The following is a 72,089-nucleotide window of genomic DNA, read 5'->3' as shown; positions in this document are numbered from 1 at the left end:
ATGACAGTTATTTTAAATTCTTTGTCAGGCAGCTCATAGATCTCTATTTCTTTAGGGTCAGTTTCTAGAGTTTTACCTTTGGACTTTTGATTGAGCCATTTTCTTTTTTATTTGTAAGCTTTGTAATTTTTTTCTGGGAATTTGGTATTTGAAAAAAAACACCACCTATCTCAGTATTTGTCTACTGGCTTCATGCAAAAGGAAGGCCTTTATTAATCTGGCTGGCTGGAAGTTTCAGGACCTCTTGAACCTTTTCCATCTCTTGTTTTCCCCTGTCAACTGCCTGAAGAACCACAGCTCTGTACCCTGCTCACCTCTGTTTCCTGTGGCCTCCAAACTCTGGTGTCAGTCCCATTAGTGCTTCAAGTCAGGTGAGACAGAAACCAGTCCCTTGAGCAACCCCCAGACAAGCCAGAACATTGGACAACATGATCCACTTTTTTTTGTTTCTCTCCTGAGGGAGGAGGCCGAGTATGGATTTTTTCTCTTGGTTGCTCTGTGCTATACTGTGTAAGTGAAGGGACATAAGCAGGTGCACCAAATGCTTTGAATTTTCTTACCCCTCTCACTCGAATCACTTCTTAGTTTTACATTGGCTTTGGTGCTATAGTTTCTCAACCATTTTCTAGAGTTCTCACAGAGGTATTCTGTTCTATATATTGTTGCTCACTTGATATTTTTGTGGGGGTAAGAGAACCTAGAGCTTCCTCATCTTCCATCTAGCTCAGTGGTTCTCAACCTTCCTAATGCTGTGACCCTTTAATACAGTTCCTCATGTTGTGGTGACCCCCAATTTCATTGTTACAAATTGAACATAATTAAAACATAGTGATTAATCACAAAAACAATATGCAATTATATATGTGTTTTCTGATGGTCTTAGGTGACCCCTGTGAAAGGGTCGTTCGACCCCCAAAGGGGTCGCGACCCACACATTGAGAACCGCTGATCTAGCTCTACTTAGCAGGGTTTTAAACTTTGTTTCCTTTGACACCAGATTCCACATTTATATATACAATTCCATTTTGTCTCCTAGGTAAGGTCTCCTTATGCTCATCTCCATTTCAGGTTTAAATTCATATTCCTGCTCTCTCACTATAATTACTCAAAAGTGAACAGGTTTTAGATATTTAAATGACTACACTGTTACAAAATGTACCACAGGTGAGTTTCATTTATAAGTAAGAGTTCTATTTAAAACACTTTCTAGCCCTGACCGGTTTGGCTCAGTGGATAGAGCATTGGCTTGCAGACTCAAGGGTCCCGGGTTCGATTCTGGTCAAGGGCATGTACCTCGGTTGTGGGCTCATTCCCAGTGGGGGATGTGCGGGAGGCAGCTGATTGATGTTTCTCTCTCATCAATGTTTCTAACTCTCTATCCCTCTCCCTTCCTCTCTGTAAAAAATCAATAAAATATATTTAAAAAAAAACACTTTCTAAGTGCTTACGTGTTATAAACTTTATTCAACAAATATATTTGACACTATGGTATAGATGTTGATTTAAGAAGAGGATAAATGGATGGTGACCTGGAATGGCTTACAGATTTGTGAACTATGCTGCACTGCCTGCAAGGTGCTATAACAGAGGTCTGGACAACTTGCTAGGGATCTTCAAAAGAGAAAATGATTGAATCTGCATTGGAAATTAAGTTCTTCACTCATATACGTCATTTGAGCTGGTTTTTGAAGGATAATGGGACTTGAGTAAGTGGTTGATATGTTATGGATATTTCTTGCAGAGAGCAGAGTGGTTAAATTTGGAGAGGGTAGAAAACAAAAGGTGAGACATTTCATTTATTGTAGTAAGAGTAGAAGAAGGGGAAGGGCAAAGGGTGAATTTATTAGAGGGTGAATTTTAAAGTGTTAAGATAACCTGGCCCTCTCCCCTGGACTTGGAGGTGATCTTCCAATGAGATACAAGGCTGTATGTTGCTAATTTGGGCATCTGAGCCCCTGGAATCCACATGAGGCATTAGATAAATTTCACACAGCTGTCTACAGGGATTGGTTTGATTCCCCAGAATCTTATCCAGAAGGATCCCAGATTTACTACACATATCTACGTGCTCTACAAAATTCATGCTAACATAAACAATGAAGGTCCTTTAAACCCAGAGATTTGATCTGAAGAATAGGGTCAAGCAAAACAATCTTACACAGAGAATGTCATGAAGGTGGATCCAAAATCATTTTTTTAAATCACAACCTGCTTTGAATATAGACTTTGGTCATATAGACTCAAAGTCACAAATTACATGTGACCTTAATCAAGTAAGTTATTTAAGCTCTCTGAGCCTCAGGCTCTTCATCTCTGAATTACAGGTAATAACAGTGTTATGAGGATGAAATAATGCATTAATGGGATTTGCATGTATCTTGTGGTACACAAAATAAAGTTTTTACTGTCTCTAACCCACCCCAGCCTAAACTGAGTTATTATGAACATTTGAATATGCTTACCAATATTTTCTTAACCCCGAGTCATGTCTTTCTCTTCATTATTTCTATAATGAACCCTGAAAATACCTCCAATAATGAAAATCTGGCTTTGATGGTCCTTGGTACTTCCTAGCATGCATCTGTAAAAAACTACTCACCCAAACTTTATGTAGTTGCCCAGACCACACTGACCCTACTGCTTGCTTTCCTCCATATTACTGGCCATATATGGGCATTTTTGTTACCTTGAAATCCAAATCTCAACCAATGAATTCCTGCTTTACTGGGCCTTACCTGAATGAGCAGAACAGGGAACATACTTGGAAAATACTCACTTTGAATTTTGGTCCTCAAATAAATCTTTCATTTGTGTAATAGTGGATTTCTTTATTTAGAAAAAGTCATTTGCTATGTGTCCCAAAGGATGTTTCAATACCTCATTCATTGTCTTTTCTAGCTTCTTTCATTTTCACAATGAACAAGCCTTCATTGAACTATCTTTAAAATTCTACTTTTCAGAAAAACAGCCAAAATATTAAAACAGATGTCAAAATTTATTTTCTTAGCTTGGAATTATTAAATGGATGCCTATTCATAGATAATATTAAATATAATTACATGCTATAACTAAAATTTAAATTAACGTTTTCCTTCCAAAACATTTTAAACAATGCTTTAATATAAGGGTTTCATTGCTCCAGTCTATCTCTTACCCATGAGTGATTTCTCTTTTGTCTTCATTTTTAAATTTTAAAGAAGTCTTTAATAACTTAATCTCTCTGAACACATTAAAATTGTAGTCATTCACTGACTTCTCAACCCCTTCAAGCTGAAGTTAGTACTATTACTTTTAATTTCAAGATCAGGAGCACCTCCCTACCCAGCCTGCCTAATCCTGAGTTAGTTAATCCTGGTCAGGGCTGGAATTAGATCTGTGAGCACATTTGTAATGTTATCTAAGGCATAGCATGTGTCTGTAAGCCCTGTAGCTAGACCTGTGTGGTCTTGCAGCCACAAGCTTTACCTAGTATTCCCTCTAGTGTTCTACTCACCCATCCATATGACTGGCTTTCACTGCCATTTTTTTAACTCTCTCTCTTACAGGTTATTTAATTTCTCCTGTGATAAAACCCCATCACCTTGACTGAAAACCTAGGATCCTGCTTAGGTCTTGTAAGATGCCTATCTCAAGGAACTGGATAAACTTTGGGTAAATTTTTATTACAAATGTAGAATATCAAATTGAGGCTAAGGGCTTGAGCTGATGCATTGACCTTTGTATGAATCTCAACTGCATAATTTGACCTAAGTAACCTTCTTGGAGCCCTGATTCCTGTGTCATGAGTTTTTCACATCCTTCAGATGATATGTTACCTACTTACAGAAAATTTACATGAGCTCTATTTGACTTTTTGACACAGGAGTCCAACTGAAACAGTCTTTGTGTCTCTCAGCACCTGCTCAACACACATTATTCTTCCTTTCCCCAGCATGAAAGCCAATGTTTCTCACCAAAGTGTACCTAAGTGATTACAGCTGTGGAACTGGTAATCATGGTACTCAACCTGACAAAACACTGAATCACAGGACCCCTTTCATAGAGTATGTCCCTCAATTATGGCTAGGTGAGAAATTAGCATACTTGCTTATGGAAACAGGATCTTTTGTGCTTTCTCAGCTGAATAAATCATGTAGCTGGTTCAATTTGCTAAATATAACCATTACAATTTATCAGTGAGCAAAGCAAAAAACAAAGTATACCTGCTGAGCCTTCTTTCAACATCCTATTGAAATATAAGGAAAGATGCATAGAAACAGCAGATAAACTGCAAAGAAGAGCAGTCCATATGTTGAAAGTTCTATCTTGGTGGAAAATCTACTAAATGTATCTTTTGTGGGGGGAAATTAAAGAATGTTTGGAAGAAGGGAGGAAGAGATTTTCCCTCACATTGGACACTACAGATGAGCAACTAATTGCTACAGGATAATTATACAGAGTGATCATATCTCTTACTTTTCTCACAGCAGTCCCAGTTTATACCTGCTTTTCTGGTATAAGTATTAATAATGCCACTTCCACTCTGAAGACTCCCAATTTGGATGATATGCAGTCTAACTAGGGCTGCAGAGTGCCCCAATAAAACACAAAAGATTTATTAATGGCTTCAATATATATTTATACATATTTTAACAACTTTACCTTAAAGTCACACAATCTCCCCCTCTAGTATCATTAAATTGTCTTGGCTCACCTGGAAAGTATATACACTTGGGGAACACTCTGTCATTTCTGTTCCCATTCCTACCAGCACTTTTTCAGATATTAAAACACCTCTAAAATAATATTGCAGGAAAAATGAGGCAGAGGATGCATCACCACAGGAGAGAATTTTAATGCCTAGAAATTATTTTATTTCTCAGAATGGCGAAAAACTTAGACTTTATGCTAGCTTGCAGAAGCAAAAGAAAACATCTGTAAAAAAAAAATAGGAACAAACAAGAAAGCACAAACTGAGATAAAGGAAAATATACAAATGGATGACTAAAACAAGCAAACAATGACACATGAAACTAATCCAATACAGCAAAATAAAGTTTCATTTTGGAGGCAATGTGAAGGAAAACTCAAGTGGTAAAGTAGAAGAAAATGTAAGAAATGATAATCACACAAAAATATTATGTGATTTCGAAAATCAAAGAATTGTAGGTGTTCAGAGAAGAAACTCGGATAATAGAAACCTAAACAGTAAAGAAAAATAAAATGTTCCCTTTCTGATAACAGATGTGCATATATAGATTAAAAGTATTCATTAATATTCAGGTAAAAATAATGAAAATTACCTTGGCATATGTTTGCAAAAACTTTAAGTATTAATATTAATTTTGCAAATTTCCTAATCATCAAGGGAAGAAAAAAATTTAGTGGCAAATGCAGCAAAATCAACCTAAATGCAGTTTTCTACTCAGGAAATAATAAATACATGAAGAAAATGAATAAATGCCTATCGTGTTTTGGGGGATAATAAATTGTGACCCAAGATTTCTACCCAACTGACTTCTGATATGTGTGGGAAGAAAACAATGATCTCCTAAAGCAGTGATGCCACCTCCCTTTCTCTTTTTCACTTCCTGGCCCACACAAGAAAGGATGTTTTTATAGCATAACTAATGGCCCGGTTCAAAAAATTCTTGCATGGGGGGGGGTCCCTTAGCCCAGCCTGCACCCTTTCCAATCTGTGACCTTTCGGGGAATGTCTGACAGTCGGTTTAGGGCCGATCCCACAGTCGGACATCCCTCTCACAATCCAGGACCACTGGCTCCTAACCACTCACCTGCCTGCCTGCCTGATTGCCCCTAACCACTTCTACCTTCCAGCCTAATCACCCCCTAACTGCTCCCCTGCCAGCCCAATTGTCCCCAACTGACCTCCCCTGCCACAACCCGCCTCCTTCGCTGGGACCCACCTCCTCCGTGCAGCATGGAGCCACAGGACCCCTAGGCCTCACCGCATGGTGCAGCCACAGGGCCCCACCTCTGCTGTGCACATGGCCATCTTGTGGTGGCCATCTGTGGTGGCATCTTGTGGCAGTCATCTTGTGGTGGCCATCTTGTGATGATGTCATGCGGGAGGGTCACCTAGGCTTTTATTAGTATAGATAAGGTAAGTACATGTGGCTGCTCACAACAAGAAACTGTTGGCCAGAAGTCTCTAAATGACTCAAGCTATGACTTACCACCCCACATTTGAAGGGGGTCAATTCCTAAGCACATGTCCCCCACTTTAGGTACAACTTCATGCTATGGCACATGAGTTGGGAAGCTCTCTTCTCAGATGTACAAGGATTCACATACACACACACACACACACCAAAAAATATATATATATTCTTGCTCTCTCCTCAGTAGAAATTGCCTTAATAGTACCTCAACTGAAAGAAAAACAAATCTAGAATCAAAGAATGATATTTTGAAGAAAATAACTAAAGGGACATTAAAACCAACTAAATATATAGGATGGTAAGCATGAACAACTGCTAAAAATAAAAGTACTACATTGATTTCAAAATCCTAAAGCTGTTCTTAGAAAATATTTTAATGATTAAAAATTACACTTTTATTTTGAGTTTTTAAGTATATATCAGCTGTATTTCAGGCCAAAATTTAAGTGTCATTCTTGATTTTTCTCTTTTCTTCATGGATGACATTCAATCTGTCACTAATGATGCCAAATCTACCTCCCAAATACTTCCCTCTTTCCTCTGTCTTGGCCCTCTCCGATCCATTCTCCACACACCAGTCAAAATGCTCTTTTGGAAACACTTTTCGTATTATATCACTGTCCTTTAACCTTCTGCAGTAGCCCCATGCCTAATTACCCTTTGGTTACAATTCAACTTACAAGGCCCATCATGATGTGGCTTCTAATTACATCTACAGGTATATCCCTTACCTTTGTCTCCTTTTACATCTTTATGCCATGCCTCTCCTCACATGGGCTTTATACATATACAACTTTTATATATTCCTGAAGCATTTCCCTCTCCTACTCCTTTTTTTGTTTTGTTTTGTTTTTTGTTTGTTTGTTTGTTTGTTTTGTTTTGTTTTTTGTTATGGCTCACTCCTAATTTTCCTTCAGGTGTCAGTCTTTCCCCCTTATGTCAAGAAATCATTCCTGATCATTAACCTCCCACAATATGCTATGATCATCACACCAGAAAGAGGGTCAAACAGTTTGTTTACACATGTAAATCCTCTTGCTATTTGACTGTGAGCTCCATGAGGGCTGCAATTCTATCCATCTTATTTACTTCTGTCTAGCACAGAGACATCTTAATATTTATTGAGGCAAATAATGAACTGGATAAGTGATTTTTCAAAAGAGATTTTTCAAAGTTTTAAAAGCTTCATTCAGTTCATTTGAAGGCTGTAGTAGAGTAGGAGGAGGTATAAAAGATGAGAGGAGATAACAGAAGGAATGGTTCTGGCACCCCAACCTCACTTCAATTATAAAAGCTGCACTTTTTATCAATACTGTGTATGAAACTTTTGTTTCTGATTTTGTTTGAGAAAATACTTTGCTTAGAGAAAAGTTTAAGAAACATCTGAACTCCATGATACTGAAGGTCCCCAAAAGCTCTCCATTCTGAAATTTTGTGAAATTGCAATAAATTAAATGGCTTCAATAATCTATACTAATAAAAGGATAATATGCTAATTAGGGCGGATATCTTCCTGACATCCTTCAAGACAAAGCTTCAGTGGCTTCGAGTTCTGGGGCTCAGGCAGCCGGGGGAAGCCTGGCACACCCTTGGCCCTTCTCCAGGAAGCTCTGGGCACCCCGGGGTGGGTGGGCATTCTGCTCTGCCGGAGGTCCCCTAAGGCCCTGGGGACCCTCCGCCACCTCCCATCTCCACCCTGATTCCTGGAGCTCTGGGGCCCACAGGAAGGAAGTGCACGCCTGTGGCCACTGTAGAGGGGCAGCTGGCAGCAGATTTGGGGGACTCTGAGGAAGCCTCCTAGCTGCGGATGCCCGAGTCTGTTTTGGACCTGAGGGCGAGCAACTCAGAAGCCGTCAGTGTCTAACTGCCAGTCTCTGTGAGGTGGGAGTGTGTCCACTCTCCACCAAAACGTATGACCATCAAACTGTTCACAGTCTCAGTGCAAGCGTGGGTCCATGGCTGAGGGATTGAAGGCCAGACCAAAACAAAACAGCAGAAACACCCTGCCCACCTTGGTGGGTGCAGCTGCAGTCCTCGTGCCCTGGGCAGTGTAGAAAGTGCTACCTTCTCCCGGGTCCTGTGCTGGCACCACCGCCTCGCTCACCCTCAAGCCCCCCTGAGTCCTGGCAGAGAAGTGTGTAAGGCAGTGGTCGGCAAACTGCGGTTTGCGAGCCACATGTGGCTCTTTGGCCCCCTGAGTGTGGCAACGAAGTTTCAATCGTACTGTACGTGTGCGCCCGCATGTGGTATTTTGTGGAAGAGCCACACTCAAGGGGCCACAGTTTGCCGACCACTGGTGTAGGGCATCCTGCAGGAGCTATGCTCTTCTGGGTGCTTTTGCCCAAAGACACCCTTTGGGATGAATCCAGAACCACATTTCACTTCCCAAGAGACTGGAAGAACCATGTAAAAGGAATTCAACAATTCCTTTCCACATCTCTGTTTATTCTTTTGAATCCATGAAACGATCTTTAAAAAAAGCATTCGGGCTACCTAAGAGAGAATGCACTTTCTGGCCAGACCATGCAGGATTCTTTTGCCCAAAAGGTTAAAGGAAGCAGAGAGCTGGCACAGTGGAATTGTCCCTGGTGCCCTATGAGGAGACCACAGGAATGGGGTTGCAAAAATTCCACAAGCCTCTCGCCACCTTCTTGTTCGCAAACCACACCACCCCAATCCACCAGGACTGGAGGCAACTGGGAGTCACAGCCGTGGTTTTGGATGCAGTAAGCAAATCCCTGGGGCCTCTGAAAACATCTGCAATTGATTATAAGACTGGTCTTTATTTAAAAAGATATAAAAGAACAGCTTTGTTGAGATATAATTCATATACTGTACATGTCACCTAAAGTGTACAATGAACTGGTTTTTTAAATAAATTCAGAGTGGTACAACCATCACCATGCTCAATTTTTAAATATTTTCATGACCCACCCCATTCAAAAAAAATTGTATCCACTAGAATCACTTTCCTGTTCATTTTCCCCAAAATAGATTGCATTTTAAGGGTGAGTAAAGGAAAGTTGAGGGAACTTAAAATGCTGCACAAAGGATATTATAAAATGACAAAACCCAAGGTGAAGAACATGTGTTTTCTTTTTTAAACATCTTTTTATTGATTTCAGAGAGGGAGAGGGAGAGAGAGATAGAAGTATCAATGATAAGAATCACTGATCAGCTTCCTCCTGCAGGACACCTACTGGGGATCGAACCCGCAGCCCAGGTATGTGCCCCTGACCAGAATCGAACCTGGGACCCTCCAGGCCACAGGCTGATGCTCTCTCCATTAAGCCAAACTGGCCAGGGCCATGTGTTTTCTTTAAGTTATGCATGGTTGTAATGGTCCCCAAATCTATACTAATAAAAGGGTAATAAGCTAATTAGAGCAGACGTCTTCTGGATGACTTTTCGGATGTCCTTCCAGACAAAGCCACAGGCGGCTGCAAAGGGCCCAAGCTCAGGCAGCTGCAGGAGGCTATGAAGGGCCCAGGATCAGGCCAGCAGTGGCAGCAGCAGTGGGGTAATGGAGGCGGTGCCTTCCCCTGATCCACCAGGTCACCTCCTGCAGAGGGAGGCAAAACTGGGGGCCGAGGCAGAGGCAGTTAGGGGCAATCAGGTTGGCAGGGGAGAAAGTTAGGGTTGATCAGGCTGGCAGGGGTCAAGTTAGGGTCTAACAGGCCAGCAGGGGGACAAGGTAGGGGCAATCAGGCCTGCAGGCAGAGGCAGTTAGGGGCAATCAGGCAGGCAAGCAAGCAGTTAGGAGCCAGTGGTCCTGGATTGTGAGAGGGATGTCTGACTGCCAGCAGTTGGTCATCCTCCGAGGGGTCCCAGATTGGAGAGGGTGAGGGCTGGGCTGAGGAACCCCCCTCCCATGCATGAATTTCATGCACTGGGCCTCTAGTCTATATATATAAATCCCTAATATGCAAATAGATCGAACAGCGGAACAACCGAACAACTGGCCACTATGATGTGTGCTGACCACCAAGGGCGTGTGTGGAACATTGGCGGGTGTCAGCAGCAAGTGGCAGAGCACAGAACATGGTGGGCAATGGCCGCAACAAGATGGTAGAGCAGGTGAGCGGGGGCACCAGACCAAGGCAGGGTGCTGGTTGCTGTCATCGGGGTGAGCTTCTGGTGGTTACTGAAAATTCTTTGCTCCTATGCACCAAAGTCCCACTGGGAACTTGCACCCACTGCCAGTGCCAACCCTGCTTGCACCTGCAGCTGGCACCAGAACCATTGCTTGCAACTGCTGCTGGCGCCCGGCGCCGGCCCTGATCACTCGGCACCATAAGTGGTTGTGAGCAGTGGCCTATCACCCTTGAGGGTTTCTCCACCTCCCCCTGCTCCTGAGGGGTGATCAGGGCAGCAGCCACTGCTCTCACCCACTAATGGCACCTGCCCCACTCACACCTGCTGCTGGCACCAGCCCCAATAGCTCCACACCATCAGTAGGTGCAAGCAGGGCTGGCACTGTCAGCACGTGGGACCAGTGGCAGGAGTGGGACTGCTGGCAGACAGGGGACCGGGGGCTTTAGTGGGAGGGGCTGGACAGGGGTGCGGAGGATGGGCCAAGACCCACCCCTATGCCTACTGCAGTCTCATGGCCCACAGTTCCTTTCAAGGTGCACAAATTAGTGCACTGGGACCTAGTATAAGATAAAAGCATTAAACTCTGTTACATACAAAAGGGCCTTCAGAGAGGTTTGCCCCAGACTTAGAACATTTTCAGATAATTCACCAGAGCATTAACATTATTGTATAAAACAACCAATCATTCAGTGAGCTATGTCTAGGAGGATACTTTTTTTTTCAAGAGTGCATAGCCTACTGCTTAGAAACAAATTACTATGTCATGCCTACAGAACTAGAATACTATTACATTGAAACCCATGATAGTGCCATTTTATTTTAGTTACTAACTGAAATAAACCTATAAAATCCATGGCTTTTCCCCCTTGCTTCTGGGAGCTTCTTGATTCAGAAAATGTGATTGAATATAAAAGGAAATATTCAGAGAGGAAAGACAATTGCACAACTAATTAAATCACTTGCCTCTTGCCTCAGAGGTTAATGAGCATCCCAAGAAAGTATCATAAAACCAAAATTAGACATTTTAGAAATGATATGAATAGGTATTATAATCTTACTATTAAAATTATTAAAGGTTTTAATACTTCTCTCTCTTTCTCTCTATAATACTTTCATATTATAAAGCATAGGATTCATGAAGTGTCAGGGGTTTTGGAGACAATATGGCACACATTTTCTGCTCATCAAATGTGGAAAAGAAGTCTAAGGAAGGAAAACAACTCACCCCAGATCATTCCACCAGAAGAAACAAGACTGGATGTTAGGTCTAACTATTCTTTATTAGAAAATTTATCTTTGATACCAGATTTCAATCTTTTCGTATTTCTAAAAAAATCTACACTAATAAAAGAGAAACATGCAAATTGACATCACTCCGCTACGCCCACCAGCCAATCAGGATGAGTATGCAAATTAACCCAACAAAGATGGTGGTTAATTTGCATATGAAGGCAAGGAGCGAAGACTGAAGACAGTGTAGAAGGAAGCCAAGCACTGCAGAAGGGAGTGAAGTGGAAGAGATGGGAGGGAGCCAAGGCAGAGAAGATGGGAGCAGAGCCAAGGCAGCAGAGAAGGGAGCGAAGCCCGCCGAGGCTTCTCTGCTTCGCTCTGGCCTCAGGAAGCCCTATTCTTGCAGGAATCTTCTTGAAATAGGCCTCTAGTATAATAATATTAGGCAGAATAATATCCTCCATGAAGCAATGTAGCATAGTAGAAATAATATAGGTTTTTGAGGAAAACAGACCTGGGTTTGAGTCCCAGTTAGGCCTTTTTTCTAGTTCCTTAAACTTTGGGCCTCAGTTTCCTTCCCTGAAAAACTAACATGGAAACCATCAATTGTGGCAAATTATACTTTTCAAATATGACCATAACAACATTTCCCATTCTGCATGTTCTTCCACAATGTGACCTGAATACTCCTACTATCAGTAGGTAGACCTTGGTTACTTCCCCTACAATTTAATTGGCCTTGTGATTGCTTTGAGTATTAAAGGGCAATGGAGTCATATAACTTCCAAAGCTAGAATGGAAATGGCTTTGAAGTTTCTACCAGTTTCTCTTAGGACACTTGCTTGGAGGAAAGTAGCAGCCAGCTATGCATTAGAACTGCTCTGCAATGACTATGGTTAACTGGTGGACAGTCCTTGCTGAGATTCTAGTCCACAGCCAGCTACTGCTGGACATGGCAGTGACTCTTCTCAATGTTCACAACAGTTGAGCCCTCAAATGACAGAAGCCCCAGCTGGCATTTGGCTGCACTGGCATGAGAAACCCTAAGAATTAGAAAACTGACCCCTTCCTAAATTCCTGACCAGTTAGATCACACAGTAATTTTTTGTTTGTTTGTTTTACTCTAAATTTCAGGTCATTTGTTATGCAACAACAATAACCAGAGCACATACTACATAAAGACTAAAAGGTAAAGCACATAGTAAAGTGCTCACCAAACAGACAAACATAACTAGCTATTATTGAATTACATTAAGCACATACTCATTTTTTATATAAGACAATGACAATTTCTCATTATACCTGATTTAAATTCAAATTCAGGAACATATGATTGGTTCAAGTTTTTCTGATTCACTTTCTTGACCTCACTTATACTCTCAAGTTTTTTCTTTCTCTAAGTCGTGGTCTTAGTCATTTGAACCTGACTATAGTCTAGCTAACTAATATGTACACATGATATTTGGATGGTGAGTATATTGTATGTGTGACATTTAAAAAATTCTCCCAGTGCAGATATGTGTCTACATAAAAATAATAATACGCTTCTAGGTAACAGATTTATGAAGACTATATGCTTAGAACATGGGCATAAAGCCACACAATATAAATTGCATCTGATCAGTGGTCCTTCTAATATATGAAAAGCACACATAATAGTGTTCTGTGACATAAGAAGAAAATACCTACTCCCTAAATAATGATGATAATATCTTCTGTGCAATGAAAAAGGTAGGACTCTTGTTTACAACAGATGTTCATTAAACAAAAATGAATATAATCTTAAATGCAGTAATATGGCTATTTGTCTGCATATCACATAATCTGACAATAGTCATATCTGTAGACAATAGTTGTGCAGTGAAAATTGCTATATGCCAGCATGAATCAATAGGGCTTTGAGCTAATTCAATGTCCAGACAGAAAAATTTCCAATTTACTTGGTTCCTCTTGAGAAGCTATTGTTCATCATCCCCTTGTTCTGATATCTCCCATCCCTGAACATATTATGTATATGGAAAATTTCATCTACTGCTATGGATAGAAGGAAGGCAACTTCCATTTATGGAGTGCACACTATCTGCCAGGTGTAATGCTGCTATCTCAGTATTATTTCATTCTCTTAATAGAGTGTTGTAAATCAAGAGAACACTTGGGTATAAATGTTTAGTAGTAGTATAAGTAAATACTCATTCTCTTTATAGGTCCATAAAATGTTAATCTTGGAAGAAATTACTAGAGATCATCTAGTTCAGTGATTTTTTAACCAAATTTTTGGCCTTAGTTCAGTCAATATAGATAACATATAATTACTAATAGTATATCTTATTATAACCAGAAGACCTGAGGGAAAGTAGAGTTAGGGTAGGAGCATGCATATTTTGAAAAAATAAAAATCACCCAAGATATTTGATGTTATTTTAAATGCATGTTTCTATCCCTTTCATCCCTCCACCCACCACCCTCCCATTTCAGTGAGAATCATGAAGGAACTGAGTACTATCTTTTTGCAAAGAAAACATTTGGAACATTAAGCCAATTGAGAAGAAGTGATTCGGCCAGAGTGCAAACTACAAGATAGGGTTAAAGGTGGGTTTACAATCTTTGACATCGTTATGTTCTTTCTTTTAGGACACTGCTTACTTCTCTTTCAAACTGTGTACTAATTATCAGTATTTTAAAAAAATGTTGGATTTGAGAACTAATCCAGCCATCCATATATACAGAATTTACTGTGTCCAAAATGCAAATTAATTAGTGCAAGGACTTGATGGTCTTTATTTAAAAATATGTTTTTATTGATTTCAGAGAGAGGAAGAGGGAGAGATAGAAATATCAGTGATGAGAAAGAATCACTGATTGTCTGCCTTTGCATTACCCCACCACCACCAGGGACTGAGCCTGCAACCCGGGCATGTGCCCTTACTGGAAATCTAACCATGACCTCCTAGTTCATAGGTCAACCCTCAACCACTGAGTCACACCAGCCAGACTGGTCTTCATATTTTAGTCAATGTCTCATTTGCAAGATAAAGCCCAAAATGCTGATGCTCTAGTCATCATCTGTAATTCCATACATAATGAGAAAAAACCCATGCATATTGATTACTTCCATTGCAAAATTAAGTTGATGGGGACTTTGGGATGGTCATGCCACCATAGGAATTAAAATTATAACCTGAAATGCTATCTGAACATGAATAAGTGTATTCCAATAACTTGCAGAAATCATTTAATGGGTGTCCACTCCCTTAGAAATGTATTCTTTATGGTCATTGGTCATTATGTTGATTGATATTTTTATATAAATGTAGATATAGAAAGCAGATGATTTCATTTGAGTTGATTCTATAGTCCTTATTTGTATACTTTTATTAATTCATTATAGTACAACTTTCAATTTATTGTAATGTAACCAGCATAGAAAATGAGCTCCTCCCATTGGCTTATTTCACCTTTATAAATTGTTTTATAAAATTCAACCATTGGAAAACAAAACCATTTGATTTTCTATATTGATGGTGAATGATGTAGTTTACTGGTACCAAAGTATCTTGGCATTCAAATTCAGGATAGATTCACCTTTTGCTCTGAAAAATCAGACTCACCTTTGAGTCAAGTGAGCTACACCATCACAACCTAATTAGGTACTTGGTCCAAAGCAATTTAAAAGAATTAGTGAACACATTCATCCTAGTTCTCCCAGAGTGCAATTCAAGACTGCTGGAAACTAACTGAAGAGAAGACACTGCCCACTTACTCAGGGGTAAGAGATACTTGCTTTTTGAACAATAATCCTATGACTTTCACTCTTTAATTTGTTTTTGTGTCATCACATTCTTAATCAATATCACTTAGTGAACCTTAAACTTGATCTCTACTCATTACAAAATACTACTCATTCTGAGCATTTGGTCCTATTTTCTTCTTGCATACCATCCATTTCACCAGTGTGACATCACTCATTTTCTGCAACAAATAGTAACCCTTCCTTTAAAATTAAGATTCTCTTGCATTGTAACATTTTCTTTCATATGAATTTCCATTTCTCATTTCCATCACCATCTTTTAGCATCCTTACTTATAGAGAAAAAATGTCAGTGTTTATATGTTCTAAACAAAGGTACTTTTTTAGTTATTTATTTGTTAATCACAATTTGCAAGTTTGCAAAGGCAATAACTTCAATTTGAAATTAGAGCTAGGGATTGCATTATTTCACTCTATTTAAGTGAAATCAAATGGTTAGGTCCAGGAAAAGAGAAGATTAGACAGTAGAACTAGAATCAGATGCCTGAGAGTATGTGTCGTGGTGGTGGTGGTTGTGGATGGGATATCTTTTGCTTTTTCTTTAAATTCAATTGGGTAAAAGAGGCACAAGGTCCACTTTGTTCCTATAACTGTGGCTTAGATAGAAAATTTTAGCCAATTTTTGTTTGTTATCATCTATAATGGGAAAAGTTTCGTCTACACCACTAAAGATGAGCCCCAGGGACCAGCATGTTTTCTAGCAATATGGGTTTAAGAAGAACTAAAAATGAATGGCACTAGTATTTCATTATAGATGGCACTAGTATTTCATTATAGAACAAATAAGTGAAAGAGAGGGACAAGATACTAGAAGCACACACTCTATTAACTAAAATTATCTCTCCAATTAAAAATTTAATGTGACTGCAAATAACCTGGGAATAAAGAGTAAATTTGCATAAACTGTTTAAAAAGGGATTCAGATTCCAGATTTTGATCTGTTGAAATTACACTAACCAAGTCACGATGACTAATTAGGACACCAGTGTATTCATACTGTGGCCTCGGAAAAATTTTAGCAATACATTTAATCATTAATAATAAATGACAGGTAAATAAACACCATCTAATTGAGTATACCATAGATTACTTACTGTGCCATGTCAAGCTTTCTTTATAGGTGGATTTGTCACTTTTCATGTGTGTGGATTGTCACATCATTATTTTAAAGTAAATATCTTAGCTTTGGTGACATTTCCTGATTTTGGGGGGACTCACAGGACATCTTAAACATTGCATGGATTAAGTGCCATCTGTGCATGCTAAATGCTGACACCTACTCCTAATTCAAAATTAACTTTAGATCATGTTTGTTATGTATAATAACTAACCCAACTACTATTTAACACTCCATTTTAATCTTCATTTCCACATATTTTGGAGTTAAATGCAAGGTGGCTAGAACTGAGAGAAGTCATTACCTATTCACAGAGAAGATGTGCCACTGTTTGCATAGACATACATTATGAGATACTATTCACTTTGTCTTGTCCTGCCTTCTCCAGCCCCTCACAGTTGGAGGCAATGATGCTCTCCACCAACACAGGAACATAGTCCCTGAGCCAATTCTCCTGAGAGCAGGCATTTAAAAAGAACCACAGCAAACTATCAGGTGGAGCCTAGAGCTAAACTTCGCTCTTGATTTAGCAGGCAGGTGTCTGTATACTTGCATGATCACCATTTCAATACACTCTCTATGATGGCTACAGTTTTAATACATGGGTTCTTTATCATCTTGCAATTCCCACAGGTAATACAGACTTTTCTGAAACTTACAGCCAGGTTTTGTTGTGTTAAAATTACACTAACCAACTCATGATGATTAATTAGGACTCCAGTGTGTTTATACTGTGGCCTCAGAAGAACTGTAGCAATATATTTAATCATTAAAAAGAAATGACAGTGCCCTAACCGGTTTGGCTCAGTGGATAAAGCGTCGGCCTGCGGACTGAAGGGTCCCCGGTTCGATTCCAGTCCAGGGCATGTACCTTGGATGTGGGCACATCCCCAGTGGGGAGTGTGCAGGGGACAGCTGATCCATGTTTCTAGCTCTCTATCCCTCTCCCTTCCTCTCTGTAAAAAACCAATAAAATATTAAAAAAAGAAATGACAGTTAAGAAAACACCATCTCATTGTTTATGCTACCCAGTTATTGTTATCTTCTTAGATGGCTGGATCCTGCATATTACACCTGTGTTCCCTATCTTTTCCTCCATTCCTTAGATACTAGCATCTTGCTGGGGAAAAAAACCTGAAACCACATACTTACTAAAACAAGCTGCAAATTATCTCACCTCTTTGGACTTCATTCATTGGACAGTTTGGCCATGATACTTAAGAGTGCTGTTCTATACCTAGACTTAACCCCTCTAAGCTCCCCTCTGGCTACCCTTCCCTTGCCCCACCAGCAAGCACCACCACTAAACCTTATCCCCTACTTGACAAAGCTAATCAAGAGATCATAAATATAGGTATTAACATGGTATCAGCATTCCCCTAGTCCCATTCTCTGCCTGCTTTCATTATTTTCAATAACACTAATAATGAATCCGAGGTAAAATAAAAATAGTATAACATGACTCTTCATGAATTGATCATGCTGTCAGCATGTTCATTGCTAACCAGTTGCATTTGGTCTGTGCTGCATTAAATCTGGAGTTAAATGCAAGGTGGCTAGAACTGAGAGAAGTTATTACCTATTCACAGAGCAGATATACCACTGTTTTCATAGACATAGATTATGAGAACTTACAACAGAACTTACTGAGAATGGAGGATGAAGATTTTGATATCTGCGTCCAATCCTTTGAACACGTCTGCCTCCCCTTCTTCCTGATGACTACTTCTAATACACTTTTATTCTGAGATACAATGGTTTGAAATAAATACTATGTTTAAAATGTGTGCTTTGTAATTAGGTAGTCACATACATGTAGTTGAAAACAAGATCATAATACTCCACTCAGAAACATATAATTTAAACAAGTAAGAGGTTATGTATTCTAAGTAACCTTTTGTTTCTTGAACAACTATTTTTAGTATGCGAATATACAGATGTTCACACTTGTTGCTCTATAATGAATAAATTGTGTCAGATTTAACAAAAGCATAAGCTATAGTTTAGTTATAATTTTAAAAAGAAAATTTCAATGCATCTTTTTGTGTTTTACTTATATAGAGCTTCTTTATTTGGCTACAGAATCTACACATATCCTCAACAACATGAACATTGTGATATTATATATATATATTATATATATATAATATATATATGCATATATATTATATATTATATATTATATATTATATATTATATATTATATATTATATTATATATTATATATTATATATTATATTATATATATATATTATATATTATATATTATATATTATATATTATATATTATATATTATATATTATATTATATATTATATATTATATATTATATATTATATATTATATATTATATATTATATATTATATATTATATATTATATATTATATATTATATATTATATATTATATATATATTATATATTATATATTATATATTATATATTATATATTATATATTATATATTATATATTATATATTATATATTATATATAAAATATATATATATAAAACTCTTAAGCTGATATGGCCATAAGTGTCTAAGTAATACTTGTTTTTAACTGGAATATCCACTGATTATGCCAGATACTCAGTTCAGCTAAACCAAAACAACAGATTATAAAAATTACTGTCAAATATTCATGACTTATCAAAATTGGAAATGGTGCAGGAATCTAATGTTCCTTGCTACGTTATATTTCTTAGTAAGGATTTGTCAATATTAATTATGTACTAAGTTATCAAGCGATTTGTACAGGGTGGCCTAACATCTTCATTAATGTATTACTAATTCCACAGTCTTGATATATGCATTCTAAGGAATAAAATGATAAATTATAAACATTTCAATGGAGAAAAGGAAATTATGTCTCCATAGGAATTTTCTATGCATAACCTTGAAGTTTAATGGCATATACTAGTATAATAAAACAATTATTGTATTTATTATCTAATACTCCTATATGCATATTTATAATACATATATTTAGATATGTGTGAATTTATATTATAGATTAGAGGCCCGGTGCAAGAATTCATGCATAGGTGGGGTCCAGCTGGCCCACCCTAATTGGGGTGATCCAGCTGGGCAGGCTAGGGGGGCGGGGCCATGGGAGGTTGGCCAGGCAGCCCCGCCCCCGTTTGGGGTTGGGGGGATGATCGGGGGCTTGGCCGGCTGGAGGGAGAGGCCTGAAGAAGATCCACTGAGCTGGAGCTGAGCATGGGCCCCAGGCTTCCCAGGGAGGATGGCTAAGCAAGGAAACAGAAACCACCAGAAGGCTCTGCAAACAGGCCCTGAGCTCCCTTTGGCCAGGCGGACTCAGAGCTGGTGTCTCTGTGTGTACATTAGACACAGCCCGGCACTCGCCTTTGTCTGTTAGTCAAATCCATTGCATTGAAAAACTGGTTCCCCTTCTTCTTTTTGGGGCCTTACAACAAATACAGGCCAATAGGAAGACGTGGGCCCCAGTGGCAGAGCCAGGCCCCACAATCACCCAAATTTAGGCCTAACACAACTGGGTAGCTATCTTCATGGAACAGAGCACACTGCTTTAGAATCTTAATTCTCCCCTAAAATGTGCCCAGCTGCTCCTCTTTAGCCGGGATAGACTGACTAAGAAACCAAAGACCAAGTTTCCTTTGAGGTGGGATCCACCAGCAGTTGGCTGGTGGCAAGGCCCCTCACAGGTGGCTGCCTTCCCCGCAAGCTCCTGTGCTCTGAGCCAGTCTGTTTCTTGTGGTGCTGGGTCCTGGGCTGCTGGTTGGGCGGCAGGTCCACAGGGTTTCTCTCTGCAGCCTTCCTGGCCTCCTGAGCAGTACCCTCTGACCTGGAGTGCCAGGCGGCTGTCCTAGAGCCAGGAATTGAAGAGTGGAGGAGCTGGTCCACGCCGAGAGGGACCCGCAGGTAGCCAGGTTGTGCCCCCCACCCTGCTTCTCAGTCTAGCTCATGTGGATTGGGACAAAGCCTGATGCCCAAGACTGGCGCCATGTGGGGAGGGTCACAGCAGGGAGAGGGATGCCCTGACCTGCCAGCCTTGGTGATAATCATCTCGGTGCCCAGCTGATTGAATTCATCCCACAGAGCCTTAATCTTAAGTTGCATGCTCACACTGACTAACTTCACATTCTTCTTTACCAGCACCTTGGCAGTGGCTGTGCAACGAGCCCAGGGGGCCCTTGGGCTCTGCAGCAGCGCTGGTGGTGGCCCCTGTGGCCAGTGTGTCATAGCAACTGGTTGTTCTGCCTTAACGGTCGCTAGGTTATTATTATATAGACTAGAGGCCCGGTGCATGAAATTCGTGCACTGATGGGGTGTGTCCCTCAGCCCAGCCTGCACCCTCTCCAATCTAGAACCCCTGTGGGATCGGGCCTAAACGGGCTGTCAGACATCCTTCTCACAATCCAGGACTGCTGGCTCCCAACCACTCACCTGCCTGCCTGCCTGATTGCCCCTAACCACTTCTGCCTGCCAACCTGATCTCCCCCTAACCACTCCCCTGACAGCCTGATCAACTCCTAACTGCTCCCTTGCTGGCCCAATCACCCCCAACTGCCCTCCCCTGCCTGCCATCTTGTGGTGGCCATCTTGTGTCTACATGGGGATAGCCATCTTTGACCACATGGGGGCGGCCATCTTGTGTGTTGGAGTCATGGTCGATTTGCATACTGGTCATGGCTAATTAGCATATCACTCTCTTATTATTGTGTTGGATTGATGGTCAATTTGCATACTGGTTGTGGCTAATTAGCATATCCAGTCATGACTGTGAGGGAATTGTGACCAATTTGCATATTACCCTTTTATTAGTATAGACTAGAGGCCCAGTACACAAAATCCATGCATGGGCCGGGGGGAGGGTGTCCCTCAGCCCAGCCTGCACCCTCTCCAATCTGGGACCCCTTGAGGAATGTCCGACTGCCCATTTAAGCCCGATCCCAACCGGACATCCCTCTCACAATCTGGGACTGCTGACTCACCCAACCGCTCACCTGCCTGCCTGCCTGATCACCCCTAACCACTTCTGCCTGCCAGCCTGATCACCCCCTAACCACTCCCCTGCCAGCCTGATTGACACCTAACTGCTCCCCTGCAGGCCTGGTTGCCCCCAACTGCCCAACCCCTGCTAGCCTGGTCACCCCTAACTGAACTCCCCTGCTGGCCTGGTCACCCCCAACTGCCCTCCCTTGCTGGCCCAGTCGCCCCAACTGGCCTCCCCTGCAAGCCTAGTACCCCCCAAGTGCCCTCCCCACAGGCCTGTTGGCTCCAGGGTGTGTCTGGCCCATCTTGCCCAGTCCCATCCCACTGGCCACCTTCTAATTAATTTCCTTTCAATGTGCATGAATTTGTGCACCTGGTCACTAGTCAGAATATAAAACATTTCTATCACTCCAAAAAGTTCCCCCATGCCTACACCTAGTCAATATCAAATCCCCGTAGGCAATTATTGATCTGATATTTTCAAACAAGGTTAGTTCACCTATTTTTGAACTCCATATAAACTAAATTAGGCAGTAACTGCTCTGTGTCTGGTTGCTTAAGCTCAGTATAGTGTTTCTGAGTTTCATCCATGCTTGTGTGTCTATCAGTTTATTTTCTTTATTTAGTAGTATTAATTGTATCCATATGTCAAAATATTTATGTTAGTGAAAATTACGACTGTTTCCAAAATACAGTGATTTTGAAAAAAAAACAACAACAAAAAACCTGCTATAAAAATCTGTGAACAAGTTTTTATCTAAATATATGTTTTCATTTCTCCTGGGTCAATACCTGGGCAAGACCCCTTTGCAGAACATTTGTAATTAAGCCTTTTAGGACAACTTCTATACTTGCCTTTACTCTAAGCCTAGTGTAGTCCTACTACTGCAGTGTGATTCTTCTGAGATCTCCACTGAATGGGTCAGATATCCAATTCTGGCTGGTCAAACTTATATGGATTCCAGTCCTACGTAAGCTCTCAGGATTGTTCACCTTATGACTCTCTAGTGTTATTTTGCCCAATGCTGTGAAGTTTTACCCTCTGTATGTGCAACTTTGTGCTCAGAAATAGACTCATGGGAACCCAATGCAGACTTCTGAAGCTTTTTTGTCTATGTAGAACCATCTTTCCAAAATTCTGTCCAACAATTGTTAGCCACATCAGCCTCTTTGGTTTGTTTTAATCTTCACCAAAGGATATTTTTCCATTGATTTTCTTAGAGATAGTAGAAAAGATATGGAAAGACAGAGAGAAACATCGATGTGAGAGAAACACATTGATTGGTTTCTTCCTGCAAGCGCCCTGACCAGGACCCGGGCTTGGGAGGAGCCTGCAACCCAGGTACATGCCCTTGAAATGAATCAGACTTAAGACCCTTCCATCTGTAGGCCGAAGCTCTATCCATTGAGCCAAACTGGCTAGGGCTAATTCTAATATCTGACTTAAACAAAATTCTGTGCTGTGCTTAGGTCCACTATTCCTTTGGGTAGAAAGAGTGGTGATCATAAGTTTCATCTTTGTCTTCTCTCAGGTATCACTGTCATGATCTACATGTTTTTCAATGTCTGAAAACAGAACTTTTATATATTATATTCATTTTTCTAGTTATTTCCAGTCTAATACAAATCAGGTATCTTACACTTTGAGGTGACTAAAAGGCAATATCCATGTATATTGTTTTTTAAGGTGGCCAAAGTACAATCCTTCATGCAAAACAGAGCATGATATTTAGGGGAGTAAAAACATTATGTATTGCTTCTAGAGGGGGATAATAACCACCTGTAAATTTCTTATGGATGGCATAGAGAGAAGAACACTGGTTTCATCACATGTTAGAGACCTTTGAGTTGCAAATGCTTCTTTGGTTTAGCATGATAAAGAGAGGGATGGTGGAAATAGGTAAATATTTTAACTCAAGTCAAATGAGATATACTAAAAAATATTAGCTGGAAAACGGGCCAACTCCTATGCAAATCCATCTGTCCTCTAGTTACAGGTGTGCCAAGGTTTTTCTACCAAAATCCAAATGCAGGGTTTTCCAGGTATAAATTTTAAGTCTGATGGTGGTAGCGCAGCATTTTGTCAAATAAAGACATGTTTTATTGTGAATTTCATGCAAATGTTCTTATTCTAGTATTTTAAAATTCATTATTCTGTTGACTTGCTGCTTTCATATACTTTCATAAACTTTACAATGCAGTATTTCTTTTGAGATGATCTGGCAACACCACTCCTAAGGAAAGAGAATGAGGCCAACGGAGAGAACACCCCACAGACTCTTTGTGTTGGTAAACATTTGATCTGCATAGCTATGATCTTGTGTCACAGTGAATAAACAGAAATCTACTACGAGTATCTGATAAAACAATATAGAAACAAAAAAATGGAATTTTAGCTTAATGATTCACTATGTTTCTGAAAATTATTTCATATATCATTAGAAGTAAAATATTTTTAAAATTTATTACAGACTCAATATTATCAAAATGTCAGTTCTGGCCAACCTGATCTATAGATTTCATGAAATTTTAATCAAGCTTTCAGCAAGTTATTTTGTGGATATCAATGAACTGATTCTAAAATTTATATGGAGATGAAAAAGACCCAGAATAGCTTAACATGATAATCAAGAAGATGAACAAAGTTGGAGGACTGACATTACCTGACTTCAAGATTTACTATAAAACTACAATAATAAAGACTGTGTAGAATTGTTAAAATAATAGATAAATATATAAATTAAACAAAATAGAGAGCTCATAAATAGACACACATGAATATAGTCACCTGATCTTTGACAAAGGAGCAAAGACAATACAATGAACCGAAGAGTCTTTTCAACAAATGGTTCTGGAAAAACTAGGCATCCACATGCAAAAAAATTAATTTAAACAAAGATCTTACACCTTTCTCAAAAATTACCACATATTGGACCTGCAACCCAGGTACCTGCCCTTGACCAGGAATCAAACCCACAACTCTCACGTGCACATGCTGATGCTCTAATCACTGAGCCATGTCAGCCAGGGCTGATAATACTTTTGTACATTCCTTTTTAATGTTAAATATTATATCAATAGAGGAGTTGTTTTTTTCTTTGCAGAAGTAGTGGAATAATTGTTTCCATGTATACTTGCCCTAGCATTGCAGAGTCTTTACTCTGGGGATCTGGCCTCCTTAGTCCTTCAGTTCTAGAGGTCTGAAAATAGGATCATTGAGGAAACTGAGCAAAAGATAATGACTTTTGATAGGAAATAATACCCTAAGATTCATGATCATCTGTTTTTTTAAATTTATTTTTTATTGTTGATAGTATTACAGATATTTCCCATTTTCCCCCCTTCACCCCCTCTGAGCCCCTACCCACCCCCCCCAGGTCTTCACTACCCTATTGTCTGTGTCCATGGGCTATGCCTATATAATGAGAGGGATATGCTAATTACCCCAGATATGCTAATTAGTCATGACCAGTATGCAAATTGACCACTCCAACACATATGATAGCTTCCCCCATGTGTCCACAAGATGGCAGACAGGGGAGGGCAGTTGGGGGGGACCAAGCCTGCAGGGCAGGGCAGTTGGGGGAGACCAGGCCTACAGGGGAGGGCAGTTAGGGGCAACCAGGCCTGGAGGGGTGGGCAGTTGGGGGCAATTGGGCTGGCAGGGGAGGGCAGCTAGGGGCAATCAGGATGGCAGGGGAACAGTTAGGCATTGATCAGGCTGGCAGAGGAGAGGTTACGGGGTGATCAGGCTGGCAATCAGGTAGGCAGGCAGGTGAGCAGTTGAGAGCCAGCAGTCCTGGATTGTGAGAGGGATGTCCGACTGCTCATTTAGGCCTGATCCCTGTGAAATTGGGCCTAAACAGACATCCCTTGAGGGGTCCCAGATTGGAGAAGGTGCAGGCTGGGCTGAGGGACACCTCCTCCCCCCAGTGCACGAATTTTGTGCACTGGGCTTCTGGAATATATATAAAAGGTTAAGTGTCCATCCAACCAGTAGCTATGACACGCACTGACCACCAGGAATTGCTCAACGTAGGAGTTGCCATGACACGCACTGGCCATTTAAAAATAAATGGCACCACAGACCTGGCACCGACAAACCTACACTTCCCCCAAGTGGGACACAGGCCCTGCCACCGCTCCAGAGCAACACCCCACCAAATTGCAGCCAATGCTGCCAAGACCCTATGGCACAAAATGCAGCCCACAGCCCAGCCCAGCCCAGCCAGGAAATGGTCACTGTGGGAGCCAGGTAATGACATCACATAGCAACGCCTGGCTTCCTCTCCCTAGTGACCAGCCTCCTTGGAGTTTCTTCAGCCCAGGAGCACGACTTGCTTTATAGCCAGGTGCAAACATTTTACACTTTAACCAAATGTCTGTGAAGCATTTTCCCATGTCTCATCTCATTTGAGCCTCACAGAAGTCCTGGAGCAGGTAGATAAGAGACTTAGTGGAATCCTATTTTCTTTTCATTAGCCGGAAAATGGAGATTTAGAAAGTTTAAAAACTTGACCCGACTGAAAAGAAGTAAGAAATGGTGGAACTTGAAAATGACTTCAGATTTTATCACTGCACAGAATACAAACACTGTTGCAGTTAAATATTTTACCCTTTGTTCTCCCTGCATGATCTACAATAATAATCTGCTCTGTCTTGATATTTACGGCTGTGTTTCTAACAATTACCTGAAAGAGAAGTTGGGGTGCTTCACTGGGCTGGAAAAAGTTTAGCTAAATCAGAAAGCAGGTCTAATTAAGCAAGTTTATTCTATATATATAAAAGGCTATGTTGATATGTGCATACGCAATACATATAAAGCTCTCATTGGTGCCGATCACATGTGTGTGCTTCAATCTGTAATTGTCGATTGTGAATTTGGTTGACACTGCTATTATAGAAAAAGGGTGAATAGCAATATTAAAATATTTCTTCTAATTAATTTCCTTTCAATGTGCATGAGTCATGCACCAGGACACTAGTAAGTATATAAGTTCCTTGGTTTATGTTTTCTCATCCTCCCAACACCACATTGAGGTATGCAGTCTGTTCCATTCCTCCTGCTTCAGGTCTTATTTTGTTGAACAATTAATTTTGTTCATTAGAGTACACAAATAAGTGAGATCATGTGATATTTGTCTTTCTCCAATTTGCCTTATTTCACTTCACATAATATTTTCCAGGTCCATCCATGTTGTCCAAAGAGTAAGAGATCCCTCTTTTTTACAGCTGCATAGTATTCCATAGTGTAAATGTCCCATAGCTTTTTTATCCATTCATCTACTGATCTTGATTAAATTTTAATTTATTGTATAGATTCAGGACTGACACCTATTTGGGCTGCTCATTTAAAGATGGTGTAATCTATTAGCCATCTCCATAAATTTCTGCAGGTCAGGATTTCTCTATTTTCTCAAGATCCTATCATCGAATTGCTATCAATGAGCCCATTTTTGTATTAGCAACTCCTGTCATTAGCTTTGGCCTATAGAAATCACCCCCACTAAACTTCATAGCAATGCTGGTGTCCCTTTCACCTTTGCTTTAGTAAGTGATATATGCCCTGGGTCTCCAATGAGACAAAATTATCTGGTATGTTTTTCTGCTGTGCACAGTCTATGAAGTAAGTCTACTTCTTTAAAACTTTTAACCCTTTTTTTGTGTCTTCCATGGTGATTCTGGAATTTCAACCTCACTCCTTATAAAGGAACTTTTTTGTTGTTTTTGTTTTCTGGTAGCCTTCCCAACAGCATATCCCCACAATATTCCAGGTTCTTTGCATGGATTTTAAATCTTGTAACATGGATAGGTATTCTCAAGTTGACGAACTATCCTTTATCCAAGTTTAGGTTCTACTCCTCTCATCCAGCACCCTCACAATCCAGTCTTGTGCATATTTCCTGGCCCCTGATTGTAATAATAACCTCTGAGTGCTGAGATATTTATATAAATCATGTAATCCTCACTGAAAAGTTTGCAAAATAGACATTATTTAACATTTTACATATATGAAGACACTGAGGTTTAAAAAAGATTAAAATACTGGTACAGCTCACACCCTGAGTAAGTGATATGTTAATCTCATTTCAGAACTCATGTTTTCAATAGTGCTCTTCTCTGGTTTAGGAAATCAACTCATAAGTGGTAGATTTAGACAGAAGGGTGATTTCTTGACTCTGTAGGGTACTTTTCTAGTCATTGCATCATCACTTTAAGCATCAAATTACTAAGATTTTAACCATGAAATTATGCCTTATTGAATGAATCTTTGTGCATACTCTGCTGTGAGATAAAAAATTTTACTAAATGGAAAAGTCCCTGGAGAATGTAATTACTAAAATTGAATATAATAACTATAACTGAAGTTTATACAGGAAAAGGTGTGTGGAAGAATATCTGTTAAATTGTTAACTGTGCCACCAACCCTAGCTTTTACCACAGATTTATCTCTCGGAGCCTAGATCATTTCAAATTATGTCTATGAAAAAGCCAAACTAGATCATCTGTTAAGGATTCATACAGTTGAATGGGACCAAAATCTATAATTTAAATATACAGAAGCCTCATTTTTATAAGCAGTAAAATACAAAGGTCAAAAAAATAATTTATTCTTAACATTTCCTTCATATATATATATATATATATATATATATATACCCTAATATGCAAATAGACCCAATGGCAGAACAACTGAACAACCGAACAACCAAACAACTGGTCCCTATGATGTGTGCTGACCACCAGAGGGTGCACATGGAACATGGTGGGCATCAGCAGCAGTGGCAAGCACGGAACATGGTGAGCATTGTCCATGACAGGATGGTGGAGCAAGGGAGTGGGGGCACCAGATAAAGGTGGGGCACCAGTTGCTGTCATCGGGGCAAGCCCCTGGTGGTTACTGAAAATTCACCAGGTACTCGCACCTACTGCCAATGCCTCCACCTGCTGCTGGAGCTGGCACCGCTCACACCAGCTACCAGTGCCAGAGCAGCTGCTTGCATCTGCTGCCAGTGCCCAGCACCAGCCCCGATCACCCCGGAGAGCTTCTCCACCTCTCCCTGCTCCTTAGGGGTAATCGGGGCAGCAGCTGCCACTCGAATCTACTGATCATGCCAGACCTGCTCACACCCACTGCTGGCACTAGCCCCAATCGCTCTGCACAGTCAGCAGTGTGAGTGGGGCTGGTGCTGTCAGCACATGGGAGTGGTGGGAGCAGGGCTGCTGGCAGGCAGGGGACCCAGGGCAATGGTGGGATGGGCCAGGCAGGGCTGTGGAAGATGGGCCGAGACCTGCCCCTGTATCAACCGCTGCCTCGTGGCCCACAGTTCCTTTCAAGATGCACGGATTCATGCACTGGGTCCCTAGTTTACAATAAAATTATGTTAACACTTGTCACTTGTAGGCAAATAAAGTCATCTTATCTACCTATGCAACTTGAAACACTTATTTGACAAACTAGAGTTAGAAGCCTCATATACAACCAGTCTTTATAAACTTCATTCAATCACAGACAAAAGTGAAAGACTTGAAAGTCCACCTTAAGTGAGAAGACTCAAGAGAGGTCCTGTGTTACTAACTGAAATATTGTCATAGAGATATGCCTCTCAAAGCTTCCAAAATAACTAGAGAAGCACAAAAATATTCATGTGAGAGAACATTTATACTAAGCTTAATGTAATTAGCAATTGGTGCAGCAGAAATGGAAAGGGGATGCCTTGAAAATATGTCATTTATTCTCATCATTCTGCATATCCAAAGTAAACCTTATCTTGAATTCAGTCTCAAAGTAAAAGGTGAATTTTAATCACATGCCATAGTAGAAACTGACCTCAGCTAGGAATACATGCTTTCTGCCACTAATATGTTGTGTGACATTGGAAAAGTCACTTTCCCTTCTCAGGGCTTATTTTATACATCAGTAAAATGAAATGATCTCAAGAGCCCTTTCAAATTCTAAGAAAAGCTATGATAGCAAATAAATAACTTTGTTGGTTTTCATGATGTCTGTAAAGTGGCTGACTAAAATATTATCTTTTCATATGGTTGTTGTAGAGACTCTGTTTAAGGAGAGGTTCCTCAAATAAGTGACTATTATTCCACTTTCTCACAAGTGGGAGGAAGTTCAGAACATGCTAATTGAGTAAGCTGGAAATTCCAAAGATCTGCAAATGGAACAGGTGCAAATGTAACTGGTGATAATTGATGACTAATTATGCAAGCAATAACACACCCCAGGTTATGGGCTTGTCTGCCAATATATACACACCTTGAGTGTAAGTGTATTAGCAGGTAAACATACACCCTGGAGGTTGTACTGTGCAGAGAAAATGCTTCTGAAAACACATGCTATTAAGTAGAGTATAAGATTCTAAAATATATTAGTACATAAAATAGTTCAACCAGAAACAAGTCAACAGGCCTAGTTCCAAAGAAAATCCCCTTGCATATCCCACTTTAACAGCCCTCACTCAGCACTTATCATCCTGACCCTTATATTTACACCTGCTCAATCCAAAATAAGCCACTTGGAAAATAATTAAATGTGCTCATTTGCCTTTAAAAATAAACTGTAATAAACCGAAATAGCATTTACTGAGAATTCATAGAGTGATGCCTAGAAAACGTTTTCTCATAAAGGATCAAGTATATGTGTCTAGTCTGCAGTAAATGGTTTCCTAGTCTCTTTATTCTGATGATGGACCACAGGCCCCAGGAATCTATAGATATAAAGCTTATGTGACTGTTATGACTGAACAATCAGTCCCTATGAGGTGCACTGACCACCAGGGGGCAGATGATCAATGCAGGAACTGCCCGCTGGTGGTCAGTGTCCTCCCACAGGGGGAGTGCCACTCAGCCAGAAGACAGCAGCAGCAGGGCGGGGATGAGCGCAAGCGGCGCAGCAACTGGCCCCAGTTCAGGCTCCTCCCTGGCCACCTGCTGCTTGATGCACTGCTACATCCCTCAGGGGATGTCCAACTGCCAATTTAGGCCTGATCCTCGAAGGCTAGGCTGGGATTGGGCCTAAACTGGCAGTTGGACATCCCCCGAGGGGTCCCATATTTCAAGAGAGCACAGGCCGACAGGGCTGAGGGACCCCCCCTCCAGTTCATGAATTTCATGCACCGGGCCTCTAGTTGATATATATAACAATGACAGCCAGAAAAGCAATGCTGAGAAGAAAACTGAAGGAAATTATAAAAAAGGAAAGATTATTAGTTTTGTTCTTTTTTTTTATTGTTGTTGTTTGTTTTTTGCATAGTAAGAATGTCACTTGGGTAGGTTTCAGAGAAGGGACACGTTTCCCAACTGAGTAGTAAGTAAGAAATGGTCAAATATAGACTAATTGGGACCATTGGTGCTCAAGATGCTCTGAAAGTTCCCATCTCGCTCAGAGTGAACACTCAATCCTTGTAATGGCTACAGCCATAGATATAGCCACCTGGTGCTTCCATTCTTCCCTACTGTTTTCCTCTCTCACTCTGTTCCAGAAGTACTGGCCTCCTTCCAGTTTGTGAAAATATTAGTAATACAGGTACCTCAGAGACTTTGAAGCTGTTGTTTCCTCTATCAGAACAGTCTTCCCTCAGATATCTACATGGTTTGATCCTTTCCCCCCATCAATTCTTTGTTTCAATGAATATTCTCAATAAAAATTTCTCTGTCCATTCCACCATCCATGCAATATAAAATTGTAAACTGTTCCACATTCTCTACATATTTGCCTGCATTATTATTGCCCATATGAACTTCTAATATTTAATTTAGTTTTTAGTTATTATCTCTTTCTCCCTAATAGAATGTAAGTTCCAGGAAGGCATGAATTTTTCCTGTTTGGCTGCCTGGCATAAAACCAATATAGTTGAACAGTGTCTTGTATATTGCATTTGGTTAATAAAAATTTGTTGAATTAGCCCTAGCCAGTTTTGCTCAGTGGATAGAGCATCGGTCTTTTGTTGGGGTCCAACCCCAGCAGGTCCAGGGGTTCCCAAAGGTGTGGACGGAATCAGGGAAGAAGAAATGACACAGAGACAGCGTTCAGTTGATCAGCATAGCGAGGTTCTCCCTTTATTCTTCTGTTACATCTGTATTTATACCATTTGATTTTAATCCTATGCATTCTATTCCAAAGGTTAGGGTGTTTGTTATCTCCATTCCAAGGTGACTACTCTATTGTTCTGTTAATCTACAAGGAAGTAACTAAAGGAGATTATCCTAAGTAAAGATTATGTAGCTTAAACGTGATTGTTCCTAGTTAAAGTGATTAACTACCCACCTGGCACTTAGTTAAGGGGGTTTACTGATTCCCTTCCTTAGTCCTGTTAATCCCTAACTCCAGGGAAAAATCCCCACCTGGGGAAACAACCTTTCTCGAAGAGGTGACCTTGGTTAAAACACATAGCACTAAGAAGGGGAGCAAACATATTAAGAACAGTATGCCATATACCCCAGGTCCCTTGAAACATATGCTGTGCAGATGTTTCTTCCCTGCAATGACTGTGTCAAGCAGCAAGGATGGACCGGCTTCCGGGAAATTCCCCCTTTTATTATTTGTTAAATGATAGCACATGTAAATCAGCGGGCACCTCTCGGATTGGGTTGTTTAAGACTCGGAAGACCTGTTTGTGACTTTGCCAACAGGTCAGTCCGAGGTTTAACCCCTATATTGGCTCCCCACAGCCTTTGGACCCAAGGGTCCTGGGTTCGATTCTGGTCAAGGGCACATACTTTGTTGCAGGCTCCTCCCCGGCTTGGGCCCTGGCCAGGGCGCATGCAAGAGGCAACCAATCGATGTGTTTTGCTCACATCGATATTTCTATATGTCTTTCCCTCTCTCTTCCACCCTCTCTAAAAATCAAAGGAAAAATATCCTCAGATGAAGATTTAAAAAATTTTGTTGAATTAATGAATAAAAAATATCGTCAAAGTTCTAGCACTAATAGAGGTTAAATGTTGAGACCTAGGCTTAGAATGTTGGTCAAGTAACTCAAATGTTTGTCAAAATCATTACATTCACAAGAATTTTTTCTATACATATGAACATAAAGATGAAGCCAATTTTCTAGCTATATAGCTATTCAACCTTGGCTTTCAATGTTCCAAGATTATACATCAGAGTTCAAAAAAGGCTTCATAAAGAACCAAAAATGTGGCATAGCATTCTCAGGGTGATAATTTCAGCTTAACCTCAGTGAAATATCTCCTTCCTATTTACCTATAATTTTATCAGCTTGTATAAAATGAAATGGATAATATTTGACAAATTTTTACTTAAACAATGTAACAGTCACAAGATTTTACAAATGTTTAACCTTCACATGTTTTAAACTAATACTTTCCAAATGAGTTGAATCAATCATTTTGCTACCTTCAAAATGGAGTGCTCTTATTGGGAAGATTGTTCCAGTCACCTTGGAAGAAATTGTACTATTTCATGCCTAGCCTTGGCTATTTTAAAATCTGGTTGCCTTCATCTTCCACACTGCTCCAATCAGATATATTCTGGAAGTATGCTAATTTCACTCAAAACACAAAGTAAAATCCATTGCTATTGACTAATTTCCTTAGAAAGTAGTTGAATTATTAAGGCTCCTTCTGGTATAGGTGATAGAAGCCCAATTCTAAATGAATTAGCTTAAGCAAAAATGGGACTTTATTGACTCATAAACTGAGAAGTACATGAATTGAAATGATGAGTCTAGATGCTCAAATCCTTCTCTCTTACCACCTCTTTTTTTTGCTTGGCTGCATTCTGCATAGAGGTACTCTACATGTGATGGCTAAGATGGCTACAGATAGCTTTAGTCTCACATTCTCCTGAATTAATGTATTTGAAAGGTTTCTTTCTAATTTATTGGGGAAGATACTGATGAGTTCTCTACTGGTCCAATATCAACTCCTGGGCCAAGACTATATCCAAAGATGAAGTACAATAATTGCACAGCCTGACTTATGTGTATTGGTAGGCATAAAAGTTTGTGGGATGTGTGAAGATCAATGTAATGACAAATCTACCAAAAACTCAGGCAGTTGAGGGTGAGTAACTCAAAAGCAAGGTTTAATGCTTAACCAAAGAAAGGATAGAAATATGTACAGAGAATATAATCATCATCACCATCATCATCATCATTATCATCATCATTACCATCACAAGTCCATTTTTGTGTATCTATTTGGCAGAATGAATTCAAAGAATCTTACTGAAATGGACCAGGTGCATACTTCAGGCCTAAGTAAGATAATTATCAAAAACTCATCTTTGTTTCTAGGATTTAGATTTGCACTGTGGCAATGTTTACCGACCCTGAAAGTGTCCTCATGGATCCTAGGGACATGGGTTGGTTTTGCAGAAGGAAGAGATTTTTGGTGTTAGGCAAGTGAAATCAATGTGGGAGGCATTTAGCCCCTCCTGTACTGATAGATATTGTTTCTCATTAAAAATAATAATAATTAGAAAGATGAAACTATGGAATTCTAGGAAAACAAAATATTACCAAGAATCAAGTAAACTCTAGAACAGTGATGGTGAACCTTTTGAGCTCGGCGTGTCAGCATTTTGAAAAACCCTAACTTAACTCTGGTGCCGTGTCACATATAGTTTTTTTTTTTAATATTTGCAACCATAGTAAAACACTGACTTATATTTTTGATATTTATTTTATATATTTAAATGCCATTTACAAAGAAAAATCAACCAAAAAAATGAGTTCGCATGTCACCTCTGACATGCGTTTCATAGGTTCACCATCACTGTTCTAGAAGGTAGTCTATAATGGGTTTAAAATAAAATGTGCTAATATCACTGGGGAACAATTTGAACCAATAATGCTAAATTTCCTGGAGGGCTTAAGGGATAAAATTATACAAGAAGTAAAACTACTTAAAATTCATGTCATTGATAGACAATATAATGATGATCTTAGGTGGAAAGTCATGTGCAGAAAACACTTGGGTTAGTCTAGAGGTTCCCCACACAGCTGGAGAGCTTTGTTTGCTTGTTTGTTTCATTATCCTTAATCCTAGGACTCATCCCAAACCAGATGTTCTTAAATTTTGATGTAAATTAAAATAATTAATGAGAAGTGAGTTTCATCTCATGATACAGGGGTTTTCTAAACTTGGAAAGAATAATCAGATTCAGGGAGGCTTTTAAGTATAACAAGCACAGTTAGTAGTAACAGTAGCAGCAGTAATGGTATTACATGAACCGTCATCATTGGTTTTGTCTGATATTATTGTCAAATTTTTCTACATCAAGTCTATTATATAGCATACTAGAGGCCCGGTGCACAAAAACTTGTGCACTCAGGGGGGAAAGGGGGTCCCTCGGCCCGGCCTGTGCCCTCTCGCAGTCTGGGACCCCTTGGGAGATAACGCCCCACTGGCATAGGCCTGCTCCCGGGTGGCAGAGGGCAGGCCCTGGTCCAGCTCAGAGCAGGGCCGATTGGGAAGTTGGGGCGCCGCCCCCTGTCATGCACAGAGCAGGGCAGATTGGGAGGTTGTGATGCCACCCTCAGTCATGCTCAGGGTAAGGCCGATTGGGGGGTTGGGACACCACTCCCTGTCACACTCAAGGCAGGGTCAATAGGGAGGTTGTGGCGCCACCCCCTGTCATGCACAGAGCAGGGCCCATCAGGGGGGTTGGGGCTCCTTACCCTGTCATGCACAGAGCAGGGTCGATCAGGGGGTTGGGGAGCTCCCCCCTGTCATGCACAGAGCAGGGCCCATCAGGGGTTGGGGCGCTGCCACTGTCACACTTAGGGCAGGGCCGATGGGGAGGTTATGGCTCTACCCCATCACACACAGAGTAGGGCCCGTGGGGGGGGGGGGCGGCGCCACCCTCTATCACCCACAGAGCAGGGCCGATCAGGTTGTTGGGGCGCTGCCACTGTCACACTCAAGGCAGGGCTGATGGGGAGGTTATGGCTCTACCCCGTCACACACAGAGCAGGGCCCGTGGGGGGGGGGGGAGTTGGGGTGCCGCACCCTGTCACACACAGAGTCACAGGGCAATCAGGGGGTTGGGGAGCTCCCCTGTATCAGGCACAGAGCAGGGCTGATCAGGAGGTTGGGGCACCTTCGCCTGTCAGTAACAGAGCAGGGCAGATAGGGAGGTTGTGGCCCCACCCCCTATCACACACAGAGTCACAGGGCGATCAGGGGGTTTATGCGCTGCCCCCTGTCACGCTGATCCCGGTGCCAGGAGGCATATTACCCTTTTACTATATAGGATAGAGGCCTGGTGCACGAGTGGGGGCCAGCTGGTTTGCCCTGAAGGGTGTCCTGGATCAGGGTGGGGGTCCCCACTGGGATGCCTGGCCAGCCTGGGTGAGGGGCTGAGGGCTGTTTGCAGCTGGTCACACACCCTTCAGGGTGGGGGTCCCCACTGGGGTGCCTCTCCAGTCTGGGTGAGGGGCTGAGGGCTGTTTTCAGGCTGGTGGGTGACGGAAGCTCCCAACCGCTCCTTTTTTTCTTTTTTCTTTTTTTAATTCTGGGCCAGTTTTAGCTCTGAGGCTCCAGCTCTTAGGGCTCCACTCCTGAAAGCAGGTATCTGGTTTGTTTCAGTTCTATAATTGAAACTCTGTATCAACTCCAGCTCTGAGATCCCGGCTTGCTGAAAGCTGGTTTCTGGGGTTTTTTTTAGCTTCTATATTTGTTACAATGTTTCTTAAACTGCAGGCTCAGAGGGCGGCAAGGCAGGCGGGGAACGTTGGAGTCCTCCGTCACTGAAACAAGCAAGCCTCATGTTAGTTTCAAGCTGCCTGGCTGCCGGCCGCCATCTTGGCTGGCAGTTAATTTGCATATCTCGCTGATTAGCCAATGGGAAGGATAGCAGTCGTACGCCAATTACCATGTTTCTCTTTTATTAGATAGGATAGACATTGCCACAGAGACAACCCAGGAAATTCTGGTTTGAAGTTTCTTAATATTAAGAAAGAACATATTTTCTTTTCTTTTTATTATTTGACAAAATTTGTATGACAGGGAAGAGCTATTTGTTGATAAAAATACAAATACTGTGTAATCCTGCCATGGATAATTTAGAGATAATTACACCTACTGAAAGGCAGCACAGGTGGTTGTTGTTTTTTCCACAATAATGTTCCATTTCATTTCAACAAGCAATTGGCAATTGCCTCTGCAAGGTTCTACTCCATACTAAATGACAATCAGAAATGCGAAAGCATTGGCACCAGATTTCATATTCCACAATAGAACAAAAATAATCTTATTATTTAATTTGAAGTGAAGTCCTTTCCATGTTCTTTATTTGATGTATTTTCTTTTCTGTCAGAGACTTGTAAGTAGGTTGTAATAGGAAAAACCCACTTGGATGCTAACATATTGCCGTAAATAAAACAATCAACAGTGTGCTATCTTTTATCATAGAGGATGCTATTCTAATTCCAGGTAGTGACAAGAAACAATCGCTACTATATCAACTGTGACTGTTTCAAACCTTAAAGTAACTTCTGGGAAACTTGAATGTGCATTTTTTTTTCCTTCCAAGAGAGGTACGTTATGAACTTCTCTGACCAGTTTATTTGACCTAAAACTCAACTGGGTTTAGTGATGCCCCCAAAGAAAGAATATTAAGGCATAAGCACCATTTTCATCTTTATGGGAATGAAACAGTATGATAAATCTCGTATTTATGAGAAATTTCTTCCTGGAGCAATTCACTACCTCACTTCTCACTAGCGCAGGATACTTCTGGCATAAAGCTGACAAAGGGGCTGAATAAGGAATGTACTAAGGTGCTTATTTATACAGAGTTAATGAAGGTTTAGTCCCAGGATGATAAATATGAACAAATAGAAGCTATATCAAATTTTGGATAGACAGGCTAAGTGAATAGTCAGCTTAAAGGGAGAGGAGTGGGGATAAGTTAGATACTGAGGCGTATCTAAGAGAAAAAAAATGCTTGAGGAAGATGACCAGAGACAGAGCAAGTAACTCCTTATGCCTATGAGGAATTACTGCAGTTATTTGTTCATTGGGCTTGTGGGCCTCAGGCACTGGAAAGAGGAAGCCATTGATGGCACTGCTCTGGCAACCTTTCTACATTAATTATCCCAATTCAATATTCTTCAAAAGATATTTATTAGGTACCCTGAGATACTCACCAGTGTGCTGCATTAGCCCCACAGCTTTCCAGCAGAATGGTTTATGGAAGAGAAAGTGGTCACTTTCATTGTCCTTGTCCTCCTGTAGTTGGTTAGGAAAGGCCACCAGAGCTCTGTGCTAATGATAATTCTGATACTATATCTGAGATCAACAGGAATGTCTGTCACACCTTTTTTATAGTTTATCGGGAAGGATTAAATGAGATAACCTACCTAAAGAGTTCAGCATCAGGCCTGACACAGAGAAAACTATGTGGATCAGATGTATTTCAGTATAAATTATTGCAAAACTCAAATCAAACATATTTCAAGAATAAAGAAAACTGACTGGTTCATTAACTGCAAAGCTCAGAGGTTATATATGCTTCCAATTTTGAACCAAAGGTTCATTAGTAGCTCTATTTCTTTACAATTATGTCAGTTCTGCTCTCCTACCTGTGCCAGATCCTTCCGCAGACTGGTTATAAAATGGCTCCAGAAATTCCAGGATTCACATCAGTTGCTCATCCCAGCAGCCTATATTAGAGTGAGCTTCTCTAGAACAAATGGGGAACAGATGTTGGACTTTTAACTACAAAAATAAAAAAGATACACTATTATACAAGAAAGGTATACTATTATACAAGTTGAGTGACTAGTGGCTTCTGTGCTACCAGTTTACTAAGTCTTGTTTTATCTATTTAGAATTACATTTGTGAAACTTATATTTTAATAAACAAGTCAAACCTAGTCATAGAATAAATTAACTGAGCAATGAGTTTTAATAGCAAGGCTGATTGCTTCACATAAATCTAACTTTGTCCAACACAATCTACATAGAAGAATGATCAAAACCAATTACACATCACCAGGTTTCTAGCTATGTGCCTGATCTTGTTAGAGGAAGACATTAGAATTTGTCTACCCCCTGCCAACGCTGATTCCACTGTTTTCCTGGCTCATTTCGTAGGTCATTTTTCTTTCTCCGGCCCTAAAACTAGGTGTAATTCACTCCCTATCTAGGGTCAGTAGAGAGCCTACAGGTAGCCCTAGTACTGGTTCTATCCAATCTAGTTAGTACACACTAGGTACCACATATTCTATTCAGATCCAGAAATACCCTGAGATACTCACCAGGATGTGAAGAATACAATAATATAGATATAACCAAGGTCTTGAAAGAATACAGTAGAAGTAACTTTCCTTGCCTGAAGTAGTCAGACAAGTTCCATAGCGAAGGTAGGCTTTGAGCTCAGTCTTTGGGTTCAGAAGTTGTGAATGGGCCAACAGCTAAAGAAACATGATCCTATGATAAACTAACAAATGTGTTACCAAATCCAGCAAAAAGATGTTTGAAAAACTTGAGATTTCTTACTTCTACCAACTGAAGTATGTGAATTCTACAAGCTAGATTTTTACATAACAACCACATTTTAATTAAAAACATACAGAGCACTATCAGTCATTTATATTTTAGTGATTTTTTTTCTATCAGAGTGCTTCACTGTTAATTCTCAATAGGTATGCCTTGCTTTAAAAACTGGGAATTGGATTTCAGCTCATTACTACAAGAGTTTTCTTTACCCTGTGATTAAAGTGTTGTGATTAAACTAGAAATACGTAAATGCCTGGAAACTGTATAAAAGTGTTTGAAAACACTTGGAAATCATTGATCAACATCAGGAAACAGTGTATAACAGTGTTTGACAAAACTTGGGGATCACTGTTAAAGAGCAGTACACTGTAGAACAATGTTTGACAGCACTTGGAATTCACCTCTAAATGACTGGAAACTGCCTACATTGAAGTTCTAACCCCCAAAGTGAAGGCATTAAGAGGTGGGGCCTTTGGGAGATAGCAGCTTTAGATAAGGACGTGAAGGTGGGGCCCTCAAGATGTGATTAATGCCTTTATAGATAGAATAAGAAAGGGGAACAGAGATCACTTTCTTTTCTTTCTTCCTTTTTTTTTTTTTAAATTTCAGAGAGGAAGGGAGAGAGAGAAAAAAAAACACACACAACAATAATAGGAGAATCATTGATTGGCTGCTTCCTGCACGCCCTACTGGGGATGGAGCCTGCAATGTGGGCATGTGCCCATGACCATAATCAAACCTGGGACCCTTCAGTCTGCAAGCTGATGCTTTATCCACTGAGTCAAACCAGTGACGGCAGAGCTCACTTTCTACACTCTCCCCACCCCCGGCCTTTATGAGTACACAGTGAGAAGGCAGCAGTCTTCAAACCAGAAAATGGGCTCTCAGTAGAAACCAAATCTGCTGGCACCTTGATCTTGAAAGTCCCAGCCCCCAGAACCCTGAGAAACAAAATCCTGTTGTTTAAGACACCCAGTCTATGGTATTTAGTTATGGCAGCCCAAGCTGACTAAGACAGCTGTACAACTGGCAATTTCATATGAGATGCAGATGCCTGTATGTTTGTGCATATATGTATGTCTGCTTGCAGAAGATGTCTCATTTTGCAATGAATTTTACAGAAAGTTTTATAACTACAAAATAGTATATGATGGTTAAAATTGCCTATAATTGCACATAGTATGGACGGTTTTGCTATAATCAAATGTAATCTAATCAGCAGGGGAGGTCCAATGTTATTTAATCTAAGGAAGCAGTTTTTATTTTTTACTTATGGTTGTTTTTTATTGAGTTCAGAGAGAGGAAGGGAGAGGGAGAGAGAGAGAGAGATACATCAAGGATGAGAGAGTATCATTGATTGCCTGCTTCCTGCACACCCCCTACTGGGGATCAAGCGGCAACCCAAGCATGTGCCTTGATTGGGAATTGAACCATGACCTCCTGGTTCATGGGTCTATGCTCAACTACTGAGCAACACTAGCTGGACCAGTTTTTATGTTTAAAATCACTGAATATTTTTCTCCAACCACAATTCATTTGGAGCTCCAATATTAAAGTGGAGTCCTTCTACCCTAAACCCCACTTTACACATGAGGAAACTAAGTACCAAAGAGGATGAGATTTGCACAGCCAGTAACTAGCAAAGCCCAGTCATAAAGCCAGTTCAGTATATTATAACATGTAGGTTTTAATCCCACTTCTATCACTAATTAGCCATACTACTTAAGCAAGCCATTTAAACTACCTGAGCCTCAGTATTCAATATTTGCAAAATGAGGATAATAAGATACCTACTTTATAATGTCTATTTGTAAGGATTACATAAAGTACTATATGTGAGAATTCCCATTAAACTAAAATGTGCTGTATAGGTATTATTTATCATCATCATCATCACCATTTCCTGATACCAAACACAGTGTTTTTGACTCCATATATGTAGCTTTTAACTTTATTTTAGCAGTAGTGTCATTCATTCAAACATAATCTTCCATAGAATTACATGAAATAAACCAGATGAAAATGGAACTGTTCTGATTGAAGTGGGGATAGGACTCAGGTACCTTTCCCTTTGCCATATCCTCGGGAGATCTGGAAGGGTTCAGCAAAACCTAGAGGATATAGGAAACACACTTAGAAAATAGTGTGACCCTATATCTTTTTTTTTTTTTTACAGATGGACAATGTATTCCCCTCTCTCCATATCTTATCTCAGATCTTCTGAAATATAAGTAGGTAAGGATTTTATTTCTACCTCTAAAAATCAGCAGAACTGAGACATTCTCAGGTGGAATAGGTCAAACTGCACAGAACAATGTTAGCAAGATAATTAGGTCTATGTAGGTTGAATCATCAATACTCAGATTCCCGCCCCCCCAAAAAATACACACACCAGCCTTGTTAGTCAATTTATACCTACATGCCCCATGAGATCTGGCATATACCATTCAAATATACCAGTAGCACAAATAGCTGCAATAAACCTGTATCGCTTGACCAGAAAGGTGCAATGCAAATCAAGGAATACTGTTATCACCATTGATGTTCTTCTGATAGTCATTATCTCATTTAATCCTCAAACTGACCTTGTGAGGAAACTAGAACTTCCATTTTCGAGATGATGCATCAAAGCCTCAGAGAAGTTAAATGACTTTCAAGCAAGGCAGCCTAGATTCAAAATTAGCTTTATCAGATATCAAACCTTTTGTTCTGCTAAATCCCAAAGCCACAGGAAAATTCACGATTCATTCACCCAGCAAGAATTATCCATTGTCACTATGTTTGAGGCACCATATAAAAATGAAAAAATTAATTTAGATTACACTCTGAAAAAATTCTAGAGTAATGAAAATAATACACAGGCATGCTTATACATAATCTAAAGTTTCTAGATCGACTGAGAAAAGTATTTTTAGACATATGGTAGTAATAATTTACTTAAGTCACACTTTTTTTTTTAATCTCCATTCTCAAAAGTCATATGTTTTGAGAACAGTGTCTTTGTAATACAGCTTGATATCTGATATTGAGATCCCTCCTACTTTGTTCTTCTTTCTCAGGATTGTTGCAGCTATTTGGGGCCTTTTTTTATTCCAGATGAATTTTAGAGAGTTCACTGTAGGTCTGTGAAATATGCTGTTGGTATTTTAATGGGGAGTGCATTGAATCTGTAGATTGCTTTGGGTAGTATGGACATTTTGATGATGTTGATTCTACCAATCCGTGAATACAGTATGTTCCTCCATCTGTTTATGTCTTCCTCTATCTCTTTTTTCAGTGTCCTGTAGTTTTCCAAGTACAGGTCTTTTACCTCCTTAGTTAAGTTTATTCCTAGGTATCTTAATTTTTTTGGTGTGATAGTAAAAGGGATTTTTTTTATCTCTCTCTCTGTAAGTTCACTATTGGTTTATAAAAATGCCATAGATTTCTTGGCATTAATTTTGTATCCTGCTACATTGCTGAATTCATTTATTAAGTCTAATAATTTTTTGATGGAGTCTTTAGGGTTTTCTATGTACAGTATCATGTCATCTGTGAATAATGACAGTTTTACATCTTCTTTTCCAATTTAGATATCTTTTATTTCTAATTCCTGTCTAATTGCTATCGCTAGCACTTCCAGTACTATGTCGAATAGGAGTGGTGAAAGTGGGCATTCCTGTCTTATTCCTGTTCTTAGGTGAAATGGTTTTAGTTTTTGCCCATTGAGTATGATGTTGGCAGTAGGTTTGTCATATAAGGCTTTTATTATGTTGAGGTATGATCCCTCTATTCTGATTTTGCTGAAGGTTTTTATCAAGAAAGGGTTCTGAATTTTGTCAAATGCTTCTTCTGCATCAATTGATATGACTATGTGGTTTTCATCTCTCAATTTGTTTATGTGATGTATCACAATTATTGATTTGCAGATATTGTACCATCCTTGCATCCCCAGGATAAATCCTACTTGGTCATGGTGTATGATCTTTCTTATATAATGCTGGATCCAATTTTCGAGAATTTTGGCATCTATGTAGATGAGGGATATTGGCCTATAATTCTCTTTCACTGTCTTGTCTTTACCTGGTTTTGGGATTAGGGTAATGCTGGCTTCATAGAATGAGCTTGGAAGTGTTCCTTCCTCTTGGATTTTTTGTAGTAGTCTAAGGAGGATAGGTTTTAGTTCTTCCTTGAATGTTTGGTAAAACTCCCCTGTGAAGCCATCTGGCCCTAGGCTTTTGTTTGCTGGAAGCTTTTTGATGACTGCTTCCGTTTCCTCCATAGTTATCAGCCTATTGAGATTTTTAGATTCTTCCTGATTGAGTTTTGGAAAGTTGTATTTTTCTAGGAATATGTCCATTTCCTATAGGTTGTCTAGTTTGTTGGAATAGAGGTGTTCATAGTATTTTTTAACAATCCTTTGTATTTCTGTGGGATCTGTTGTTTTTTCACCTCTTTCATTCCTGATTTTGTTTATTTGGGTTTTTTCTCTTTGCTTCTTGTTGAGCCTGACTAGAGGTTCATCAATCTTCTGTATCCTTTCAAAGAACCAGCTCTTTGTTACATTGTTCAAAACTGCCTGGTACTGGCACAAGAACAGACATATAGACCAATGGACTAGACTAGGGAACCCAGAAATCGACCCAAACCACTATGCTCAACTAACATTTAATAAAGTAGGCAAGAACATACAACGGAATCAACACAGTCTCATTTATAAATGGTGTTGAGAAAATTGGACAGACACATGCAAAAATGAAACTAGCCCACCAACTTACACCATACACACAAATAAACTCAAAATTGGTAAAGGATTTATACATAAGGTGAGAAACCATAAAAATACTAGAGGAATCCACAGGCAGCAAAATCTCAGACGTATGCCAAATCAATATCTTCACCAATACAGCTCCTAGGGCAATGGAAACTAAAGAGAAAATAAACAAATGGGACTAATCAAAATAAAAAGCTTCTGTACAGTAAAAGAAACCATCAACAAAACAACAAGAAAGCCCACTGCATGGGATAACATATTTGCCAATGTTATCTCTGAGAAGGGTTTAATCTCCAACATTTACAGGGAACTCATACAACTTAACAAAAGGAAGATAAACAAATCAACAAATGAAATTAACTTAATTATATATATTGTGCATAGATGTATGCATATATAAACATAATCAATCTTGACATGTTCAATAATATAGCTTGTAGAACTTTTGATAAATGATAGATAGAGGTTGATTGAAAAAATATGTTAGGTAGGAAGTTAGACATGAGTGGCTGCGGTGGAGCCTGCCCTGGAGACTGAACAGGGTTTCTACCAACATTGCCTTCAGATTACTGCTCTATGGGCAGCCCAGCAGACTTCCAGCAGGCAGGTTCAGAGTCTGCTGGTTCTTGGCACAAGCTCAGAGGAAAGCAACATGATGTGCAATCTCACTAGGTTCCTAGATTAATTATAATGAAATTAGAAATTTGGTTTTGGCCTCGACCCTGAGGATTTTTCTGTATGCATTATGCCCAGAAGAAAGATAGTTTCTGTCAATCATCTACCGAGAAAATTCCTGTGTTAAACCCAGGAGTTTGGGCCCATGATCTCTCTCTCTTTCTCTCTATCTCTCTCTCCCTACAAGGAGCACACCCATGCTATTCCTTTTCCCTTCCCCCACAGGCATGTTTCCCCCAACCTCTAAGGGACCCCATGAGACTTGCAACCAGGGAAGAAATGAGCAGTTGCAGATCGTCCTGGGCTAACCCCTGGACCTGTCCCCAAAGCTCCCTTTTCTCTGACTTCCCAGTGAGCTAAAGCAGTCTGGCCAATCTCTCTCAATCTCTCTCTTTTTCTCTCTCCCCCCACTGGCCCACTCCTCATCTTCAATATACCTTCATAAACCCCATTTTGTTTTACTTTCATTTTCATTGACCTTAAAACCTTTTCTGCATGATGAAAATAACCCAGGTCCCAATCAGTAACCAAATTGGTAACATATGTAATACATAATTGCCTTAAAATGGACGTGAGTCTATTAGTTCAGTGCTGAGGACACAATGCTAAACACTGGACTTATGCTAAAAGAAATTGGAGTATCAGGGTCTGGATTTGCCCTTTCCTATAACTCTACATCCCCCACCTTATCAAAGTATCTTGCTTACCATTCCCATAAAGTCCCTTTCAGTTTATACATGGGGGGCTACAAGTGGTCATGTTCTAGGAATTGGTTTTAGGTCTAGCAAACTATATTCCTCCATTCTGAAAGTCTCTCCCCTTTTCAATATGTACACATTGAAGGAAATAAGGAAATAGACATCAAAAAGAAAGAAAACTAACACATAAATTTCACCAAAGATAAATTTCACCCTTCACTGAAAGATAAACACTTAATAAAATAACTAGAGTCCTGGTGCATGACATTCATGCACTGGGAGGGGGGGGGCTCAGCCCAGCCTGGGCCCTCTCACAATCTGGAACCCCTTGGATGCTGACTGACTTCCGGCTTAGGCCAGCTCCCCAAGGGGTCCTTAGTGCTGCCATGGAGGTGGGAGAGGCTCCAGCCACTGCTGCTGCACTCACCAGCCGAGAGCCCGGCTTCGAACTGAGTGGTGCTTCCCCTGTGGGAGTGCACTGAGCACCAGGGGGCAGCTCCTGCATTGGGCTTCTGCCCCCTGGTGGTCAGTGTGCATCATAGTGGCCGGTCGTCTGCTGTTCAGTCGATTTGCATATTAGGGTCTTATTATATAGGATAATACGTAAGTATCCCAATATTTCAAATATTTTTCATGTAACTACATATATATATATATATATATATATATATATATATATATATATATATATATTCCTTTAGCCCACATTGATGAATTTCTAGAGATTTTTAAAATATTTCTATTATTAAGAATGACATTGTGGGAAGGGAAGATGGCGGCGATATAGGCAGACATGTCCCAGGTGGTGTCCCAGAGCAAATGGAGTGAGCAGCTGAAACTAATAGCACCCACACCGAATTGGCGGAATTGCTCAGCTGGTGAGACGGTTTGCAGCCGGGAAGAGCAGAACTCCCCTGGAAAGGTAAAAAACCAGGGTTTTGGGCAGGAAAGTTTGCCAGACCTCTGAGCCCAGAGGGTCGAGGGAGACCACGTGGCAGACAGCCATGTCCCTTGGGACACGCACAGCCCCTGACCGGGGGAGGGGGGGGGGAGGAGAACCGCAGGATTCCTGGCGCCACCGGGGGAATTGGGAGCTGGGTTCTGTGATCAAGGAGGACTGAGCCTAAAGGGGGCAGCCTGAAGAGCTGACCAGACCATGCAGTCCCGGTAAGAGAAGAAGCTTACAGAAACCAAGCCTTTCCCGTTTCCGCCGCCGGCGTTTGTTTGTTTGTTTTCACTGAATCCTGTTCACGGGGCATTTCAGATACAGACACTCACCTGTGCTGAAGAGAGGGAGAGTGTGCTGAGGAGTGGAATCTGGGGAGAGACTGAGGAGAGAAAGGGGGCCAGGAGAGGTGGCAGCGAATTGAGTGCTGAGACACCCCTGAGCCCAGGTCTGGGGCAGCCATCCTCTCAGGAGAGTGAGACTCCTCCCCCCAGCCCCCAGGCAAGGAGCACAGCCACACCCAGATTCCACCCTGTAGGACATCAAGGATTAAAATAACCTGATCAGTCCCTGGAAGTTAACAGGGTCTGGCCTATAGAGGGATTTTCAATCCCAGCAACAACACAGCGCCAGTAACTAACTATTACTCAGCCAGCTCTGGGCAGTGAACTTCCTCTGGACAGAGAGGCCCTATAGCCTCAGAGGCCAACCCCAGAACACTGCCACCCAGAGGATGACCCACAAACTGACTCTTTGCTAAACACAAAATAAGGCAGTCTGGGAAACAAATGCGGCCTGCTTTAAAATAAGGACTGTGGTTTACAACACAGAGGAACAGTGTATCGCAGGGAAACCCAACACTCTCCTGAAAACCTGGCAGGTCTAAGGCGAGCCACACTGAAGAATAGAAGAACCGAAGGACCTTCACTACTGCAATTTTTTTTTCTTTTTTCACATTTTAACTAAAAAACCAATTTTTTTTCTTCTTCTTTTTATTCTTTTCTTTTTTTCTTCTTTTTCCATCACCTGATTTTACCCTTTTAATTACTACCTTCTTATTTTTAACCAGTATTATTACTGCTACCATTTTACCATTTTTTAAAGTGCCATTTTATTTTCTCTTTATTTTATTTTGGGATTAGTGTTCTCCATTCTATTTTCATCATTATATTATTGGTTGTTTCTAGGTTGCATTCATCTCCAGGGAGCTGTTGCTGGAATTTGTTGGGATTAATGGCTGTTCTATAGGAGTATTCTCCTCATATAAAAAGTCTCTTCCCCTCTTCCACTTCATTCTTTCTTTTCGCTCTTTTTTTTTCTTTTTTCTCTTTCTTTTTTTTCTTTTCTCGCTTTTATTTTCCCCCCTCCTTTTTCCCAATTTCATTTTTGCACTCCTTTTTTTGATCCCTACTTTTCTTTTCTTTTTTTCTCTTTTATCTTTTTCCCTTCCATCCTCCTTATCCCCTAATTCTCTTAATTCGGGTGGTCACCTTTATTTGGGGTTATTAATATCGTGAATATATTTGTGTATACTGCCTGGTACGTGGTGCCTTGTTGTGTTGTATTTTGTGCCTTTAAATCAACACAGCAGATCCAAGCTACAGCAACCTACAGAGCACCACACCCTCTGCTGAGGAATAGCAGCTGTACGTGAAACCTCGCCCCATCAGCCAGAAGAGCCACCACAGCTGTGAACAGCCCCACCAGAGGAGCTGCTGCCAACTGAAGAGCAGCTGCTACCGCAACCGCCTGAAGAGCAACCACAGACCAAGGAGTCACTGCCACCAAGGGAGCAACCACTGAATGACTCAACGTCTAGATATGTCAGTGAGATCAAACATGGGTAGACAAAGAAACCCCCAAAGGAAAGAGAAGGAGGACTCTCCAGAAAAGCAGCTAAGTAATACAGAGGCATGCAACATGACAGAAAAAGAATTCAGAATAAGGGTCCTAGAGTGCATAAACCGGATGGAAGAAAAAATCAACAACCTCTGCAAGAAGCAAGAAGAAACAGATGAAAAAATCGATAACATATGGAAGAAGCTAGAAGAAACAGATGAAACAATCAACAACTTAAGTAAGACCCAAGAAGAAATGAAGAGTGATATAGCTGCAATGAAAAACTCCATTGAAAGTATCAACAGTTGACTAGGAGAAGCGGAGGACCGAATTAGTGAATTAGAAGACAAGGAAGCAAAACACCCAAAATGTACTGCAGTTGGAGAAAAAAATGAAAAGACAGGAGGAGAGCCTAAGGGAGCTTTGGGACAACATGAAATGAAACAACATACGAATAATAGGGGTACCAGAACAACAGAAAGATGAACAAGGATTAGAAATCCTATTAGAAGAAATAATATCAGAAAACCTCCCTGAGGTGGGGATGAAAAAAGTCACACAAACCCAGAGAGTCCCAAACAAGGTGAACCCAAAAAGACCCACACCAAGACACATCATAATTACCATGGCAAATGTTCAGGACAAAGAGAGAATCTTACAGGCTGCAAGAGAGAGACAGAAAGTTACATACAAGGGATCTACCATTAGATTGTCAAATGATTTCTCAACAGAAACACATCAGGCCAGAAAAGAATGGACAGAAATTTACAAAGTGATGCAAAGCAAAGGACTGAATCCAAGAATACTCTATCCAGCAAGGCTATCATTCAAACTTGAAGGGGAAATAAGAAGCTTCACAGACAAAAAAAGGCTAAGGGAGTTTATCACCACCAAGTCAGCAATGCAAGGAATGCTAAAGGGACTGGTATAGAAATAATAAAAAGCTCAGAAAGAAAACAGCCACACAAACAAATGGCTACAAACAAGTACCTTTCAATAATAACTTTAAACGTAACTGGACTAAATGCTCCAAACAAAAGACATCGAGTGGCTGAATGGATAAAAAAAACATGACCCATACATCTGCTGTCTACAAGAAACCCACCTCATTAGAAGGGACTCACACAGACTGAAAGTGAAAGGATGGAAAAATATCTTTCAGGCAAATGGAAAGGAAAAGAAAGCTGGGGTAGCAATACTTATATCGGACAAATTAGACCTCAAAGTGAAGGCCATAACAAGAGATAAGGAAGGCCACTTCATAACACTAAAGGGATCAATACAACAAGAAGATATAACCCTGGTAAACATATATGCACCCAATGCAGGAGCACCCAAATTCATAAAAAAACTCCTGGAAGATATCAAAGGAGAGATCAACAACAATACAATCATAGTAGGGGACTTTAATACACCACTGACAGCACTGGATAAGTCCTCTAGACAAACAATCAGCAAAGATACAGCAATCCTAAATGACTCACTAGATCAGATGGACTTAATAGAGATCTTCAGAACACTTCACCCCAGTGCCACGGAATATACATTCTACTCAAGTGCTCATGACACATATTCAAAAATAGACCATATATTGGGTCACAAGCAAAGTATCCCCAAATTCAAGAAGATTGAACTCATAAAAAGCATCTTCACAGACCACGATGGCATATTAGAAATAAACTACAATAAAAACAACCCAAAATACTCAAACACCTGGAAGCTGAATAGCATGCTATTAAATATTGATTGGGTTACCAATGTAATCAAAGAAGAAATTCAAAACATCCTGGAAACTAATGACAATGAAAACACAACAATCCAAAACCTATGGGACACAATGAAAGCAGTCCTTAGAGGGAAGTTTATAGCTCTACAGGCCTATCTCAAAAAACAAGAAAAAATGGTAGTAAATCAGCTAACTCTACAACTCAAAGAATTAGAAAGAGAGCAACAAGAAAACCCCAGAGTGAGCAGAAGGAAGGAGATAATAAAGATTAGAGCAGAAATAAATGACATAGAGACCAAAAAAAACAATACAGAAAATCAATGAAACCAAGAGCTGGTTCTTTGAAAGGATAAACAAGATTGACAAACCTCTAGCCAGACTCACCAAGAAGCAAAGAGAGAGGACCCAAATCAACAAAATCAGAAACGATAGAGGCGAAATAACAACAGACCCCACAGAAATACAAATGATTGTTAAAAAATACTATGGACAGCTCTACTCCAACAAACTAGACAACCTGGAGGAAATGGACAAATTCCTAGAAAAATACAACATTCCAAAACTCAATCAGGAAGAATCTAAAAATCTCAACAGGCCAATAACTATGGAAGAAATTGAAGCAGTCATCAAAAAGCTTCCAGCAAACAAAAGCCCAGGACCAGACGGCTTCACAGAGGAGTTTTACCAAACATTCAAGGAAGAACTAAAACCTATCCTCCTCAGACTACTACAAAAAATTCAAGAGGAAGGAACACTTCCAAGCTCATTCTATGAAGCCAGCATCACCCTAATACCAAAACCAGGTAAAGACAACACAATGAAAGAGAATTACAGGCCAATATCCCTCATGAACATAGATGCCAAAATCCTCAACAAAATCTTAGCAAATCAGATCCAGCAGTACATCAGAAAGATCATACACCATGACCAAGTAGGATTTATCCTGGGGATACAAGGATGGTACAATATCCGCAAATCAATAAACGTGATACATCACATAAACAAATTGAAAGAAAAAAAACCACATGGTCATATCAATTGATGCAGAAAAAGCATTTGACAAAATCCAACACCCATTTTTGATAAAAACTCTCAGCAAGGTGGGAGTAGAAGGATCATACATCAACATAATAAAAGCCATATATGACAGGCCCACAGCCAACATCATACTCAATGGACAAAAACTAACACCATTTCCCCTAAGAACAGGAACAAGACAGGGATGCCCGCTCTCACCACTCCTGTTCAACATAGTACTGGAAGTGTTAGCCATTTCAATTCAGCAAGAAGAAGAAATAAAAGGCATCCAAATTGGAAAAGAGGAAGTAAAACTGTCCTTATTTGCAGACGACATGATATTATACATACAAAACCCTAGAGACTCCATCAAAAAGCTACTAGACTTAATACATGAATTTGGCAATGTAGCAGGATACAAAATTAACCCCAAGAAATCTGAGGCATTTCTATACACCAATAGTGAACTTTCAGAAAGAGAGATTATAAAAACAATCCCGTTTACCATCGCACCAAAAAAATTAATCTGCCTAGGAATAAACTTAACTAAAGAGGTAAAAGACCTCTACTCAGAAAACTACAGGACTTTGAAAAAAGAGATAGAGGAAGACATAAACAGATGGAAGAACATACCGTGTTCATGGATTGGTAGAATCAACATCATTAAAATGTCCATACTACCCAAAGCAATCTATAAATTCAACGCACTTCCCATTAAAATACCAACGGCATACTTCAGAGATCTAGAACGAACTCTCCTAAAATTCATCTGGAATAAAAAAAGACCCCGAATAGCTGCAGCAATCCTGAAAAAGAACAAAGTAGGTGGGATCTCAATACCAGATATCAAGTTGTATTACAAAGCCACTGTTCTCAAAACTGCCTGGTACTGGCATATAGATCAATGGAATAGAATAGAGAGCCCAGAAATCGGCCAGAACCAATATGCTCAATTAATATTTGACAAAGGAGGGAAGAACATACAATGGAGTCAAGATAGTCTCTTCAATAAATGGTGTTGGGAAAATTGGACAGATATATGCAATAAAATGAAACTAGACCACCAACTTACACCATACACAAAAATAAACTGAAAATGGATAAAGGACTTAAATGTAAGACAGGAAACCATAAAAATTCTAGAAGAATCCAAAGGCAACAAAATCTCAGACATATGCCGAAGCAATTTCTTCACTGATAGAGCTCCTAGGGCACTTGAAACTAAAGAGAAAATGAACAAATGGGACTACATCAAAATAAAAAGCTTCTGCACAGCTAAAGAAACCATCAACAAAACAAGGAGAAAACCCACTGTGTGGGAAAACATATTTGCCAATGTCATATCTGATAAGGGCCTAATCTCCAAAATTTATAGGGAACTCATACAACTTAACAAAAGGAAGATAAACAATCCAACCAAAAAATGGGCAAAGGACCTAAATAGACACCTTTCAAAAGAGGACATTCAGAAAGCCAAGAGACATATGAAAACATGCTCAAAGTCACTAATCATCCGAGAGATGCAAATCAAAACAACAATGAGGTACCATCTCACACCTGTCAGACTGGCTATCATCAACAAATCAACAAATGACAAGTGCTGGAGAGGATGTGGCGAAAAAGGAACACTTGTGCACTGCTGGTGGGAATGCAGACTGGTGCAGCCACTATGGAAGACAGTATGGAGTTTCCTCAAAAAAACTGAAAATGGAACTCCCATTTGACCCTGTGATCCCACTTCTAGGAATATATCCCAAGAAACCAGAAACACCAATCAGAAAGGATATATGCACCCCTATGTTCATAGCAGCACAATTCACCATAGCTAAGATCTGGAAACAGCCTAAGTGCCCATCAGTAGATGAATGGATTAGAAAACTGTGGTACATCTACACGATGGAATACTATGCTGCTCTAAAAAGGAAGGAACTCTTACCATTTGCAACGTCATGGATGGAACTGGAGAGCATTATGCTAAGTGAAATAAGCCAGTCAATGAAGGAAAAATACCACATGATCTCACTCATTCATGGATAATAGAGACCATTATAAACTTTTGAACAATAATAGATACAGAGGCAGAGCTGCCTCAAACAGATTGTCAAACTGCAGCGGGAAGGCCGGGGAGGGTTGGGGGCAGGAGGTAGGGGGGTAAGAGATCAACTAAAGGACTTGTATGCATGCATATAAGCATAACCAATGGACATAAGACACTGGGGAATAGGGGAGGCTAGGGGACTGTCTAGGGCGGGGGGATAAAATGGACACATATGTAATACCCTTTGTAATACTTTAAGCCATAAAAAAAATAAAAATAAAAAAAAAAGAATGACATTGTGGTGAACATATTTTTACCTATGCCTTATCATGAATATTCTATTAAGCAATTAGTATCAATTCCAAGAAATTAAGTCAAAAGCTAACTATTTCAAAATTAAAATATTTTTGATGTATAATTTTTAATGCTCCTCCAGAAACACGATGAATTTATGTGCTCATCAATAGAGAATGGGAGAATACTTTCCTTGCCCTCCAAAAAATACTTGGTGCATTATTTTTATTATTTGCCAATATGATAGTTGTGATTGTTATGTAACAATAACCCTGAAATATGCAGAGCCATTTGATCTATAGAGGTGAATCTCCTATTAGAAATTTTTTTCTGACTTATGACTTTGACATTATCTTTTGTTCTCTTCATCAGAAATACCAATTATGAGGATATTAGATTACCTTTGTTTACTTTCCATATCTACCATTTGATAATTATCATAAAATGTATGCCTTTACCATTAGAAAGAAGTCCTTGGAAATTTTTGACCTTCAGGGTAGTCTGCAGCAAGTATGTGTTCTTTCTTGGCATCTTCCTTCATCCTAGCTTAAATTTTGTTGCTCTTAACAATTCCTGTTTATATCTTTTTATGTATGGAGTGATCCCTAACAGCTGTTTCCATATTTTATCAAAGATAAAGATTTCTCCTTGGCTTTGAGGTGGTTTCAAAAATAAGAATCTCAGCTTGTTAAAAGCAGAACTTTTACCTCAGCTATTAATTGCAGTCATACCTTGGTTCTCGAATGTTTCCCATCTCAAACCGGTTCTTGAACAAGTTGTTCATGGAAAAAATGTGTCCATTTCCTAACAAAAATTCATTTCTGGACTTGAAAACCCTTTATGCTGATACATCAGCATGACAAAAAACATTTCTCAGGCCACAAACAAATGAGAGAATGTGAGTCAGTTAACCGTACTGTGAATATTTTCTTTTGGTTTTGTTGCTGGTGAAATGGATGATAAGCACAATTTTAAAATGTAAAGAGGCCATCAAGTGTACTGATATTGCTAAGGGTATGAAAGTGCTCACAAAGCAATGATCACAGGCCATTGAAGAGGTAGAAAAACTGTTGCTGATTTGGATAAAGGAAAAGCAGTTAGCAGGCGACAGTATTTCAGAGGCAGTGGTACGGAAAAAACGAAGATGCTACACCCTTGAAATGAGTGCTGAAAGTGATTGTTTAAGACTAGTAGGGGTTGGTTCAATACATTTAAGAAAAGAAATGTGTTTTTTTTTTATAGATTAAACAGTATATTAGACATGTACTGTATATAAGAAAAGTTAAAACAGAATTATTTAGGGTTATGGAACAGATTAATTCAAGTTACATTATTTCTAATGAGGGGGCGGGGGTGGATGATTCGGTTTTTGAACAAATTGCTTGACAAACAACCTTCTGGAATGAGTTAAGTTCGAGAACTGAGGTTCCACTGTATTTATAAACCCATGATACGTATAAATATCAGTAACAGCTATCCACATTTTGTTAGGATAATTTTTCTTTTATCCATTTAATACCATTGTGATTTAACCTGCTTATTAAATAACTTGAAAGGAGCAAAGGGAAAGTCAAATATTATAGGCATTCATTTGTGCAGCTTTGCTAGGAAGTTGCAGTTTAGCATTCCCCAGGTCTATTCCCCACAGATACCTGGAGGAAGGGACATGTGCCCACTAAAGTCTAGGGAAGGTACTTGACAGGCAATGACATCTGGGAACAGGTCATTGGCCAGAGTAGGCATGGACACTGCAAGCATGAGAAGATTTGAGATACTTAAGCTCCTAAACAAAGGGGTTTGCTCTCTTAACTCTCTTGCTTGCTCATGTTTGACTCCTGGCTTGTGGGACTCTCACACTCCTGAATTTGGCCACAGGGCCGTGTGGATTCCACATATTGGACTGATAGACTGCAACGAGCTTAATGCTGTACCAGACCCAGCTCCACCATTGAATGGAAACTTTGGACACTGGTTTTGCTTCTAGCTCTGCTGAATCCCCAGCTGCACCTCTTCCAGGACTGGGTTAAAGAAAATGGGACTTTGGAAACCCAGGAATATATTTCCACACAAATAAATCTTTCTACATCTCATCAACCACAAAAGAAAAACTGTCCTTCTATTTCTCAATGCCATCTTGTCACTTAGTAGATAATGTCTATTTCTCAGAATTCTGGAATTTTTATCACCTGTCATTCTAATTTGAGTTCAAATCTTTTTCATCTTAAGCATGAAATCTAAATAGAGGTTTAAAAGGAAGTAATATTAGAAACAGATAACTTATCTACAATTCAAGAATTATCAAGCTGGTTTGACAGACAAAGCTGAACTTTATCTAAATATCAGCTGAGTATTTGCCATCCAGTTATTGTTAAACATTTTCCATTTATACTCTAAGTAGAAATTTGGGATACAGAGATACTGCTCTTGCCACCATCTTCTCCTGCTTTCCCATGTGCTCAACAGAGCAACTTAAAATTTCTGAACAAACTATGCTTCCCTGGTGCTTTAGTTATATTCTTCCCTCGGTTGGAATGCTCATAGCACATACTTTATACTGCATGTTTTATCTTACTAACTTTTACTAATTATTCAAGTCACCTCAGGTGCCATACCCTCCATAAAGCCAATTTTTATCCCAAACTCTAGGTATGGCCAGGTGTACCTAGAGCACCTTGAGCATCACCCAATCACCATCCCAGATTAAATATGTCTCTATCTGAATTGGTATTCACCAGTTGATCATGAGTTCCTTTAGTTCTATATTCCCAGCAACTCAAGTAAAGTATGGCTCTAAAAAAGAACTCAGAAAATATTGAGTAAATGAATGAATGAGAAGAAAGCACCATGAGCATAGGTAAATAGAAAAGTCGCAGTACATTGTTTTATTTTATATTCACAATATCTGTGCAGGACAATATCATTGATACAATTTTACAAATAGGTAAATTTGTCCTAAGATATCAAGTTAATTTTCCAATGGACTTTACTTAGTAAGTAGAAAAAGCCCTATTTCTGTTATTTCCTTCCTCCCTTCCTTTCTTCTAGATTTATCTCAGCTTATGCTATTATGTAGACAAGGGTGATAATACCAAGAAGACAAATGTTCAAGGATGCTGAATGTTAATGGTTCTGGTGTTTGACACTTGTCTTTTTGAAAAGATAACTAATTCCTTTTAAGAAAAGAAAGTCTGGGCTTGGAAGTGGAGGCTAAAGTAAGTGATTCTGATAAAGAGGGCAGTGATGATCAAACCAAAAAGGAGTGTAGTGGAGTAGTGGCATGACATGTGCTTTGGAGTCAAGACATTCATGAGTTCATATTCTCATATTATTATTATTTGTTTAGACAAACTTGGGTTAGGCTTTTAAAGTTCCTTTGCTTCAGGATTCTCATTGTAAAATTAACAAGTACAATCTATCTGAAATGTTTTGACGATGAAATGAGATAATGAATGAAAGGGTCTAATGCCACAGTGAATACATAAGAAATGCTCAGCCAATAATAGGCCTGCTTTAAACTTTCAGTTATGGAGGTAACAATTTATAAAGCATTTGAATATATCCATCGGGGTGAATTTAATCTAAATGGAAAATTAAAAAAAAAAAGTTCCTTGCTGGTGTTTTTCATGGACAGAGAAAAAGAGAGAAAAATCCAGCCAAGATGCTAAAATAGCCTAAAGAAAAAGAAAAAAAGAGAAATATATAAGGTGAAGTTATGACATTTTATGTCCTTTTTTTTTTTTCTTTTGAAAACTGAGGTCATCATTAAGGTTTGTCAAGAATAATACCACTGTAATGAGTGGGAAATGATATTTGGGTGTTTGGAATAAATTTAAATTACTTTCTAAAAACAAGTTGAATATTGGTGTTTTAGAATAATAATACCCATACCCAGGCCCATCCTATTAAATGCTGATTTAATTGGTATGGGGTAAAGCCTGTGCATCAGTATTTTTTAAAATAAAACTTTATTGTTCAGATTATTACAGTTGTTCCTCTTTTTTCCCCCTGCATAGCTCCCCTCCACCCGGTTTGCACCCCACCCCATGCCCTTACCACCCCCGCCACTGTCCTCGTCCATAGGTGTAAGATTTTTGTCCAATCTCTTCCCTCACCCCTCACACCCCTTCTCCCCCGAGAATTGTCAGTCCACTCCCTTTCTATGCCCCTGATTCTATTATATTCACCAGTTTATTCTGTTCATCAGATTTTTTATTCACTTGATTTTTAGATTCACTTGTTGATAGATATGTATTTGTTGTCACTTTGATGTTCATAGTTTTTATCTTTACCTTTTTCTTTTTCTTTCTCTTCTTAAAGAATACCCTTCAGCATTTCATATAATACTGGTTTGGTGATGATGAACTCCTTTAGGTTTTTCTTATCTGTGAAGCTCTTTATCTGACCTTCAATTCTAAATGATAGCTTTGCTGGGTAGAGTAATCTTGGTTGTAGGTTCTTGCTATTTATCACTTTGAATATGTCTTGCCACTCTCTTCTGGCCTGCATAGTTTTTGTTGAGAAATCAGCTGACAGTCGTATGGGTACTCCCTTGTAGGTAACTAACTGTTTTTCTCTTGCTGCTTTTAAGATTCTCTCTTTGTCTTTTGCCCTTGGCATTTTAATTTTGATGTGTCTTAGTGTGGTCCTTTTTGGATTCCTCTTGTCTGGGGTTCTCTGCGCTTCCTGAGCTTGTAAGTCTATTTCTTTCACCAGGTAGGGGAAGTTTTCTGTCATTATTTTTTCGAATAGGTTTTTAATATCTTGCTCTCTCTCTTCTTCTGGCACCCCTATAATTCGGATGTTGGTATGCTTGAAGTAGACCCAGAGGCTCCTTACACTATCTTCATATTTTTGGATTCTTTTTTTCTTTTTGCTTTTCTTTTTTCTTTTTGTGGTTGGGTGTTTTTCCCTTCTTCATATTTCAAATCTTTGACTTGATTCTTAGGATCCTCTAATCTGCTCTTGGATTTCTGTATATTAGTCTTTATTTCAGTCAGTGTATGCTTAATTTCTAATTGGTCCTTTTTCATATCCTTGAGGATCTCACTAAATTTCTTGGAGGTTTCTAGAAGATTCTTGAGTAACCTTATAACTGTGGTTTTGAACTCTATATCTAGTAGTTTGCTTTCCTTCATTTCTTTCATGTGTGACATGTTTCTTTGTCTCTGCATTTTGGCTGCTTCCCTGTGTTGATAGAGTGGCTTTGTGTGCTAGGTGTCCTATAGGGCCCAGTGGCTCAGCCTCCCTAATTACCTGAGGTGGACACTCTTGGTGCACTCCTTTATGGTCTGTGTGCACAGTTTTGTTGTACTTAAGCCTTGATTGCTGTTGGTATCACTGGGAGGAATTGACCTCCAGGCCAATTGGCTGTGTGGACCAGCTGTGTCTACAATGGAAGAACTGCTGTGCTGGAGACACCCTTACATGGCAGGACTTGCTTCAGTGGGGCTTTGGTGCTCACTGAGTCTGCCCCTTGAGTGTGTCACTTATGGATGTGAAGAGTTGTGATCTGGTATGGTCTCACACTGATCACTGGGTATACTGGCTCTTGGATCTCCAAGGAGGTGCAAAGTCAGCCACTGCCTGAGACAACCCAGTAGAAGCTACAGAGAGATCTGCAGATTCCTCCTCTTTGTTTGGGGTTTGAAAGTGCCCAGATGAGGCCCAGTGTGAAGCAAGGCAGGCTGTTGCTGCTGGACCTTGGGCCTCCTTTTGCAAGTTTTGGAGCTCTCTGACCCACCTACAGTTTGTTAGGTTTTAGGCTGCAAAAAGACGGACCATTCATATACAAATGTCGCTGTGCATAGCTTGGGTGGGGTTGTAAATTGGGTGGGGCGGGGTCTCAGGGAATCACCAGGGTGGAGCAAACAGCAATGGCTGCCAGTCAGCCCTGCAACTGGGGAGGTCCCCGGGTTTCTCTGTCCCGCGGTCCCGTACAGGAACAATGATCACTGCGAGCACCTCTGAGAGAAAGCTGCCCTCATGTTCCGGCCCAATGCCAGACAGTACAGTTTCTCCCCGTATGAGTCTGGGTCCCCAGAGTCTCACCTAGAACTGGAGTTCAGAGCAATTTGGAGCTTGTATCTCCCCCCCTGATTGAAGAAAACTACAACACACCCAGTTGCCAGCCCGTTTTGTGCGCACCTCCACACCTCCGCACCTCCACACCTCCTACCAGTCTCAATGCACTTTTTTCTTTCCTTCTAGTTGTAGAACTTTCACTCAGCCAGTTTTTCCGTGGTTCTGGATGATATTTGTTTTGTATTTTAGTTGTAGTTTTGGCTGGTTGTGAGAGGCAGCAAGTACAGGTGTTTATCTATGCCACCATCTTGGTTGTCTCCATCAGTATTTTTTAAATATATTTTTATTGATTTCAAAGAGGAAGGGAGAGCAAGAGAGAGATAGAAACATCAATGATGAGAGAGAACCATTGATCAGCTGCCTCCTACACGCCCTCTACTGGACATCAAGCCTGCAACCCAGGTATGTGCCCTTGACCAGAATTAAACAGGAGACCCTTCAGTCTGGAGGCCAACGCTCTACCCATTGAGCCAAACCAGCTAGGGCTGTGCATCAGTATTTTTCACAAGCTCCCAGGAGATTCTAATGTACAGCCAGAAGTGAGAACAAGTCCTCTAGTTTACCTTGGGCATCACCAAGGATAGGTAGCTATGATGTGAAATCTATCTGTCCCTTTGGTGCTAATACTTGACAATTATTTCTCAACTAGGCAGAGTAGTTTAACCTCTCCTACCTCTCTGCTGGGGAAGGCAATTCCCTGCCAGTGACAATCATTACTCTACTGGGCATGATGAACTCTACCACTGTTATAACAAGCTTGGAATATCCTGTCAATGCCTCAATTAGAAAGCCACATTTGTAAAACTGTCTGTGTTTGTGGTGGAGAGTTAATGTTTGTTTAGTTGGGGCAATGAATCAAGGAATGTATCAATAACAGCTGTGACTCTTTGGGACTTCATATTTCCAGCATGGAAGCAGTGACAAGTGGAAACCAGCACAGATGGGTGGACTCTTGCAACTGCCATTAGATATTTTGAAGGGGAAATTCCAAGTCAATCATTAGGGTGTGGGTAAATTAGAATTTGAATGTTTGGTTTAATGAGATTGATTTTTTTTTTTTAGAGCAAAGTTCAACAAACATCTTTATAAAGGTCTAGTAGATCATAAACATTTTAGACTTTGTGGGCTATAGGCAAATTTTTGTTTACAAAAACAAGGACTTGGCTATATAGTAGGTCCCCTTATCCGTGGGGAATATGATCCAAGACCCCCAGTGGATGTTTGAAACCATAGTATCAAATATTATGTATACTATTTTTTCTTATATACACACATACATTTAATCATTTCTTTTTGGCATGTCTGACTTGCCAGCTTCACTGCCCTTGTGCTTTGGGTCATTATGAAGTAAAATAATGCTTACGTGAATATAAGCACTGCAATATCATGACAGTCGATCAGATAACCAACATGGCTACTAAGTCACTAGCAAGCAGAAGCATATACAGGGTTCAATAAATGTTTTTGGAGTGAATGTACAAGGGAGGGAAACTGGAGAATGCAGTGTAGGATAATGATTGAGGAAGGAAAGTGTAAGCATGAAAGATCTAGGAAAAATGCGGCAGGATTTCTAGGCAGAAGGAAGGCTCACTTGGGGGTCCTTCTTGGGAATAGTTCTGTATCCACAATTACACTTAGCTGATTGTGTGCAGGTGAAGAATAAGTAGAAAAGTAGATTTAATGATTGGGGCATTGACAGAAGTGATCACAAATACTGGAACAAATTATACTATTACCAATAGGCAACATTTTTTCAATTATAAGTAATTAAAAATCTTGTGACTGTTGACACTAGCGGGTATATTTGAAAAACTACTGAAGGATTACTTAATACAAAAACAGAACCATAATAACGAAAGAGCTAGTCTAATGACAGTTTGGAAGCCAGACTTCCCTCACTGCTGGGGATTAATGGAGGGAAGCCTATAAAAGACTTGATGGTAATTCTGTACTGCTGATCTTGACAATTCTTTCATTTTTCAATTCTGATTCGATTTTTGTGTTATAGGAACTGCACTATATGAAGTTTCAAGGAAAAAGAAGTTTACAGCTTTTGGCAGCTGAAGACTGTCTAATTAAAAGGTTCAAAACTAGAGTTCCCAGGTGCTCCGGGATATGTTGGAAACCACAAACCATTTCCTTTTCTATGTACTAACTAGTGCCAAACTTTAAGCACTTGGTCAGTAGTAGGCTGCAACTCAAGGAGACCTCACTTTAGAATTCACCACAGATCTGATCTCAGCAACAACAAAAAACATCTCACTTTAGCTACAGCCACAGGCAGTTGGAGCAATCCCCAGTGAGGAAATGAGGGGCATCTGGAACTCTCAGGGGAAAGGCCACTGTCTTGTAAGAGGCCTGGCAGAAAGCTTGGGGCTAGCTCTGGAGAAGTGTCTGCAGGGGATAACAATTACATGGCTTTCGGCAAATTGTTATTAACAGCAGCTGAGAGTTTCAAGATGATAATACAAACAACAAATTAAGGGAGGAAGACAAGATATAAAGGTAAAGCTTTTGGGGAGTAAGGATCAAACCTGAAATGCGCTCGAATTAATGGTGCCAAAATGCTTAGGCTCAAAGCAATAGGAACAGCTAGATTTGCTCTCAGGAGACTGTTCCTTGGTTTTGAATAAAGTATATGAAAATTGGACAATTTGGTCACAACTAATGATCTTAGAGGTAATATGGATCCTGATGATACCTGAGGATTACAAATCCATGTATAAAACATGTTGCTGCTGTAGAAAACCCACTACCTTACCAAACAAAACAGCTTATCTGAAAAATTAAAGGACTAGGACTCAGAATTTTTGTTGACTTGGACGCAGAAAATCAGAATATTTATAAGTCATGATATTCAAAAGTGTAAGTCCTCAGGAATCAGAGGTCATAGACGGTTGTGCAGGTAAAGAGATGCCTTCTAGGTTCTGAGTTTCTGAGGGAAATTTACCCAGATCTAGAAAAAGATTTGGAGAAGTGGCTACCATATGAAATAGACCAATGTGTTGGTATACAAAAGCCTACATCTGACTCTCATAACTTGCAAATAAACTTGCAGTCTGACAGAATCAACTGAATTTTAATCAACATATTGTAGACACTATCGCCTAAGCAATGGTGAAACCACTATATCATTTCTGTGACATACTAATAATACACCATAGGTGAGGCTACTGGATTGAACCTGGTGGAGTTTTTTTTCTTAAATTTTCAATTGATGACTCAAATGCTTATTGACCTCTTAGAAGCAAGAGATAAGGAGTGAGCTAGGGATTTCTTAAACTCAGAATGAAGTAATACTTGATAAAAAAAATACCCCCACAAGATGCAGATGAAGAAATATGCATTAAATTCTATTCATTCATTCATACTTCCAGTGGTAATGTGTTTGGCGATTACAGTTCATCAGTTACTAAGCTAGCAGCTGATGGAGAAGCCATGGTCCTTGTCTTCAACAAGCTAGCAAAGGAAGGAAGGCAGATCTCTAAGATGACTTATCACCCTCCCACCACTTACCTACCTTTTGCTCTGCTTTTTATTACAAACAAATACTAAAACCAATAATCTATTTCTAACTCTATGTGTTAGTAGGGTCAAGAGTTAAATAGACAAATCTGATTTCTTCTAATCATAATAGCAATGTGATCCATAGAGGCAAAAAAGTTGTTAGCAATGACTCAGTGCTGCTCTCAATACTACAATAAAGGCATGACTAAAAAAAACCAAAAAAACCCAAAAAAACACCAACTCATAAAGTTGTGCATTCAATGCATGTACAGTTTTTAAATGGCATATACTAAAAATTAAGATTTGGATGAACAAAAACAGATCCAGAGACAGAGAAGCATCGATCAGACCGTCAAACCTCAGAGGGAAGGTAGGGGAGGGTGGGGGTAAGGGGGAAAGATCAACCAAAGGACTTGTATGCATGCATATAATCATAACCAATGGATACAGACACCAGGGGGGTGAGGGCATGAGTGGAGGGGTTGGGGGGGGGGGTAATGGAGGGATAAGGACACATATGTAATACCTTAATCAATAAAGACCTAAAAAAAGACTTGGATAGGACAGTGTTAGCACTTAATCATGGAGAAATAGATCGATCAAACCCACATTCTATTTCTTTATTATTGATTAAGGTATTACATATGTGTCCTTATCCCCCCATTTACCCCCCACCCCACTCCTGTTCATGCCCTCACCCCCCTGGTGTCTGTGTCCATTGGTTAGGCTTATATCCATGCATACAAGTCCTTTGATTGATCTCTCCCTCTTACCCCCACCCTCCCCTACCTTCCCTCTGATATTTGAGCATCTGATCGATGTTTCTCTGTCTCTGTTTTTGTTCATCAGTTTATGTTGTTCAATATAATCCTCAAATCACATTCTATATCTTAAGTTCAAGAGAAAACTGTATACCAAAAAACACCGCGCCTCAAGAAATAGAGGGACTGCTGATTGATAGAATTCTTATATTTGAATATCTAGTCAGTTTAAATTTTATGTCAAACTACAAATTGTATTTGACACCTATCATCAACATAGAGCTTTTCTACCAAAAAGCCACTTTCCCTGGTGTGAATTCATCTCCCGCCTCTCATAAAGCACTGTGCAATATTCAGTGTCTCTTATAAACACCAAGGAAACCCCAAAATAATTTTATTTCTAAGTGTAGCTAATGTGACAATGAATCACATTCCAAAGTGAATCTCAGAAACATCCCTATGAAAAGTGTGTCCGGTCTGTGGAATGAGACTGTAACCTTACACATAATGAAAAATCCAGTCCTGCACTTGCAAAATGTAGCAGATGCTACATCTATGAGCTGCATTATTCAGTCAGTCCAGCTGTAATTTTCTTATCCCAAGCTATAAATGGGGGGAAAAAGGATGAGAGAAAACTTCTAAAAACTAGGCATGCTTTTCCTTTAATAATTCTGCTTCTGCACCTCTAATCTTGCTGTTTGTAACTGGGTCACTTTGTGTATTCTGAACTTTCCCTCGAGGAGTCTTCTCAGATTATCTTTACTGTGTTTTTGAATTAGACATTTTTTTGTACAGGATCTCCTGCCCTAATGAAACCTTGAAGGCCAAATGGCTGGCTTGAATTGGTGCCTGCCTAGTCTCCTAGGTTGGGTGGAAGACACACTGGACTTACCTTTCTTTTTGTAAAATGAAGGGATGGCCTACATGAGAGCCATAGTGACTTCCTGCCATCTCCCTACATATGAATTATTCTTGTTATACTACTAAGTAAATAATAATGTCACAGAAAGAACAATCTTTCCAAAGTGTTCACATTTTAACCACCCCCACTCATATTTTGCTTATGGAAAACACTTAGTAGAATATTAGAAAACACAGGATTTAGCCCTAGCCAGTTTTTCTCAGTGGATAGAGCATTGGCCTGCAGACCAAAGGGTCCCCTGTTTGATTCCAGTCAAGGGCACATACCTTGGTTGCAGGCTCTTCCCTGGCCCGGGGCCTTGGTCTGGGTGTATGCAGGAGGCAACCAGTCCTGTTTCTCTCACACTGATGTTTCTCTCTCTTTCCCTCTCTTTTCCACTATCCTTAAAAATCAATGGAAAAATATCCTTGGGTGAGGATTAACAACAACAACAAAAAAACAACAACAACAACAAACAAACAAAAAAGAAAATATAGGATTCAGTCATTATGCACAAGAAAGCTAAACCCTTTGTTTACCTGATTATGTCAGATAGATAAAATAAAAAAAAACTAGTAGCTTATATATGTAATGGAAATTATTGGTTTCTGGATACTTGGAAAGACATATTTAGGAGAAGGAATTTTCACTTCTTCCCATGGGAAAAGAACTACTTACTATACTGTACTTCCACCTTTTCCTCTACCTCCTTCATAGCTTCTCCCATGGGAGGTGATGTGATTTTCATTGCTCAGTGTGATTCGTCAATTATGATATATTTTACTATTGGGCATTTCCTAGGCCTTTAAGGTTTGGTCCTACTGGTTTTCCTCTTTTACTTTCCATCATATTTTATATGAAAACATTTTCAATATCAATAAGAGAAGACCCTCACTGGCTGTCAAGACCTTAAAGAAACTCAGCCACTGGTTTGAATAACAAAATAGAAGTCAACTAAGCCCCCTTATTAGAATATATGAAGGTGTATAAGTATAGGTGTATAAACATGTAAATGTAACTAGGAAGCTAGCATCAAAAAGATTATCATTGCCACTGTCTTCCACATACTCTCTTCCCCCAACTACTATACCTGTTTCTCTAGAAACTCCCATCTTGTTGACATCCTTTTCATGGCTGTCTTCTTATAAGGACAAAATTCCTATTGGATTTTGTACCTCCCTTCCTCCAGTATGACCTTGTTTTAACTAATTACATCTGCAATAACACTATTCAAAATAAAGTCACATTCTGAGATACTGGGACAGTACACAATATCTTTTCAGTGACAAAATTTATCTCATAAGAGAGGAGTTATGTAAGGTGTTATTAAATGAACAAGGCATTTCAGAATCAAGTAGTTATTTTGGAAGTCAGTCAGCTATTGTCCAAGTATATCCATGACTAGAACTCAGATCTTGATGACGTGTTTATTTTAGAAATTTTGTAGAAATAAGAAAAGTAGAAACCAAAGGAGAATATAAAAGAAGTGATTTGGCAACGTGTCAAAAATACTTTTCCAGTATCTTTCAAACAGGCATCTAGATTCTAAGTATCTCTGAGGAGCAGTTGAAATGACAAATAAGAATGAACACACTTATTTTAAAAGAGGATGTGTTCATGTTTGGAAACAATGAACGCAATACATGATTATATTATTAAAAATTGCAAATACAAGAAAGTGTAAAGAAGTTCATAAAATCATACATATCCTCAATACCAGCCACTCATTGTTATACAAACATTTTACATAGTTATCTTTACACACACATACACACACACACACTCACACACAAGCACCATACTTCCAAACCCATGGAGCAAAAAACTCCCTCTGTAGATTGTGAAGTTATTTTAAACACATACACATTTCTAAAATCATTAAGTTGAATAAAAGTCTCTTAGATATATAATGCTCTTTCAAGTAATTGTACACGCTTTGTGATAAATATATATTAATATATACTATTACTGGAATAGGAATAGCTTTTTTATCCTGTATTTTGTTTTTTAATCAACTTTTCCCAAGCCACTAGTGCAACCATTAATGCATAGTCTTATTTTTTGATGTTATAAACAGAACACACAGATTCATCATAAACAATATCTGAAAATGATTCTTTTCTTGTCATTTAAGAGTATGTTTTGAGATAATGAAGACTACAAATACCATTTAATGTTAGGCAGCATAAATTAAATGAAAAAGACAATAGCTCTTCTGTTGACATTAAATATATTATGTCAACTCTATTGTTTGTAAACTGGTAGATTTTATGCTTCACTATTCAAATAACTGTTGCATATGTAAAGCTTATGACAGAACTGAATATGTTCCTTAATTGTTAAAGCAGACATGACTTTTATCACATTTGATACTATTAATAAATTGATTATTAAGAATGGCTTGAAAACCTACAGAAGTTCAGGGATAAGAAAAACTCCCTACACTATAACTGGCTAATTTGACTTTAAAAGGAAAAACAGTGTTCAAAGGTAGGCAAAACACTTGATAAAAAAAACAAAACAAACAAACAAACAAAAAAAAAAACAAGAAAAAAAACAGGAGACCTGGAATATAGCTTTGGCTCTGCCACAGTATAGCCATAAAATTTGTTTAACTGTCCTGTTCTAATCGATAATATAAAAGGATTACTCCATTGGGTCCCTAAGGGCCTTTCCAACAATGATACTTTAAGTATTGCTGCTAAGGTCATACTGTTGTCTGTGTCTGTGAGGTTTTTTTGTTTGTTTGTTTGTTTGTTTTGCTTAATTCCTTTAGTATTTTCACTCAGCTCTGCACACTCCCTCCCCCTATTGGAATACTACACACACACAAACATCTTATCCTTCATGATAAAATGGATAGACTTGGAGAGCATTATGCTAAGTGAAATAAGCCAGTTAGAGAAAGACAAGTACCATACGATTTAATTCATATATGGAATCTAATGAGTAAACTAACAAACAAAACAGAAACAGACTCCTAGAGAACAAAGCATTTGCATTTTTAATTCAGCTTTGGTCCTGAACTGCTTATGACTTACTCTTGATCCTATTTTCTTCTGACCTTCTGTTTTTTCTCCTATGTACATACTCATTTGGTTTCATTCTCCGACCTTCTATTAGGTATACTGGTATTCATCACTATTTCTCCAGGCATAACCTTTTATCGCTTTTGTAACCTTTAGTTTCTCTGGGGAACATCATATCTGATCTCCTCTGTACTGTCTCCAGGCTTCTATGTGTGTTTGATCTTTGCGTGTTTGGGGTGCTCCATCCATATAAGTATAAACCAGACAGAGTCCAAAGTTTCTTGAATGTTGGAAGGCACTTACATACCAGAAAGCCTAGCATACCGGTAAGGGGGGATTTGGTGACTAAAAGACAATTAGGCAATATCCTTCTTGACCCACCTAGCCCATCCAGCTGGCCAAGAGGTAATAGCCTCTAGTATACTGTACAGATACAATATTTTGCTGCCTCAAAATATGCAGGGCCTTGTTTTTCATTTTTGCTCCAAAATAGGCTCCAAAACATAGCAGGCCCTGACAAGTCAAAATGTTAATAACACAAATTGGCATTACATGAATCGTGGTTTTGGGTCAATTGAACAATTCAAAATCAATGCCCATTCTCCAGTCTCACTTTCTAATCAAGATGCTCACTTCTCCAGCTTGCCATTCTTGCTTCTGAGTATTGAACCTTGTGAGTCATCTTTAGTTTTTTTCTCAATTCTCTCCTTCCCACGCTCCATTAATCACCCGGCCCTGTCAATTCTTTCTAGTGTGTCTTAGAACACGAACTTTGCTGTCTGATGATATTGCCACTTCTCTATCTTCAGCTCTCTTCACACTGGTTCTCCCTGTTTCATGGCTTTGCTCATTCTACCTTGCATTTTCTTATCAAATTAATTATAATATTTTCATTTAAGCATGAACAACCCAGATCAAGAATCTACAGAGCCTTCTATAATTTTTATTCCAAATCTTCATTCAGCTAGGCCTTTAAGGGTTTCTCAAAACTGGCTCCATTTTACCCATATTCTATCCCAATATAACAAAATATGATAGAGTTCAAGAACCAAATGGAGTAGGTTAAAATAGCTATTACCATTTATTAGCTCTATGAATTTGGAAAATTTACTGAACCTGTGTATGCCTTGGTATCCTCATTTGAAAAATAGGATAAAAATACTAACATTATAGGACTATTGTGAAAATTAAATTAGAAAATACAAAAAAAGAATCATAACAGTTAATAGTGTATAATAAATTATCAATAAGTTATGATAGTAACAATGATAATGATACTACAATCTGAATCACATTTCTTCAAATAAGCTATGCTTTTATATTCATTACTATTTTTTGGCTTTTTAAAAAATTGTCTACTTATTTGGTATTAATTTTCAAGGGAAAGACAATGGCCTAATTTCAGCTATATTCCTTAGCAGACTCAGATACCTTTGGCAGTCCTGAAGGGTAGTTTTGGGCAATAAATAGCTGTCTGTCACTCTAGAGTATGTCATTCTTGCATTTCTGGTTAATAAAACTGTTATATTAGACCATTTTTATGGAAATCCCTAATAGACCACTTCATAAGGAAAGTTATTTACTGTCTGTGGAATACCCCTAATAATTATATCTCTGATTGAGTCATCTAATCAATTGAATCAATGAAATGGTGAAAGAGTAGATCATGGTTTGGATACTAATTGAAGATGATTTGCTAACCTTTATTCTTTAAACTATGGCCTCTGAGGTAAACATATTAAGTGACACATATTAAGCATTCTGGCTTAGTTTGATAAAAATTGGAAAATTCAACATTACTAGTATGTTCTAGAATAAGGAGTGGTCTTGAATGAAGGGCCCAGGGCTTTCAGCGATGGCTTTGTTATTCAGTTGTCAAAATTCATCAAGTCCCTTTCCCTCCATGATCTTTAATTTCCTCCATTGTAAAAAGTTGGGATTATACTAGAAGATACTAAAGGCTTTTGCTAGTACTAATATTTATTTCTCAAAATTTGGGGCAACACCAAATTTTGGCAGTGTATTTCACTTTTAATCAGAAATGTTGGATATATGGAGTAATACTAGTTGAGGCCAAGATCATGGAATTGATTCACAAAGTCACAAATAGGAAAAGGTTCAAGGATATAATGTAACATTAAGACTAGTCATATCATGTATCTATTCTATAGGAATATTAAGTCCATACCTTCTTTATTTGTTATTCATTCAAAAATACTAAGCACATGTATCACATTAGATATTGTGCTGCATGCTGGGATAAAGTTATGAACAAGACAAATACAGTTCCTCATTGAATTTACAATTCATTAGGAGAGACAAAAATAAAACAAAATACATAATTAAATACTGAAAAAATGAAAGAAGCAAGTTTAGTGAGACCAAAGCCTTCTCATTTGATCTTCCTCAAACTCTTGTAAGTTATAAATTATCATCCATGTTTAGCAATGAAGAAGTACTATGTGTATATCAAATTGGGGAGTTTTAGAATACAGAAATAGTACCATATGAATGCTATGTAATTGGCCCAAGAAAACACAATAAAACTTCCAGAAAGAAAGACAATATTCTGAAAGTACTAAAAAGCATATTTTGATGCACAGTTCCTCATCATATCACTTGTTTTTCATCATATGTCTTAAAAACTTCCACATGTTCATTCCTATGATGACAGCATCAGCCTGGTGGGCTCTTTATCAATTATGAAAATCCTACTTATCTTTTCAAACTCAAGTCAAATATAGCACACTTTAGAAGCCATTCCTATAATCAGAATGCATTGTTATTTCCTCTACCTTTCCACAGAGCATTCTTTGGATGTGAATTACAGTATTTACTGCATTCTGCCTTATGCTATATTAGTTTATGTCCCATGGACTCCACTACTCATTTATAATTCCTTGAGGAAAAGGACTATGCTTTATGCCTTCCTGTATCCCACGTGATGTTTTGGAAACAGTAGATGCTCAGCACAATATCTGCTGTTGTATGAGTAAATAATTACTCCTATATGCTCCAATACTCTCAAGAATTTTCAGATTTTGTGGAACATTGCTTTTCATATTTGCCCATATCTACTGTTAGCTCCAGTTTATTTTCTCTTACATATATATTTTTTTATTGATTACAGGGAGGAAGGGAGAGGAAGAGAGAGATGGAAACATCAATGATGGGAGAGAATCATCAGTCGGCTGCCTCCTGCACGCCCCATACTGGGGATCAAACCCACAACCTGGGCATGTGCCCTGACCGGGAATTGAACTGTGATCTCCTGGCTCATAGGTCCACCCTGACCAGGCAACTCCTATTTCTTAAAGAAAGAATAAAAGGGTCAGCACAAAGTTTAGCTGAGAAAGTGGTCAGGTAATATTATTTTGAGGTTTAAATACACAGGAAAGGACCTAAGCCTGGTAACAGATGAGACTGACATGCCAAATATATATGCCCATATACAACATCATTGAGGAAGCAAAGTCTTGGTCCTGAAGATTCTGGGGCCCTGTTACAAGAGGAGGATGACATGAAACTTATTCATCATTTGTATCTGATCTGAAAATGGGAGAGACTATAGATAACTTGCAATAAAGCATTGGGAATTATGACTCAGGTACTCAGATACTCAGCCAAGATGCTGACATTTGTTAAAGAGGAAATGGATGGAACTAGAGCAGAGGACTGTGCCTGCTGTAATTACATTAAAGGTATTATTTTTCTTTTTAACAGCCAAGATATTAGATTTAAACATCTGACCTTGCAAGAGAAAAACAGGTCACTTTTTACTTAATTCTTTTCTCTTTTTTTCTGAACTAATGGAGCTACATTTTTTGAGGGTAGGGTATAGGGTGGCAGATGGTAAGGTGGAGCAGAGCAATATGGCAAAGAAAAAAAGATAAAAAGCCAAATATCCTGTATTTCTGAGCCAGAAAGCTGACCACTTACCTAACTGGAAGGAAACATCCCCTGGGATATAAATTGGGTCAGCAACCAAGCTTAAAGAAACAGTAATTAATATTAACCCTATTGGCATTGTGTCTACATGTGAGCACACCCAGGGCTATAAAGTCATATCCCCTTACACATTCAGTATACAGTAGGCACATTTCCTAAAGATTTATTAGGATTATGGGCTAGAGGGACAGATTTAGAAATAAGAAGAAATATTAACATTGTGATTTACAGAAAATATTTTTCTGAGTTTCTCATTAAATATATTGGTACAAAAAATTCATAAGTAGCTTCCCAATGAGCCTCTTTTCAAAAGCAAATGTATACCTGCTATCTCTTTATTTAGATCAATTGGACATTCTCTTTATTTAAGTCAATTGGACAATCAAAAGCAATTTATCTATGGGCATTGTTATTATATCTATGAAAGTAATAACACTTATTTTTAATTGTATTAAATCATAATTTAATCCCCGATATAGGGCCTTTCACTTCCTAGATTGACTTATAATTCAAAATTTACACATTAATACTAATTTTATATAATTGCATGAAAATTATTTTAATTTAATAATGGTACATTTCAGAAATGGCTAAACTCCCCTAAGGCTAAGAATCAATTTGAGAAATATTAAGAAAATTTCACAAATTACAGTCAGTCAGTGCACTCAATGAAATGTGGGAAGTGAGTACACAGGCTGGCACTGCTACTTGCTAAGGTTAGGCTTTTAGAGCTGTTGTTGAACTCCCTTTTCCTTTTTTCTTTGACTCAAGCCACATTTTCACTGTCTTAATCTTTGTAATGGATTAAATCATGTCACTCCAAAAGGTTTTTATGTTCTGATCCCCAGTACCTGTGAATGTGAAGTTGTTTGAAAATAAATTAGGGTCTTTGCAGTTATAATCAAGTTAAAATGAAGTCATTAAAGTAGATCAATAAATAAAGAAATAATATATAGAAAGACAGATAGATGATAGATGATAGATAGATTGATAGATGATAGTAGA

This window comes from Myotis myotis, unplaced genomic scaffold, assembly GCF_014108235.1.
Source record: "Myotis myotis isolate mMyoMyo1 unplaced genomic scaffold, mMyoMyo1.p scaffold_m19_p_4, whole genome shotgun sequence".
Classification (NCBI taxonomy): domain Eukaryota; kingdom Metazoa; phylum Chordata; class Mammalia; order Chiroptera; family Vespertilionidae; genus Myotis; species Myotis myotis.
Note: the sequence above shows the minus strand (reverse complement) of the source record.